This window comes from Taudactylus pleione, unplaced genomic scaffold (assembly GCF_031769625.1).
Source record: "Taudactylus pleione unplaced genomic scaffold, aTauple2 ptg001494l, whole genome shotgun sequence".
NCBI classification, from domain to species: domain Eukaryota; kingdom Metazoa; phylum Chordata; class Amphibia; order Anura; family Myobatrachidae; genus Taudactylus; species Taudactylus pleione.
The window spans coordinates 414,370-486,458 of NW_028285892.1; the positions used below are offsets into that span (position 1 = coordinate 414,370).

At 43.5% G+C, this 72,089-nt stretch overlaps 1 pseudogene; it reads right to left on the minus strand.

The window, feature by feature from the left end:
* Positions 1 to 47,351: 47,351 nt before the first annotated feature.
* On the minus strand, positions 47,352 to 52,147 carry LOC148442493 (uncharacterized; annotated as a pseudogene).
* Between the last annotated feature and the right edge of the window lie 19,942 nt (positions 52,148 to 72,089).

Below are 72,089 nucleotides of genomic sequence, written 5' to 3' on the forward strand. Positions count from 1 at the left end.
CCAAGTGCCTAACCCTAATCCCCCCTGTAAGTGCCTAACCCTAACCACCCCCTTCCCCGCTGCCTAAACCTAAGTCCCCCGGGGGGTGCCTAACCCTAAGTCCCCCCTGGGGGTGCCTAACCCTAACCCTCCCTCCCCCTAGCCTAACCCTCCCGGGGGGGTGCCTAACCCTAAGTCCCCCCCGGGAGCCCTAAACCTAACCCTCCCCCCCTGCGGCTGTCCGCTCGCGGCGCCCGGCATCACTACGATCGTGATGCCGGGCGCCGGTCTCCCAGCGTCGGGGAAATGCGGGCGTCTATATCTAGACGCCCGGCATTTCATCCATGCCGGGATAAGACAGTCGGGAAGCCGGCTGTCGGCTTCCCGATTGCCTCCCCAGCACAACACACATCCAAAAAAAAGGATTTTGTTTTCATCCAAACACATTTTAGTTGCTGTCTCCATCTCAGAACAAAAGATATAGAAAATATAAAAATACAGAGGAGGGAAGAAGCTTTCACAAAGACCAAAGATAAAGTAAATCATACAGGAGTATTTATCTCTCCAGTAAACATTTAACTGAAGTCCAGGTGACTTTACATAGCAAAGACCTCAATTATGCTCCACCCGCTGAGCCGAATATTTTACATTTATTTATGTAACTGAACGGTTTTGTAAGATCACTATGCAGGAAAAAATATTTTCTAAATAAGAATATATAAGGTGATCGTCAATATGCATTACCCTCCTTATAAAACCTATGGAGAATACTGGAGATACTAAGGGGTATATTTACTAAAGTGCGTTTATTTTTTTAAGTGGAGATGTTGCCCATAGCAGATTCTACTTAACATTAATTTAGCGCTTTCTCGAAAATAATAGCTAGAATCTGATTGGTTGCTATGGGCAACATCTCCACTTCTAAAAAAAACCTGCAGGTTAGTAAATATACCCCTCAGGGTATAAGAAGATTTTTTTATATTACTATTTATTTATATTATAGACACCATAAAACTTTTTAGGCCATTTTGGGATGATTGTCTTCTGATGCAGGGGCTAGCTGGCAACCTATAGCCCAGGGGGCAAATACAGGCAAATGGCCCTGGCATTGATACCAGGAAACTGCGAGGGAAAAATGGATTAAACAGTCAATTAAATAATTATGTCACAGAGCTATAAATAAAAACAACACTTACCAGCCCCACCTGGCACATCAAAGAGCATTACAGTGACTTCTATATGCTAGCAGTGGCGTAACTAGGGTATTTGGAGCCCAGGGCAAATTTGAAAAGGGAGGCCTCCCCCCCAACCCCCACATGTGCGCGCGGCGAAGGCGCGCACGGCAAAAAAATGGGCGTGGTCACTTAAAAATGGGGCGTGTCAACATGACACACCCCTTTATTTTCAAACTGAACATTCCTATCCATATGCACCTTAACCCCAGTAGTACCCCTTATACAGTACCCCCAGTATGCAGTTGTGGTCCCTCTCATGCAGGCCCATAGTAGTGCCCCTTATACAGTATCCCCAGTAGTGGTCCCTCTTATACAGCCCCCAATTAGTTCCCCTTACTCAGTACCCCCAGTAGTGGCAGCCCCAAATGCAGTGCCCCACGTAGTGTTCCCCCTTATGCAGTGCCCCCAGTAGCAGTCCCCACAATGCAGTGCGCCCAGTAGCGGTATCCCCTTATGCAGTGCCCTTTTATATAGTGCCCCCAGCAGTAGTCCCCCCCATGCAGTTTTCCCAGTAGTGGTCCCCTTATGCAGGCACCCTGTAGTGATCCCCCCTATCTAGTGCCCCCTGTAGTGGTCCCCGCAGTGCCCGTAGCAGTAAGCCCCTTATATAGTGAGCCCAGCAGTAGTGTCCCCCCCTCCCATGCAGTGCCCCCAGTAGTGGTCCCCCTGATGCAGGCTCCCAGTAGTGACCCCCCCCCTATCCAGTGGTCCCTGTAGTGGCCCTTCCTATTATTGCCCCCATTAGTGGTCCCCCGAGTGCAGTGCCTCTAGTAATACTATGCCCCTTTTAGAATGCCCCCAGTGGTAGTCCCCCCCCCAAGTAGTAGTCCCCAGTAGAGTAGCTCCCCCCAGTAGAGGTCCTCCCAATGGCACCCCCAGTAGATGTCCCCATCAGTAGATGTCCCCCCCAGTAGTACTCAACCCCTCCCCCGTTGTGCAGATAGGTAAGGTTTAAAAATAAATATATATCTAAAAATATTTTGCAATTACTTTTGATTTAGGGGTGCCGTGAAAACAATTCTGATACTCTAGGGTTCCGTGGTTCAAAAAAGTTTGGGAACCACTGATATATAGTACAGGGAGCATTCTACTGATTGATATATAGTACAGGGAGCATTCTACTGATTGATATATAGTACAGGGAGCATTCTACTGATTGATATATAGTACAGGGAGTATTCTACTGATTGATATATAGTACAGGGAGCATTCTACTGATTGATATATAGTACAGGGAGCATTCTACTGATTGATATATAGTACAGTCATGGCCAAAAGTTTTGAGAATGACACAAGTATTGGTTTTCACAAAGTCTGCTGGTTCAGTTTTTATGATGCAATTTGCATATACTCCAGAATGTCATGAAGAGTGATCAGATGAATAGCAATTAATTGCAAAGTCCCTCTTTGCCATGACAATGAACTTAGGGCCCGATTCAGAGCCGCTTGCTCTGTGCGTTCGCAAGTGGCCCGATGTTCTGTGTACGCGCATGCTTCATTCTGCGCGTGCGCGAACTACACAATGCGATCGCATTCCTCTCGCTCGCCCAGCAAAGGCAGCCCAGGGTAACGAGTGACAGGAGAGGCCGTTTGTGGGTGGTTACAGGGGCAGGACAGTAATAACGGGGGGGTTGGAGATAAAAACGCAGGCGTGCCTGAGTGTTTTAGAGGCGTGCATAATTAACAGGCAGCGTCACAGTACACGTCACTTGCCTTTTTTTTACACTGATTTCCTCGCAATGCTTGCGGTAGGGTAAAGCTACCTCAAGCACTGCGTTCACATACGATGGTGCTCGATGTACCAACGTGGTGCCTGTGCGACTGGGCGTACGCATACACAAAGTGACCACTCACTAAGACATGCTGGGCGTGCTTATGCCTTCACGAGCGTTCACTTCCCGTGGCGTCACTTTGACAAATTTGCATACGCATCCAGCGAGCGTATGCAGATAGCGAACGGGTCTAAATCAGGCCCTTAATCCCCAAAACAACATTTCCTCTGCATTTCAGCCCTGCCACAAAAGGACCAGCTGACATCATGTCAGTGATTCTCTTGTTAACACAGGTGAGAGTGTTGACAAGGACAAGGCTGGAGATCACTCTGTCATGCTGATTGAGTTAGAATAACAGACTGGAAGCTTTAAAAGGAGGGTGGAGCTTAAAATCATTGTTCTTCCTCTGTTAACCATGGTTACCTGCAAGGAAACATCTGCAGTCATCATTGCTTTGCACAAAAAGGGCTCCACAGGCATGGATATTGCTGCTAGTGTAATATCCCAGAAGCAAATTATATTCATTATAGAGGAATTGTGTGTTAGAACTGGGTTTTAATATATTGATATATATATATAGCCTATTGATATATATATATAGCATGATGTATGTAAATAAATATTTATGGAGTAAGAAGGTCATTAATGTAGAGAAAATGTGAGAAGGAACTCCCCCCTGTGCACCTACGTATGGTACTGCCCTAGAACGTTAGAACTGTTGAGGTGAGGAGACACGTGCTGACAGGGCAGTTACTGGGAGTTACCGGCAGTTGGAGAGAGCACACAGAGGCTTCAGCGCATTGCGGCGGACAGCAGGGCCAGTTGACTTTTCGGCAGCCAACTAGTGAGTGGTAGGAAGAGGCGGAGATTGTCTGGAGGAGATCGGGTACTCCCGTCAGTGTCCAAGAGGAGTCCTGGGAGGCGCGGCAGAGGCGGAGATCGGGACGGAGGTTGTTAAGCCAGCCTGGCTGTTGACAGGTGGTTCACGGTGACGCAGGGGCCCAAGTCACTCGGAGTTAGGAGGAGGCATCTGGGGCTGAAGCGAGAGCATCGTGAGTACAAGTGGAGATTAAATCTCTCGCAGAACTATATCTTATCACCTCTGTGCAGTGAGGTAGAGACAGTAAACTGCAGTACACAGTGATCCCCAACCATTTACATCTGCTAAGAGCCAAACAGGATAATCAGTGTAAAATACAGCGTCCTTGTAGAATAGCCACAGAAGAGATAGACAGGACTGAGGTCTAGCCCAGTGAGTAGTTCACATCTGGAAGTAACCAAGTTTCAGTGAAAAGGGATCTAGGACCTCATTCAGAGGCGGTCGCAAGAAGCGACCACTCGTTCTGAATGAGGGCGGCCACTTCATTATTGAAGTGCGACCTCCTGGTCGTTAGTTAAGCTGTGGGTTACCACCCACAGCTTAACGACCGACCAGGTTGATGGTCGCGATGGTGAACACCATCGCGACCATCGGGGCTTACGACCAGACCCTAGGGTAGGGTCTGGGCACTCGTAAGCCCCAGGGAGCTTTCTGCTCTGATGGAGCAGGAAGCTCCCCACTGACATCACTGATGTCAGTGCGGCCGCCCACAAAACGGTAGGCGTTCGCAAAGGAACGCCTCCGGTTTGGAAACCACCCCCCCGGCCCGCCTACCAAACGGGGGCAGCTGTCCATCAACATCCGCCCTTTTGGTAACGAGCTCCGGAGCGACAGAGTCTCTCTGTCGCTCCGGGGCTTGCGCACGCGCAGTGCGGCCGCTGCGCGTGCGCAGGCCAAACCATCGAGTCGGTTACGAGCGCATCGGCGCTCGCGACCGACTCTGAATGAGGTCCTTAATACCTACTGTATTGAGAAAGTGAGGAAAATGCAGAAGGATACGGTCTGCTGAATAGATACAGTTGATCTCACTGTACGGTAACACAAAGTATACTGAAGTATTTCTAGGAGAGTTGAGAAAGTTATTCCTTGGGCAGTAGATTATTTATCTGCCATGAACTGTTCCAGGAAAGGAATTTAGGGATTTCGGACTATCTTAATCAACCAAGGGATCCCCAACTTATAGTGCGTACTACTAACCGGGCAACAATCAGTATACTGTTCTCTTTCTTTAAAAGTTACTACTTTGGGACTTAATTAGAATAACATGTTATTCTAGACTAAACGTTTGAAAACTGTCTTAGTTAAGAGGGTAATTGAGGGGTCACATTGTACCGAAGTTATATGTATAAATAGGAGATGTTTGCTTACTAACCTTTAGAAGTCCGCAGTAGCCCCTTAAGGGGCCTATCCATTAGCAGATAAATTTGAACGATATATCGTTCAGTCGTTCAATTTATCTGCCATGGATAGGCCCTGAACGATGACAGATGCACACTCCCGAGGCCGACAAATTGTGTCTTTTGTCTTTCCAACATGGTGGTCAATTATCGCTTATCGCTGACAGATATTAGAAATATCTGTCAGTTTAAAAGCGGTAAGCGACAAGCGACGAACGATATTTTTAATGAAAAGTAATAGAAACATAAAAAAAATCCACTCCCTGAATGAATGTCATGCAATATCGTTCGTCGTATGCAAAAATCTGTCATGTACATGACAGATATCTGTCACCGCAGCCCCAGGGTTTTTCAAGGGATAAATCTTTTGTCTTTCATCGTAGAGAAAGATCTGCTAATGGATAGGCCCCTTTAGAGTGAGGTGCAGTTGGATACCACCAAGTTCCTGAAAAATAAAAAGGTAATAATATTGTGGTTTCATAGAAAAGTGTTTTCTGAAGAAATTGTATTGTATAATCCTTGTACTATCTGACTTATTGTGGAATAAATCTTTAAAAAACGTATTGTATAATTGGCTACACTCCAAAACTTTCCTAATACAATCTAACTGGGAGTGTTAAACTAATAAGATTGTAAGATTGCATCTAAATCAACCATTTATCTGATCATTAAGAACATCAAGGAGAGAGGTACAATAGTTGTGAAGGCTTCAGGGCGCACAAGAACGTCCAGCAAGCGCCAGCACTGTCTCCAAAAGATGATTCAGCTGCAGGATCGGGGTACCACCAGTGCAGAGCTTCCTCAGGAATGGCAGCAGGCAGGTGTGAGTGCATCTTTACAGCCAGTGAGGCGAAGACTTTTGGAGGATGGCCTGTTGTAACAAAGGGTAGTAAAGAAGCCACTTCTCTTTAGGAAAAACATCAGGGACAGCCTGATATTCTGCAAAAGGCACAGGGATTGGACTGCTGAGGACTGGGGTGAAGTTATTTTCTATGATGAATCCCCTTTCAGATTGTTTGGGGCATCTGGAAAAACGCTTGTCTGGAGAAGGAAATGTGAGCACTACCATCAGTCCTGTGTCATACCAACACTTTGGAAATGCTTGTAATGTTACCTCAGTATACCATAGTAACATCTGCCACTTATGTAATGCTGTAATGTTACCTCAGTATACCATAGTAACAACTGCCACTTATGTAATTCTGTAATGTTACCTCAGTATACCATAGTAACATCTGCCACTTAGGTAATGCTGTAATGTTACCTCAGTATACCATAGTAACATCTGCCACTTATGTAATGCTGTAATGTTACCTCAGTATACCATAGTAACATCTGCCACTTATGTAATGCTGTAATGTTACCTCAGTATACCATAGTAACATCTGCCACTTATGTAATGCTGTAATGTTACCTCAGTATACCATAGTAACATCTGACACTTATGTAATACTGTAATGTTACCTCAGTATACCATAGTAACATCTGCCACTTATGTAATGCTGTAATGTTACTTCAGTATACCATAGTAACATCTGACACTTATGTCATGCTGTAATGTTACCTCAGTATACCATAGTAACATCTGACACTTATGTAATGCTGTAATGTTACCTCAGTATACCGTAGTAACATCTGACACTTATGTAATGCTGTAATGTTACCTCAGTATACCGTAGTAACATCTGACAATTATGTAATGCTGTAATGTTACCTCAGTATACCGTAGTAACATCTGACACTTATGTAATGCTGTAATGTTACGTCAGTATACCATAGTAACATCTGCCACTTATGTAATGCTGTAATGTTACTTCAGTATACCATAGTAACATCTGACACTTATGTCATGCTGTAATTTTACCTCAGTATACCATAGTAACATCTGACACTTATGTCATGCTGTAATGTTACCTCAGTATACCATAGTAACATCTGACACTTATGTAATGCTGTAATGTTACCTCAGTATACCGTAGTAACATCTGACACTTATGTAATACTGTAATGTTACCTCAGTATACCATAGTAACATCTGACACTTATGTAATGCTGTAATGTTACCTCAGTATACCGTAGTAACATCTGACACTTATGTAATACTGTAATGTTACCTCAGTATACCATAGTAACATCTGACACTTATGTAATGCTGTAATGTTACGTCAGTATACCATAGTAACATCTGACACTTATGTAATGCTGTAATGTTACCTCAGTATACCATAGTAACAACTGACACTTATGTAATGCTGTAATGTTACCTCAGTATACCATAGTAACAACTGACACTTATGTAATGCTGTAATGTTATGTCAGTATACCATAGTAACATCTGACACTTATGTAATGCTGTAATGTTACGTCAGTATACCATAGTAACATCTGACACTTATGAAATGCTTGTAATGTTACTTCAGTATACCATAGTAACATCTGCCACTTATGTAATGCTGTAATGTTACTTCAGTATACCATAGTAACATCTGACACTTATGTCATGCTGTAATGTTACCTCAGTATACCATAGTAACATCTGACACTTATGTCATGCTGTAATGTTACCTCAGTATACCATAGTAACATCTGACACTTATGTAATGCTGTAATGTTACCTCAGTATACCGTAGTAACATCTGACAATTATGTAATGCTGTAATGTTACCTCAGTATACCGTAGTAACATCTGACACTTATGTAATGCTGTAATGTTACGTCAGTATACCATAGTAACATCTGCCACTTATGTAATGCTGTAATGTTACTTCAGTATACCATAGTAACATCTGACACTTATGTCATGCTGTAATGTTACCTCAGTATACCATAGTAACATCTGACACTTATGTAATGCTGTAATGTTACCTCAGTATACCATAGTAACATCTGACACTTATGTAATGCTGTAATGTTACCTCAGTATACCATAGTAACATCTGACACTTATGTAATGCTTTAATGTTACCTCAGTATACCGTAGTAACATCTGACACTTATGTAATACTGTAATGTTACCTCAGTATACCATAGTAACATCTGACACTTATGTAATGCTGTAATGTTACCTCAGTATACCGTAGTAACATCTGACACTTATGTAATACTGTAATGTTACCTCAGTATACCATAGTAACATCTGACACTTATGTAATGCTGTAATGTTACCTCAGTATACCATAGTAACATCTGACACTTATGTAATGCTGTAATGTTACCTCAGTATACCATAGTAACATCTGACACTTATGTAATGCTGTAATGTTACCTCAGTATACCGTAGTAACATCTGACACTTATGTAATACTGTAATGTTACCTCAGTATACCATAGTAACATCTGACACTTATGTAATGCTGTAATGTTACCTCAGTATACCGTAGTAACATCTGACACTTATGTAATACTGTAACGTTACCTCAGTATACCATAGTAACATCTGACACTTATGTAATGCTGTAATGTTACGTCAGTATACCATAGTAACATCTGACACTTATGTAATGCTGTAATGTTACCTCAGTATACCATAGTAACAACTGACACTTATGTAATGCTGTAATGTTACTTCAGTATACCATAGTAGCATCTGACACTTATGTAATGCTGTAATGTTACGTCAGTATACCATAGTAACATGTCACACTTATGTAATGCTGTAATGTTACGTCAGTATACCATAGTAACATCTGACACTTATGAAATGCTGTAATATTACCTCAGTATACCATAGTAACATCTGACAAATAGGTCTAAAAACACTGAAGCAGCAAACTTTGTGAAAACCAATACTTATGTCTAGGGATGAGCTGTTTCGGATTTCCGAAATCCGAATACTATTCGAGCCGGGAACAGAGTCAGGCTCGGGTTTTCCCGTCTGGCTCGGATCTGAAATCGAGGCAAAATGTCATCATCCCGCTGTCGGATTCTCACAGGTTTTGGATTCTATAAAGGTCCCGTGATCGCCGCCATTTTTCATTCTGGCTGTGCAGTGTGCAGAGTTAGGAGGGAGCTGAGAGCTCAGTGTGTTAGATTGTTATAAAAATAAAAAATAATAAAGTACTGACACTGACCATAGGGGCTGGCTGTCTACTTTTGTCCATATACAATACATAGGGGCTGGCTGGCTACTGTTGTCCTTGTCCATATAGGGGCTGGCTGTAGTGCTGTGTTGTCCAGGGGGTGCCCTGTCTGCTGTAGGGGTACACTCATATAAATAATTTTTACAGGGGCTGCCCTGTCTGCTGTAGGGGTATGCTCATACAAATTTTTACAGGGGCTGCCCTGTCTGCTGTAGGAGTACACTCTTACAAGTCATTTTTACAGGGGGTTCCCTGTCTGCTGTAGGGGTACGCTCTTACAAGTAATTTTTACAGGGGCTGCCCTGTCTGCTGTAGGGGTACACTCTTACAAGTAATTTTTACAGGGGCTGCCCTGTCTGCTTTAGGGGTACGCTCTTACAAGTAATTTTTACAGGGGGTTCCCTGTCTGCTGTAGGGGTACGCCCATACAAATAATTTTTACAGGGGTTGTATGCTTCCCTTCTTCAAACTAAGTTTTACAGGGGTTGTACGCTGCCCTTCATCAAACTAATTTTTACAGGGGCTGTCCTGGACAAAAGTCCATGAAAGTTGATGTTTGTCCATGAAAGATGACGTTTTGCCTCTGTCTGAGACACAATTTTTGGCGGAAAAGATCCGAACTTGGCGGGACAATACAAACTAATCCGAGCCTGCACATCCCTAGTCTCTGCAACTGTGGTAACTCTCCTTTTGATTGGGTGAGAGCTATGACTTCTACTGGATCGGTGGCTGGAAGAGAAATCATATATGTGTGGGGGAGAATGATCGGATCCATGACTGTAGCGAGGCGGATAATGTGATGGCCATCATTGCTGTGCTGGATCCATGAGGGGTTTCCGACCTATAGAAGTTATTCATCATTGTTCGTCTTTGAAGATTGTCCGGAGAAGAGTAAGATCTCTGATAGTTTGGAAGCGGAGGTGAAAGTTCAGTGTATTTCGTGAACTCCCCATTGCCATCATGCCTGCGGTCATGTGTTGATGTACTGTTTCCAGTAAAACGGCCATTTCCTTGTGGTGAGTAGGCTGCGCTATTTGCTTCTGCGGAGCCATGGCTGCTTCCTGATTTTAATTTTCAGCGGACTCCCAAAGAATTTGATTCCATTTGACAAACTCATTCCATAGGGAACAGGCTCCTCATGTTTGAAATTGACAAACGCAAATTGTTTCGAATTTCCATCCTTGTCCTTTGTAATTTTAACGTTAATTGCAGGAAAAGCCTGCAGAAACAGCTCGAACAGGATCTCCTCGGTGGCCCTGGGATCTAAGTTCCCCTCGAACAGCGTCCTATCAGCTTCGGCGGCGCCCATCTCTCTCCTGAGTTCCGTCCTGTCTGCCCAGCAGCAGCCGACGTGTGACGCGATAAGTCACCGCACAGCGCCTTTTGGGGCCTAGTTTTTCAAACTGCCATCTTGTCTGCCACTGCAGTGCCACTCCTAGACTTGTTTGTGCCCACTTGTGTCGCTTAGCATAGTTATCCAGCTACTTCAGTGCAACCTTTTGGCCTAAAAACAATAGTGTGAGGTGTTCGGAATAGACTGGAAATGAGTGGAAATTAATGTTATTGATGTTAATAATACAGATCCAAAACACAAAACCCGGAAGGGTGGTTTTGGCAAAACCAATCCAGATCCAAAACACGAAGAAAGATCCAGATCCAAAACACAAAACACGAAAAGTGGCCAGTGCACACTCCTACTTATGTCATTCTCAAAACTTTTGGCCATGGCTGTACAGGGAGCATTCTACTGATTGATATTTAGTACAGGGAGCAATCTACTGATTAATATTTAGTACAGGGAGCATTCTACTGATTGATATTTAGTACAGGGAGCATTCTACTGATTGATATTTAGTACAGGGAGCATTCTACTGATTGATATATAGTACAGGGAGTATTCTACTGATTGATATTTAGTACAGGGAGCATTCTTGATATTTAGTACAGGGAGCATTCTACTGATTGATATATAGTACAGGGAGCATTCTACTGATTGATATTTAGTACAGGGAGCATTCTACTGATTGATATTTAGTACAGGGAGCATTCTACTGATTGATATATAGTACAGGGAGTATTCTACTGATTGATATTTAGTACAGGGAGCATTCTTGATATTTAGTACAGGGAGCATTCTACTGATTGATATATAGTACAGGGAGTATTGTACTGATTGATATTTAGTACAGGGAGCATTCTACTGATTTATATTTAGTACAGGGAGCATTCTACTGATTGATATTTAGTACAGGGAGCATTCTACTGATTGATATATAGTACAGGGAGCATTATAGTGACATCAACACATTAAAGAACATTCTAGTATCTTATCTAAAATATAGACAGCATTCTTGCAGCTTTTGTCGACTGTTAAACTTTCCATTTATTTGGTGTGGATGCTAAAATTCTTACCAGACATACGGCCTATTCATCAACACTAAAATAAAGGCCCTCATTCAGAGCCGTACGCTCTGAGCAGAGCGCACGCTCTGAATGAGGGCCGGGCTCCATTTTCATGGAGCGTCCTCCTGGACGCTCGTATAGCTGTGGGTCACCACCCACAGGCTATACGAGCGTGCATTTTGATGGCCGCGATGGTCGTGACCATCGCGACCATCGAAATTGCGAGCCGGAGCCTGCGGTTGAGGTTTTCAACCGCAAGCTCCGGAGTGATTTTGGCTCTATCAGAGCCAAAATCACTCCCACTGACATCACTAGTGATGTCAGTGGGCCGGCTTCTGACGGGAGGCGTTCCCGTGGGAACACCCCCGTCAGGGAGGTACGCCCCCGGCACGCCCACCAAAGGGGGCGTGCTGTCAATCAACATTGACAGCACGCCCTCTTTGATCGGACACAACGAGCGAAGGAAAGTCCTTCGCTCGTCGTGTCTGGCGCATGCGCACGACGGGCTCCCTCTGTCGTGCGCATGCTCAGTGCAGACCATCGACCCACTTGCGAGCGGACAGCCGCTCGCGAGTGGGTCTGAATCAGGCCCAAAGTTTTTAAGGACATTTTCCTTAAATAACGTTATTTTGGTATTCATGAACACACTTAGCACAGGAGATATCACAGATATCTCCTTGCTAAGTTCCCCTGCGTTAATTTCCACACTCCCCATACATTAGTACATTAGTATGGGGATGTGGAAACTGTGGTATTTATCAAATTCCAAAAATTATGAAATTTCGGAATTTGATGCAGTTACTATTCGCCACTGTGAGGTGGCGAATAGCAGAATCGACTTACCTGTATCCGCGTGTGCAGGTCCCCCGACGAGTCCCTCCGGCGCTCTGCTCCATCCTCAGGCTCCGCAGGCTGGTCGGACATGTGTGCTCCCCAGCAGAGCACAAGAAAGTTTAGAAAAAATTATTATTTTTTTTTTTTCTAATCTGTCATGTGGTCTGCTGGGAAACCACATGACAGACCAGCAGGACGGAGCCGGAGGCTGCTGCGCGGACAGGTAAGTCGGGGGGAGGGGAGGGGGGTCGGGGAGGTACACAAACTTAACGCATCAGTAGGCAGTGCTGCGCATGCGCTGGTTTTACAGATGTAACAGCGCATGCGCAGCACTGTTTCCAGCTGTGGTAAGTTAGTGTAGACAGGGAAAAGTATCTATATCCCGAAAAGCTGTCATCGCAAAAATTACAGCTTTTCGGAATAGATACTTATGGATAGGTGGAATGATGAATTCCACCCATAATTAGGTAGAACTCCATGCGAGTTCTAAAGCTAATTATCTCCAGAGAATTTTTAGGTTTACTGAATAGGCCCCCAATGGTATTAATTTAGCAAGGATGGCCCTGGTCACAGACCATAATGTATCTTAAAAAACTTAATTATGTAGTTAGTAAAGTTCTACACTATGTGTAAAAATCATGAAAAAATTAATTTATTACACATTACATTCAAGCTATCTACTACATATACAGTACATTCTACTGCCAAAATTATAATAATCATAATATTAAAATCAGCTAAAAGAAATATTAAATTATAATTTCCAACTACTTATTTTATTACAAGTGTAATAACATCAGACCCTTATTCCCATCATGTCATGTAAAATTAGACTCCAAATCTGACCCCTCCAACTCCCTCATTAAAAATTATAGGCATATTTTGCCTCCTTCTTAAAAATCAGACCTCAGATTTGACCCCACCAGCTCCATTATTAAAAAAAAAAATCACACCTTAGATCTGAATTCACTCCAACAAGATCCCCTCCCTCCTACTAAAATTCTTATCCCACATCTGAATCATCACCCTTCTGTTATAAACCATATCACAGATCTGATTTTTCTGGATCTTCACCAAAAGTGTTAAAATAAGTAACACTTATTAATGCAATCCCCACCCAGATTAAGACCATCTCATCCACTATAATCTAATTAAAATGCATTACATATGTATTCTGCTATATATGCAAATCAAAACCCCAATATGTTTTTCACACAATTGAATGTAACTATTTTACACAACATGAATCAGACCTCATATCTATGGGACAACCAAATCACATAACTCACCCGAATCCTGCGGTCACTCGCCCTCTCCTGCCTGGTGATCTCACTGCATGCTGATTGGTGAACAGCACCAGCCATCCACCAATCAGCATGCAGAGAACTCTTATCACTGTGAATGGTGAATAGCCAGTGCTAATTCACCAATCAGCATTCTAGCAGGATGCCATTTTAGTAGCGCAGCCATTGGCTCCCCACACGGATCTTGGATGTGACAGATGGCCCGGGAGGCAGAGAGAGGAGGATGGAGCCCCACTGATCTGATTGTCTTATAATTACAATTGGCGCAGCATACTCTGCCTACCTCCTGCTGGTTGTGAGGCATACAAACGCCTGCAGTCCAAAAACATAGGAATTCTACCGACCCGGGGAGCAGATGCTAAAATATCCCCTGGTCCAGCCCGCTTAAGACTCACCAGCAGCTGCGACGCCGCGCGGCCAATTCACAACAACCATTTTAAGAAACTTGCAGCCACAGACAGCTGGCCCAAGGCACTGAAATTGGGACCGGCCTGGGGGGCATCTGCCCCCCTGCCCAGTCCGCCTCTGTATCTGACGTATGAGTAGAAATAAGCAAACTAATCCTATCTTCCGGAAAAAAAAAAAACTTAGTAAATTACTATTGTTGGAATGTGATCAGCCCCAAAAGAGGGAGAGGGGTTTAACAGAAAAAATAATAAAATAAAAGACTAAGGGCCTGATTCAGACCCGGTCGCTAGATGCGTACGCTCGCACTGAGCGAATGCAAATTTTCCAAATTGACGTCATGGGATGCGATTGCTCGCCAAGGCATAAGCACACTCACTTTGGCTGTGCGAGCGATAGCTCTGCGTATGCAGACACCACTTAGCGTATGTAGAGACGCCCACTGGCACACGTCATCTCCAGGAAGTGTATGAAAACATTGGTACATCGAGGACCATCAGATGCGAACGCAGTGCTTGTGGTTGCCTTACCCTGCCGCAAGCTCTGCGAGCATTTCAGTGTTAAAAAAAGCCAAGTGACGTGTACTATGACGCTGCCTGTTAATTATGCTCGCGTTTTTACTGGACTGCCCCTGTTACCACCCACAAACGGCCTCTCCTGTCACTCATTACCCTGGGCTGCCTTTGCAGGGCGAGCGAGCGGTATGCGATTGTAGTGAGTAGTTCGCGCACGCGCAGAACAAAGCGTGTGCATGAGCATACGCAGAACATCGGGCCGCTTGCCAGCACACGCATATAGCGAACGGGTCTGAATCAGGCCCTAATTCTCTTCATTTTGATGCCCCATATAGGTTCACCCGGTTGGCATATAATAAATTTAGACCATAATTAAAGGTTAGCTGTGAAAAATGTCAAAAAAATAATAATTGAATTTAAGATGGTAAACCTCATTTCATTGTACATGAGACAAATACAAAATAAATGATATATGCAGAATTTTTCATTGTCAGGTATAGCCGCCAGTCATTGTGTCCGTGCAGGTCCCAGCTGCTCCCCTAATGTGCGTGGGTTTACAATGTATCACTGTCTATTTATGCAAAGAATTTGTGGGATACAGAAAACAGCCCTGGTCATAAAACAAGGAAATTAATTTTGCAGAGTTGCTGGGTGAGGATTAAAGATGATGTAAATCAAACACACAGAGAACAATTGTCACTTCAAAGACCTTGCCAGTCACCTCCAGCAATTTACACCCTCTGTGTCAATCGATACAAAGAATGATGGAAAAGCAGAACAAAGGGATTAATGCCGAGCGTACATAGTCCACATTAAGACGACACGCTGTAAGCCATCTAGTAATATAGCAGCAGTTACCAATCCCTCCTTTTCTCATTGCATCTAGTAACAGTTTTCTGTTCACTGAAAGTGTAAGGCACAGTGTAAGGTATAGTGCAAGGAACAGTGTAAGGTATAGTGTAAGGTATAGTGCAAGGCACAGTGTAAGGTATAGTGTAAGGCACAGTGTAAGGTACAGTGTAAGGCATAGTGTTAGGCACAGTGTAAGGTATAGTGTAAGGCACAGTGTAAGGTATAGTGTAAGGTATAGTGTTAGGCACAGTGTAAGGTATAGTGTAAGGCACAGTGTAAGGTATAGTGTAAGGCACAGTGTAAGGTATAGTGTAAGGCACAGTGTAAGGTATAGTGTAAGGCACAGTATAAGGTATAGTGTAAGGCATAGTGTAAGGTATAGTGTAAGGTATAGTGTAAGGCACAGTGTAAGGCACAGTGTAAGGCATAGTGTAAGGTATAGTGTAAGGCACAGTGTAAGGTATAGTGTAAGGCATAGTGTAAGGTATAGTGTAAGGTACAGTGTAAGGTATAGTGTAAGGCACAGTGTAAGGTATAGTGTAAGGCACAGTGTAAGGTATAGTGTAAGGCACAGTGTAAGGTATAGTGTAAGGCACAGTGTAAGGTATAGTGTAAGGCACAGTGTAAGGTATAGTGTAAGGCACAGTGTAAGGTATAGTGTAAGGCACAGTGTAAGGTATAGTGTAAGGCACAGTGTAAGGTATAGTGTAAGGCACAGTGTAAGGTATAGTGTAAGGCACAGTGTAAGGTATAGTGTTAGGCACAGTGTAAGGTATAGTGTAAGGCACAGAGTAAGGTATAGTGTAAGGCACAGTGTAAGGTATAGTGTAAGGCACAGTATAAGGTATAGTGTAAGGCACAGTGTAAGGTATAGTGTAAGGCACAGTGTAAGGTATAGTGTAAGGCATAGTGTAAGGTATAGTGTAAGGTATAGTGTAAGGCACAGTATAAGGCATAGTGTAAGGCACAGTATAAGGTATAGTGTAAGGTATAGTGTAAGGCACAGTGTAAGGTATAGTGTAAGGTATAGTGTTAGGCACAGTATAAGGTATAGTGTAAGGCACAGTGTAAGGTATAGTGTAAGGCACAGTATAAGGTATAGTGTAAGGTATAGTGTAAGGTATAGTGTAAGGCACAGTGTAAGGTATAGTGTAAGGTATAGTGTAAGGCACAGTGTAAGGTATAGTGTAAGGCACAGTGTAAGGTATAGTGTAAGGTATAGTGCAAGGCATAGTGTAAGGCATAGTCCTGAGTCATAATGCCACATTACAATACATGTCATATCACTGATAACAATTAAAAGCATAAATATATGTACAAATATATTAATTGTATAGAAGCTGGAACAGTCATGCCTAAAGTAAGGTAAATATGTTTCCATGTATATATCATATAAAGTATATAAATGTAGTAATGCACCAGATCGCTTTCTACAGGACACACAGATTTATCAATGACCGATATTCTTGTTATTACTCATTAGTGACCCTAAATGGTGCTCCAACCAATCAGCTTCTAACTGTCATGCCATTTTTTAAATAGGGATATAAGATAGTGCACCTGAAAAAGGGCCATGGCCTCATGGGGAAGGGCCAAGGAAGAGATAGGAGAGGCCAGGAGATACTGGGGCCAGGGAAGAGATAGGAGAGGCCAGGAGATACTGGGGCCAGGGAAGAGATAGGAGAGGCCAGGAGATGCTGGGGCCAGGGAAGAGATAGGAGAGGCCAGGAGATACTGGGGCCAGGGAAGAGATAGGAGAGGCCAGGAGATGCTGGGGCCAGGGAAGAGATAGGGGAGGCCAGGAGATGCTGGGGCCAGGGAAGAGATAGGGGAGGCAAGGAGATGCTGGGGCCAGGGAAGAGATAGGGGAGGCCAGGAGATGCTGGGGCCAGGGAAGAGATAGGGGAGGCCAGGAGATGTTGGGGCCAGGGAAGAGATAGGGGAGGCCAGGAGATGCTGGGGGCAGGGAAGAGATAGGGGAGGCCAATTGATGATGGGGCCAGGGAAGAGATGGGGGAGGCCAGGAGATGCTGGGGCCAGGCAAGAGATAGGGGAGGCCAGCAGATGCTGGGGCCAGGGAAGAGATAGGGGAGGCCAGGAGATGCTGGGGCCAGGGAAGAGATAGGGGAGGCCAGGAGATGCTGGGGCCAGGGAAGAGATAGGGGAGGCCAGGAGATGCTGGGGCCAGGGAAGAGATAGGGGAGGCCAGGAGATGCTGGGGCCAGGGAAGAGATAGGGGAGGCCAGGAGATGCTGGGGCCAGGGAAGAGTTAGGGGAGGCCAGGAGATGCTGGGGCCAGGGAAGAGATAGGAGAGGCCAGGAGATGCTGGGGATAAAAGAAGAGGAAGCTACAAGTGAGAATGATAATAAACAGGATAATTGACAGGCCCAAACAGTGCCCCCCTGCTCTGCGGTGCTCTGTGCCATGGCACTGGTCACACCACCCTAGTTACGGCCCTGCTGGTGGCTGACAATCATAACATCTGTGGACATACAGAAGCACAGCCCTGTCTCCCCACCATACAAAAACTATCAGGAACTTTTGGCCTAAGGGTGCCGTGAAAAGAATGCTGATACTCTAGGGCGCTGTGACTCCAGAAAATTTGGGAACCACTGAGAAAGTAACACATGGATGTATTCGGTGCCTTCCAAATTGATTTGTAGTATTGACGTGCATTTCATCCTTCTGTAATGCATTCATGGTGCTGAAACAAATATCCTAAAACACCCTGCAACATTTGAGGCATTGTTTCTATTGAATAAAATCACGGTGTAACCCAGTGGATCCCTGATTGCACCACAGTGATTTGTCCCCACCCGGAGCCCCTCCCCGAACATTACACCCTGCACCTGCAACAATCTCTCGCTCGGAGTGGACTGGAGAGATCATCACTACTATTAGATACTGCAGCAGTAGCGGATGGATGGTGTAATTACCCTGAGCAGCGCTTTCTACTGTGGAAAGTTGTGCTGGGATCAGGTGGCTGATCCCAGCAACGACACGGTGTGACGGATCAGGGAGGATGTGTCCTCCCGCGGGATACATCCGTAGCCGGCGCTGAGACAGTGAGTTTGTCCCTAGCGCCGACAATACAGAGGCGGTGGGTATCTGGTCAAGGGGCTACAAGGCCCCTTCCACTAGCGCCGGAGGAGCGCACACGGCGGGCACCTTTGTGTTTGTCTGACTATTGCTGTCCGTTTGTCTCTGCCTATCTTCCTTCAGGGCGCTAAATGGGTCTTGCATCCCGGTGCAAGGTCAAGTTTGCACGAGTACCTATAGGTGAAAACTCGGCATCTGAGGCCAAAAGTGCCAATGATGATCTTCACTTAATACTCCAATTCGTTTTTGTGCGGCCTCCGAATAGATAGGGCGCACCGGTCGGCATAGAGAGAAAACGGCTCTCATCGCATCTTCTTCCTCATAGGTCACCGCCTTGTTTCAGTCGGATTTTCTGTTTCCCATACGGCCTGAAGGTGAGAGGGTGCAACGAAAGGTAGGACACTGAGGTACACCTGCATGGCAGCAGGCACCGCACATCTCTTACACTACTATTACTGGGACCCAAGGAAATGAGCGAAGAAGAGCAGTTGCATCCATCTTAGAAAAGGTGTGAGCAGTTGTGCGACTCTCACCCTCCAAGTACCTCGTGGAGAGCTGTCAGGCTCCCACCGGAATAACTCATCCTCCACTCCCCCGTGGAAAGCTGCACGGCTCCCACCAAACTAGCATCTCCCAGTCATCTAGGAAAGGAGCTGGCCGGCTCTTGATAGGCAGGTTTAAAAAGACAGTACTTACGTCCTCAACCCGTGGTCACTTTGTAAGGTTTGTCCATCCTGGTATTGCTTTGTGTGTTGTGTCATGCAGGGTCAATTGATTTAGCACTGTTGCTTGTTGTAGTAGAAGGATTTGTCGCACCACATACAGTTTTAGTCAGGCCAGTGTTTTTTTTTTTATAGATATATATAACATAAAAAGGTGACACACTTCTAATAGAGCCCTGCACGTCGTATTGTTCTCTCCCCTACAGGGACCTGTGTGCGGGATCGAGCAGGACGGAGCTCCAGAGTATCACCGGTGAGCACAATTGTGTTTCCCTTACTATTGCTGTCTGTTTGTCTCTGTCTATCTTCCTTCATTCAAGGCGTTAAGTGGGTCTTGCATCCCGGTGCAAGGTCAAGTCTTCACCTGGTGCGCGAGTACCTATAGGTGGAAACTCGGGATCTGGGGCCAAAAGTGCCAATGATGATCTCTAATTCATTTTTGTGTGGTCTCCGAATAGATAGGGCGCATTGGACAGCATAGAGAGAAGGCAGCTCTCATCGCATCTTCTTCCTCATATAGGTCACCTCCTTGTTTCAGTCAGATTTTCCAGGACCGTCTGTTTCCCATACGGCCTGAAGGTGAGAGGGAGCGACGAAAGGTAGGACACTGAGGTACACCTGCACGGCAGCAGGCACCGCCCCGCACATCTCTTACACTACTATTACTGGGACCCAAGTAAATGAGTGAAAAAGAGCAGTTGGATCCATCTGAAAAAATGAACAGTGTGAAATAAAGTTGGAAAATTGATAGACAGGCCCAGGTTCCTGATGTGCAGCCTGCAAGCCTAGGGGAAACCGCTCAGTACTCCGAGGACGCTGGGATAGACTTGAGGCATTTTCATTTCTGCACGTCCTCATATATTACAAGCAAGTCTTGAACTGCATGTGGACTCCTGGGTTCTGGGATCAGACGGAGGATACGTTGAGTTTTTGATTATAAATATCCCCTCTTATTTACAATTTTTGCCAGAGTTACGGGCTTATATGGAGACAGTGTGAGTCTCAAAGCTAAAGCATTTGCCATTACTTGCTGTTCTCGGAGTACAGAACCTTTACCCATCATTGCAGCTCTAAATCAATATCATTGTATCAAAATACCAATTCAGAACACTGGGCTTGATTCAGACCCGCTCGCGAGCACTATGCGCTCGCAAGTGGGTCGATGGTGGCCCAGTGCGCACGACAGAGCCGGCTCCGTCATGCGCATGCGCGAGACCAGGATAGCGACGGGCAAACCGTCGCTCCGGGTCTCGTACCAAAGGGGGCATGCTGTCGATGTTGAGTGACAGCACGCCCCCTTTGGTGGGCGGGCCGGGGGAGTGGCTGCCCAAACGGAGGCGTTCCCATATGGGAGAGATTTCGGCTCTGTTAGAGCCGAAATCTCTCTGGGGCTTGTGGCAACGAGACCCTACCACAAGGGTCTCGTCGCAAGCCCGATGGTCGCGATGGTCTTGACCATCGCGACCATCTTCCTGGCCGCTCGCTATAGCTGTGGGTGATCACCCACAGCTATGCGAGCGGCCAGGAGGCTGTTCTAAAAAAGAAAAAAAAAAAAAGACCGTCCCTGATTCAGAGCGAGCGCTCTGTCAGAGCGTCCGGCTCTGAATCAGGGCCACTGCTCTCAGTGGTGACATGAAACTTTTTACAAATTAATACCTCATGTGCAATCGGAGATCGGATTAAGGGATATCCCTGTTTTAGCAGACTGCTACATTGTATATATATATATATTTTATTTTCTTTTCATTTATTTTTATTTCCTTATTATGTGGATTATTTTGTTCATTAAATGTATTATTACTGTGAATAACCATCAAGAATGCTAACATATATTCCTTAGACACTATTTTAGCTTGGTCTTTTATGTTTTTAATTTATCTTTATTAAATCAATTATACACGAGCTACACTCGTTATGTGCTAAATTCCTATTTGCGCAGGTCTGGTATAAGGTTTGAAAATTCATTTTAGAACCTTCACAGCTGGTTCCTTTAGACCAGCAGCAAACAGGATGATCCATATTGGGTATTATTATTTCTCTATAGTGATTCGGAAGCGCCCTAGTTAGTCGTGTTTTTCTCTGATCCCTAATTGCACCATGGTGCACCTGGGCGCAGTAGTGAACGCTCTTGGGCGCCATTGGACATTTAAAATTTTCACCACACAATTAGTTATAAAACTGTTAACAGTAGCCACAATCTTTTCAATGATGCTCATGAATTTTTGTGTCGACTCTCCGGGTTCTACATGACTTAGAGAACTAAAGTTGCGATCACAGAGCCTGATTCGGCACAGGAGGGAATTGCAGAAGATTCCCTACCATCGGGAATCTACTTTCAGCAGTGCACGCTGAATAAGGCCCACTGTCTGTAAGGTCTGGCGAAGTTTAATGAGCTCAGTGGTTCCTATACTGGGCACTGGGGCGGAGTGAAAAGATAATTGAGCAGTAATAAAAAGTATTGGGGTGAAGAAAAGGATAGTGATTCCCAGACCAGTGGTGACGGAAATATCAGAAATATGACAATAGATTTTTTTTTTTTAGACTTTTATTGATGTCAGTCGTGAGGTGCGTCCGTAGCGTCTTTAGAGTGCGTGATTCCAAGTAAACTAAAATGCCACTTAGATGTCAGCGACTTTAACATAGCTAGTAAAGCCTGTGATTATTATACCAGAAAGGTGAAAGAATGATAAGAAAAGCTACCTTTCTAAAACTAAGTGTCCATACCAGGCAATACTTCGCTACCATCCAACAAGGTGGCACAGTTTATTAAAACACAAACATAAAAATCACTGGAAAGTGAAGTAGGAGGAAAAGCACTGGGGTGTGGCCTGACTGCAGACCTGAGTGGCAGCACTGTACGGGAGCTCCGTCCGAGGAAGCCTGTAAACCCCTTCCTCAGCATATAAAGGGACTTTTTTTTTCCCCCACATACTGGCTGTGGTGGAGCTAGGTGCAGGGGAAGTGAAATTAGCCTTCCCGGAATCGTTGGTGCGGAGGCGGGAGACCAGAGGCCTTCTCGCGCCAGAAGCCGCGGCCTAAATTTTGGGTCATCTGCCCGCGGCGGATCGTGGAGTGCCGCGCGGCTTGACGAAACTCCACACGGAGCTGCCCTGCGGCTGCCGTGGATGCCGGGTCGCCTTCTACTAGCCGCTGTCCCCCGCCGGCCGACCTTATCCCTCTGAGTGGATCTACTTACCATCCGGGTGCCGCGGATCGTGGCCTGGAGCTCCGGCGGGGTCCCGCGTGGCGCTGCTGTAACGGGCGCTGCCCGGCGCTCCTGGTCGCGGTGAGTGCGTCCCCTGGTCCTTGCTTTCCTCAGCTGTGCCGGTTCTCTCCTCTCCCAGGGCTGCTGCTGACCAGACTCCATTAGACGCCTCTGAGGAGGCCGAGGGCGCCATTTTGGATCAGGGCTACATGCCCATAACATACTTGCTTCTTGCTGGTTCTGCACTTATCAACTTTCTGTATGCCCTATCCATTCCAATACTACAATCCCCCTATTGGATGAACATTGCATTCCTCTATATCTTCCTCATACCAGGATAATAGCATACATTGCTGTCATGTTTTTTCAGTGATTTACTTTCTCATCCCTATGAGACCTCCACAGCCCATATTTACCTAATACTACACTGTTGGTAACAGTAACCATCTATCTTCCCATATTTGCTATACGAAGACGCCAGTATGCCCAACAAAAGTGGCAAGTTGTCTACTCTCGCGCCTCCTATTAAATTTGTAGCACAGAGAACCACCGATTCTTCTTCTACTGGGAAATCTCCGCTGACAACTAAGGCTGTTCCTTCTCCTGTCCCTGACGTCAACCTTGATATTTCTGCTGATGCTCCGCTTACTGTCCGCACTCTTCACCAAATGCTTCAGGCATTCCGCACGGACCTTACCTCTGACTTTCAAGTGTCTATTAAGCAACTCACTACTGAAGTGACAGGTATTGGAGACCGCACGAATAACTTGGAGACTAAGATGCAAGAACTAGTCTCCTCGCATAATGACCTTCTAACCTCTCACAATTCGGTCCTTACGGAGTTGACGGCGGTCAAAAACAAATTGGCAGATTTAGAAGATAGATCCCGGAGGAACAACGTTAAAATTAGAGGCGTCCCGGAATCGGTATCAAATTCAGAACTTCAGTCCTTTGCTTTAAATATCTTTCAGAAGCTATTGCCATCTGTAGAAGTTCGGGACTTATTGATCGACCGCATTCATCGCCTACCTAAGCCCCGCTCAGCTCCAGCAGGTTCTCCCAGAGACGTTCTCCTGCGACTTCACTTCTTTCACATCAAAGAAGAGATACTCAGGGCGGCACGTGATTCGACAGATGTGGAAGTCCTTAATAACCTACAGTTGTTTCCTGATTTCTCGATTCATACTATAAATACACGGAGGACATTCCAACCTCTTACGAAGGCGCTTCGGAATAACGACATCCAGTATAGATGGGGGTTCCCGGTGAAGCTCCTAGTACGAAAAGATGGCTCGACATTTGTAATCTCTTCCCCGGAAGCTGGCGTTAAATTACTAGCAGAATGGGAGATTCCGGTCTCGATCCCTACACCTTCACAAGCTCTCCCTATCCAATCGGAGTGGTCTCGAGTGGGATGAAGCCGATTTTTGCTGCCTTTTCTGAAATCCCTTCCATTTTTCTTTTTTCCCAACGTCAGAACTCTGTTTCTTTCATAGATACAGATTTGGATTTCTTTTGCAGTCGTTTCATGTTATGTCGTTTCATAAGAACTTACTGGTGTAAAGGTCTGTTGTTTATTTATAACTTCTGTGTATTGTTTTGTTTACAATAAGTGGTTTACTGTTTGACTACAATAATCCCTTTCCCCTCCTCCTATCCTCTTTTCCATCATAATATGTATTGGGACTATCTCCCTGCTGTTAGGATGGAGAGGGGTAGGTAAATATGTTATATCATTATATGTTTATATTATGTCTCATAATAGGTCTCAGGGATGGGTATTGTCACGACCCGCCCCACATGTTAACCATGTTGCCGTATTGTTTTCTCACGGCAACTACTGTGGCCCGATATACCGGGCCTTTTGGGTTCTCTATTTTTCTTTTTTACCTTAGTTTTTTATTTTTCTCCTTCTTTTTTTTTTTTATGTACATCTGTAACTTTTCCTTTTTGTTTTGCTGCTGTCTGACATGTATACTTGGAGGAGCTTACATTATGCACTGTTTTCAATGTCCCAATGGTTAAGGTTCTTTCGCTAAATGTCAAGGGGCTTAATTCCCCACAAAAGAGACGCTTGGCTCTTTCTACTTTTCATCATCATAAGGCTAATATTGTAGCTCTCCAGGAGACACACTTCTCATCCTCAGCCCCCCCCGTATTTAAGGATCATAGATACCCTGTATGTTATACTGCTAAAAGCCCTCTCAAACGTAATGGAGTTGCTATACTGTTCCATGTTAACACTCCATTTGAATTACATAGGAAAGTGGAAGATGGGAATGGCAGGTTTCTTATTCTCATTGGGAAAGTTGAGGAGACTTTAATTACTTTAGTATCTTTATATGCCCCCAATTCCCGACAGGTTCCCTTTTTACGAGACACCTTTGAGGAAATATCTAAAGTTAGACAAGGTGCTCTCATTTTGCTGGGTGACTTTAATTTAGTCCTCGATCCTAAACTAGACAGGTCCTCGCCGCAGGGACATTCCTCTTCCCCTCGTGTAACGGGCCCATCGCTGGCCTTTAAGAAATTATTGGCGGAATATGATTTGTATGACGCTTGGCGTACTTATCTACCTGATGAGAGGGATTATACCTTTTACTCTTCGGTCCACAATAGTTACTCCAGAATCGATTTAGTCCTTCTGGATAAACGAACTCTACAATCTACTAAAAAGGTTAAAATCCTCCCTATTGCTTGGTCTGACCACGCGCCTGTCCTGTGGATTTGGAGTATAGGCAAACACATTTCCTCTAAGCGTCCCTGGCGCCTTCCTGAGTATCAATTAAAAGACTCAGAGACTCGGCAGGCCCTAACAGATTCTCTTAAATTATATATTCAAACTAATTCCCCTACCGATACTTCTGTTTTCACACATTGGTGTGCCTTAAAAGCAGTACTCCGTGGTACTTCCATTCAAAAAGGAGCTCAATTTAAGGCTCGCTCTCGTGAATTACAGAATAATCTGGAAACGTCCCTTCGGTCCTTAGAGTCCCAAAATCAAAATCATCCCACTAGAGCATTGCGCAAACAACTCCAAGAAGTGCGAACGCAACTCCAAAAGCTCTTTATCTCACGTATGCAGGCGGCTTTTTCACGTTTACGACACAAGTTCTATACAGCCGGTAATAAAGCCTCCCGCCTACTAGCCCGGAAGCTGAGGGGCCAGCAAGCTCGCAATAGAATTAAATGTTTATTAACCCCCTCGGGAGCGAAATGCCTTAATCCTCTTGACATTGCCAATTTATTTTCGGATTATTATGCAAAATTATATAATCTACGTGAGGATCCCTCAATCCCCCAACCTTCAGCTACTGTTATATCCTCTTTCTTAGATAACCTATCTTTTCCCTCCCTGGATGCGGACGACCTGGAGTCTCTGAACGCCCCTTGGTCCTTGAAGGAAATTCAGGAAGTCATTCAGAAACTACCCAGGGGCAAAGCCCCTGGTCCTGATGGCTTTTCAAACTCCTTTTACTCTGTATTTACTGAAGCCCTCTCCCCAATTTTGCTAAATTTATTTACGGAAGCTTCCGATATTGGATCCTTCCCACCCGAAATGGTAGAAGCTCAAATAGTCACCATCCCGAAGCCTGGTAAAGACCCCTCTGAGTGTAAAAATTATAGACCCATCGCGCTCCTTAATACGGATGTGAAAATTTTTGCTAAATTAATCGCCAATCGTTTAAACCCACTGCTCCCCCGTCTGATACATCCTGATCAAGTTGGGTTTGTCCATGGGCGCCAGGCTCCTGATAACACCCGAAGGGTTTTGGATTTAGTGGAATGGGTATCGTTCAATAAGGGACAATGCCTTCTTTTATCCCTTGACGCTGAGAAGGCGTTTGATCGGCTTCACTGGGACTATATGCGTCAGGTTTTACATCGGTATGGATTTCGGGGCGATATTCTCCGATCCATTAATGCCCTTTACTCTGATCCCTCTGCTCGTGTCTTTAGTAATGGATTTCTCTCCTCACACTTCTCAATCTCTAACGGCACAAGACAGGGGTGCCCACTCTCTCCACTAATATACGTGTTGGCCATAGAACCTCTTGCGCAAAAGATTCGACAATCATCTGAGTTCCCAGGGCTCTCTGTTTATGATACCTCCCATAAGTTATGTCTGTTTGCAGATGACGTTTTGTTGTTTGTCACCGACCCGGAGATTTCGCTGCCATCGCTCCAAGGCATTTTAGATACTTACAGCGCAGCATCCTATTATAAATTGAATGTTACAAAAACTGAAGCTTTACCTATTAATATTTCACCTTCTTATTTACGATCATTAAAGAGTCATTATCCTTTTATTTGGAAAAAGTCTTCCCTATCCTATTTGGGAATTAATATACCTTCCTCTATTGATGGTGTCTTTACTGAAAATTATGCTCCCCTTTTGCTGCAATTGTCCTCTCTAGCCACTGCCTGGATGAGCCACGAGATCTCCTGGTTGGGCCGTATAGCGGCGTTCAAAATGATGCTCTTACCAAAACTGATGTACCTATTCCGTGCTATTCCATATGATGTCCCAGGGAGGCTACTGCAACAGATGCGCCGCTTGATGGTTTCATATATCTGGAAAGGCAAAGCTCATAAAATGGCCTATAGTCGCATGGTTCGTCCTAAACCTCAGGGAGGCCTTAATCTCCCTGACCTGACTAGATATCATGAAGCGGCCCTTCTTTCTCAAATATGTGACTGGTCTCTCCCTCCTGCAGTCAAACCCTGGGTTGATCTGGAGCATGCACTCCTGCGGCACTTTCCCCTCCCTGACCTTTTATGGATACCTTATAGATTGCGACCACAACCCCCTTTATTCCCTAAAACAATATTGGACACTTTAAAAGTTTGGGATAACAGTCTCTTGGCCCATTTCGATTTTGCCTTACCTACCAGAAATGTTTCCCTTCGGGCGCTGAGCAGGATCTTGCCTAATCTCAATTTGTCCTACTGGATGTCCTTGGGCATGGTGTCTTTCGCAGACTTTCTTTCCCCGTCCTCTTTAATATCATACACAGATTTGTGCATTAAGTACCCATTGGGATCATCAGCCTGGTTTTACTATCTCCAACTCACACATTGGTTTGCTCTGATGAACACCGGCCCTACCGTATTCCAGACTCCACCACATCTAATTCTGAGTAAATTTAATAACCCCTCCTCTAGGGGTGCAATATCTTTTTGGTATTCCGTACTCTCCCCCATAGCCCCGACGGTTAAGTCCCCTGCTCAGCTCCGGTGGGAGGCAGATCTTCAACGTACCTTTACCTTCTCCCAATGGGAGACTATCTATTTCTCTACCTTCTCTATATCTAAATGCACTAACCATATTGAGATGTATGTAAAACTTTTAAATAGATTATATTTGACACCCTCTAGATTGCATAAAATTTGGCCTACAGTCTCAAAGTTCTGTTGGCGTCTCTGTCATTCTGAAGGATCTATTTTTCATGTCTTCTGGGATTGCCCTGTAATACGCCCCTTTTGGGAGGAAGTGTTCAATCTTATTAAAGATGTCCTGGGTCTCACCTTAATCCCAGATCCTTCCCTCGCCCTTCTCCACTGGTACCCAATCTCTGTACCCAAATCTGACCGATATGTTCTTGGCCATATTCTGATTTCTGCTAAAGCTACTATCGCTCAGAGTTGGAAATCCCCTTCCCCTCCCCCATTTGCCAAAGTCATAACTAAAACACAATCCCATTTTGAAATGGAGACGAGGGAGGCTCCTCACTCTGTGACTATTTCATCCCCTACTGTAAAATGGTATCCTTGGTATCTGTATGTCACAAATGGAGGACCGCCACCCCTATCCCTACCCTCTCCGGTTCCTCAGGGTGCCTCTCCTTTTAATCTAAATGAGACTCCAGAGCGGGACTAGCACATCTAAGTACATGTTCAGGCAGCTATGGTTCCTTTATTGGTTCCTTTTTTTTTTTTTTTTGTTTGTTTGATGTCTTCAAGTGTACTGCCACATCCTTTTATTTTATGTATGTTCCCCCCCCTTTTTTTTTTTTCTTTTTTTCTCTTTCTGTACCCCATAAAAATTTTGTACTATATTCAATAAAAATTTAATGATGAAAAAAAAAAAAAAAAAAAAAGAAAGTGAAGTAGGAGGTGAAGTATAAATATAAATAATACTTATAAAAAAATCTTCACGTCATCACAGAACTGGTTTTGCCAGCTACATTGAATATAGTGAACATTATGGTTGGTGAAGTCACAGGAAGACTCCGACCTTATCCAACAATATCAATCGTAGAATCCAACAAATTTCTGAGGACCTCAATGACCAGTTAATTGAAAAAATGAAGGTGGGGGAGTTTGGCTCACAGATAGTTGGCGTAGCCAGCAGGAACAAGGATACTAATTTGATTTGCTACATATGTTTCGTGGCTGGTGCCAAAATTTAGCAAGACCTGTTTTTGTAAAAATATTAGTGCAGATGCAATGACTCAAGGCCTGTTTGGAGATACTTGACACTTTTTTGTGTGCAAACAACTTAGACTGGACCACGTGCATCAGTGTCTGTACTCATGGTGGTTGCACTACATCCATCTGTTATGGAAGATTGCAGGAGCTTATACGTGGAAAACCTCCTGATGAATGTGGAATCACTTCATAATTCACAGGAAAGTCCTTGTATCGGAGTACGTGAGTCCTCCACTGAAGCCATTCTTGGAAAATATGTAAAGTGATGAACTGTAATAAAAAAACAAATGCATGTGAGGACATGGAATAATCTGAGCACACGTTTGTAATACTACTATATCCCGCAAGGGATCTCACATGGCCAAGTACTGTACCATGTGCTCCGATTGCATCAGTAAATTAGACTATGACTTCCAGTAGAACACCATGAGGGTGCTAGAACTTCTTGAACTCTGTAGATCAAAATAAGCCTATCTTCACGATGACTTAGAAATATGACTGTAGGAGAGGAGCACACATTCTGAAACTCGCAGAGAAGGTATCAGCATTCAGAAAAACATTAACTACGATGGAGAAGAAAATTGGATGAAGTTGGTAGCAAAGATGGTTTCCCCCCAGTTGCAGAAGTTTATTACATCCAATGAAGTTGTTTTGACTCACAAAGGTAAATCTACAGTAACAGGCTCTGTGATTGGTTTTTCCAATTCTTTCGACAAGATAGTTAGAAGTTTGCATAGATCCAAGACCTCTGAAGGCTCAGGCACCGAATGGATATTGTTGATCTGTCCTGTTGCTAAGACTTAAAAACATAATTTGGCAGCAGAGAACTCACTGAGTTTTAGATATCAGCAACAGATGAGAAAATGCAGCGAATCCCAACGCCATTTACGACTCCATATCTTTTGTGAAGCTGCGTTATAGGCAGATGATGTGATAACAAATAAGGGCCTGATTCACTAAGGATCGCAGAATAGCATACGCACATCTTTTTAACTATGAATTTATGTTAATCCATAGCGATCGCAATGCTGCCGCAGCACTACCTAAGGACGCCCACTTCACCTACACGCACATCCGTAATGTTTAGCCAGACTGTGAAAACATCGGTACAATCGAGTACCATCGAAGCCTCGCGCACAGGTAAGACCTCACTCAGGAATTGCTTACTTCAGCGCACGCTATAAGGCTTCAGGCTGCATAGGGCATCGCAGTGGATAATTTATGCACGCCCCTGCAACGCCGTTGAAACGCACTGGCACGCCTGTGTTCACCCCCAAACGGCACTTCCTGTCAAGCAATCACTCTGCGATGGGTCTGCATAGTCACAGCGATCGCAGTGTCTAGTTCGTGCATGCGCACTGCGATGCATACGCATGCACAGAACGCAACAATTGGCCGATTGCGTGTGTATAAGCATCCGCGTTCCTTGCTGAATCAGGCCCTAAGTTCGGTATGAAGATCAATGTGGAGCCAAAAATCAGGACGGTGGTTTCCAGTCTGATTCCGAGGTTTAGAAGCTGTGCCATGGCCAAGAAGCAATGCACATCTAATTAGTTATGGTGGTTAATTAAATTGTTATTTTTTTTTTATTTCGATTTATCTTACAGTACGTACATTACTCTTCAAATAGTTAAGTATTAAGTTGTTTTCACATAAGTGCTTAATAAACAGAACTGTTAGGTACAGTATTTATTTTGGCCAATGGGCACCATAAAAACATTGGGCCTGATTCAGAGCCACTCGTAAGCGGCAGCTCGTTCGCTCCGAGCGATGTTTGCCCAACTGCGCATGCGTACGGATCGTAATACGCATGCACGAACCAGTCAGTGCGGCCGAAATTCATGTGCTCACAAAATAGCGAATGCCTGATAATTTGAGTGACAGGATGAGGCGTATGTGGGTGGTAACAGGGGAAGGTGCTTGAAAACGGGGAGTGGAGATCCGATCGCAGGCGTGCTTAAAGGTCAAAACGGGCGTTTTATGGGTGTGCATATTTAAAACAGCAGCGTCATTGACCACGTCACTGGGTTTTTTTTTAGCCAGAACTGCTCGCAAAATTGTGGTAGCAAAAACCAACCACAAGAATAGCGAGCAGTTCATACCCTGTTCGATGTACTCGATTAATCTAATAAATAGCGGACATGACGTAGGATGCGAGCGGACAGGGGGTGTAGTTTCCCAAAAAACGACCGCAAGTTTTGTTCGCTCGTTCAGACCTAGAGGCGTGAACAGACCGCAAACAGCGAACGGTTCATTTGAATAGCCACCCCTATTTTCTGGACGAGCGAGCGCAAATAGCGACCGGCTCTGAATCAGGGCCATTGGGCCACCAAATTGTCATTTCTGTTCTACCCACGTGTTATTGTAACTATCAGTTCCAAGTAACCAGTCACTGATAAATATAATGGTGCTGGCATGGGGTGGGCTGACAGGACTGTAGCGAGTCTGTGTGAGGTATGGCTATGGGGACAGTGGGCCTGATTCAGGCCCGCTCACAAGCGGGTCGATTGTTAGGCAGTGTGCACGCCGCGCGAGCCCCGGAGCGAGCGCAAAAAGCACTCGCTCTGGCGCTCGGATCCAAAAGGGGCGGCTGGCGATGTTGATCGACAGCTCGCCCCGTTTGATAGGCGGGGAGGGGAGGTGGCTGGCCAAACGGAGGCGTTCCCGAAGGAACGCCTGCCATTTGTGGGCGGCCATACTGACATCACTCGTGATGTCAGTTGGTGGACTTCCTGCTCTATTAGAGCAGGACGTCCACTCGGGCTTGCGGCAACAAAACCCTACCGCAAGGGTCTCGTCGCAAGCCTGATGGTCGCGATGGTCTTGACCATCGCGACCATCACCTGGCCGCTCGCATAAGCTGTGGGTGGTAACCCACAGCTATGCGAGCGGCCAGGAGGCCACAACTAAAAAAACAAGCAGCCACCCTGATTCAGAGCGAGCGTTCGCTTTTCGGGAGCGGCTCTGAATCAGGGCCAGTATGTGTGAGTGAGGTGAGGCTAAAATACAAATTAGATATGTTACAGCTGTGTCCTCTTGCATCTTTGCCGCTTTTGCGACAAATCACGCCACGCATGGCGCGAGACACGTATTTACGAGTGGGTACGCGCACTGCATTCAGACCTGCAACTCCATAGGATTGCATAGTGCGAATGCAGCAAGCGCCATGTTGCACGCACCCATGGCTAATCGCATGGCGTGATGCCTTGGGGAGGAGGATGAATAGGGGACTGTGTGTTGTGGGCAGAGCAAACATTGTCCAGTCATAAACAGATGTTCCCTTTAGTGTCAGCGGCAGGGTAGTGGGGTCATGTACCCACAGGGGGGATGAACTTGCTGTAGCCACAATTGTTGCTGATTGTAGAACGCCCCCCACACACACTCACATAGTAAATTCTATTTGCTCAAAAAAATGGGCGTGGTCAAATAATGAAGTGGCGTGGCAAGTGACAACATGACCCGCCTCACATTTCTCGTCACTCTGAGAACATTCCTTTACATTCGATATGTACTGTCACGTTTGGGCTAAGGAGATCTTGTGCTGAAGGATTGGAAGTCGGGGTCCCAGGTTGGGAGAAGAACCGGAGGCGAGGGGCCTGGATACATGTCCTCCTCATCCACAAGTACCGGATGTTGGCTAGACCTGACCAAAGGCGCGTAGTCTAACCTACTGAGATGTGTTCACCAGTGACCCCTCCAATTGGGATTTGGGTCACGGCCCTTTGGTCAGGTATCCGGCGCAAGTGGGAAACAGAGGAACATAATCGCAGGGAAAGTACTGGAGAAAGGCACTAGGAGTCCGTACTCGGATGACGTACTGAGTACACACACTGTGGATCCAGACGCAGAGCTGGTACAGGAGCATGGCACTAGGAGATAGTACTTGGATGACGTACAGAGTACCCACACTGTGGCTCCAGACGTAGAACTGGCACAGCAGGATGACACTTAGAAGATTGTACTCGGATGACGTACGGAGTACATACACTGTGGCTCCAGACGCAGCACTGACACAGGAGGATGACACTTAGGAGATTGTACTCGAATGACGTACGGAGTACACACACTGTGGATTCACTAGAAGAAAGGAGCGAGGAACCTGGAACGCTGCAACAGCAAGTATTCACTGGAAGTAGCGACCATCACCTCCCACTAGCTTCAACTCTCAACACACCATCACCTACCCACCGCCTTGTCTTTCAGCACACTATCACCTCCCCCTGCGTCTTCTGCATACCATCGCTTCCTGCCCGTTTCATCTCTCAGCACACCATCACCTCCCCACCGCGTCGTCTTTCAGCACACTATCATCTCCACCTGCGTTTTCTGCATACCATCGCTTCCCCCCCACTTCGTCTCTCAGCACACCATCACCTCCTCACCGTGTTGTCTTTCAGCACACTATCACCTCCCCCCTGCGTCTTCTGCAGAAGAAAGAATAACCCAAAGTAGAGATGCACAGGTTCGGATTACTTTGGATTTTCCAGCCAAATTCTGATTTTTCCAGCCAAAAATTGGATATCAGAAAGAGGCAAAACTTTATCTTTCATGTACAAACAACATCTTAAATGGACGAAAGTGGCCGGAAAAAAAATCTGAATTTAGCGGGAAAATCTGAACTAATTCAAGCCTGCACATATCTAACCCAAAGACAATTTACAAGCCGCCACATCTCTGTGGGTTCGACCTCAAAATTTAAAGCGACAATAATATTAATCGCAAAGCCTGGTGTATTTCGCATTTAAGACAAGTGCTGCTTTAAATATTAAACCCCTTCATATTTCTAAAATGAAAGCTCTTTCACATGGTCGGAGTGAATGTTCCATGACCATAATGAATATGTGACTATGTACACAATGGACCTCATTCAGACCCGCTCGCAAGAGCTGAGCGCTCGCAAGTGGGTTGATGTTTAGGCCCTGCGCACGCGCAGCAGCCGCACTGCGCGTGCGCAAGCCCCGGAGCGAGAGAGAAATTCTCTCTCTCCGGAGCTCACTACAAAAGGGGCGGCTGTCGATGTTGAACTACAGCTCGCCCCGTTCTTCACAAACGGAACGCCTGCCGTTTTGTGGGCGGCCGCAGTGACATCAGCAGTGATCTCAGTGGGGAGCTTTCTGCTCGATCAGAGCAGGAAGCTCCCTGGGGCTTGCGGTTGCCGAGACCCAACCTTAGGGTCTCGTCGCAAGCCCCGATGGTCTTGACCATCAACCTGGTCGGTTGCTAAAGCTGTGGGTGGTAACCCACAGCTTAGCTAGCGACCAGGAGGCCGCACTTCAAAAGAGAAGCGGCCGCCCTAATTCAGAACGAGCGCTCGCATTTTGCGAGCGCCTCTGAATGAGGGCCAATGTGTTTATTGGAAGGTTGGATACTAAGCTTTGTGTTGGTGTTATCCTATTTTGTTTGCTAAAAAGAAGTTTGTTTTCCGTGGTTCCTACAAAACACACATTATGAAAGAGATAACCTGATATTACTCTCCTAATAAAGTATAAAGATATATATTTGTTTTACATTTATTACAGACGTACATAATTATCTGGCCACTTAACCCAAAGGAATTAATGTTCTGGTTTCACTTAGTTTTCCATTTATGGCACAGTACGTGTACAGAGCATAGCTGCATAATATACAGTAGCAGTGAGGTCTGGCCCAGCCATTCAGCATGTTTGAGGTACGGTCTCTGGATTTAGGCCACTTTCAGTGTAATAAATGTGTGTCACGCCTCTGACATACACACATGCACATTTACATCAGACAGGTATTATGTAACACACCCCGGACTGAGCTCATCAGTGTCTCATGTCAACTAGCAAATCCGTTCATCTAATCAACGTGGAAGCCTCCATCCCTAGTGACTGACAGCAGAGGAAATATTGAACTAAGGATTACATGGAATTTACATGAACACGGGGGAATTAAGACCTCAGAGCGCTAATACGTTTAGCTTCAGAGCCCATATTAATGTGTAGCCCAAGCAATGATGTGACAATATATGTAAATATATGTATAAATTGTAATGTATATGGCAATGTAAATGTTGCCGAAATGATTGAACCAGGACAATAGATGCATGTTTACATATATTGTTACACCATTGCTCCATGGCTCGGGCTACATATGAGGTTTGTTACCACTTGTTAAATTATCCACTTGATATGAAGTTAATTTACAGTGACAGTAAGTAATTTTTACTGTGGTGACGTTTTTTTTTACAAAAACAGCTTTTTTTCAGATTTCGTTATGTTTTACACAATACAACAATATTTTACACAATACACAATGTTTTACACAATACAACAATGTTTTACACAATACACAATGTTTTACACAATACAACAATGTTTTACACAATACACAATGTTTTACACAATACAACAATGTTTTACACAATACACAATGTTTTACACAATACAACAATGTTTTACACAATACACAATGTTTTACACAATACAACAATGTTTTACACAGTACAACAATGTTTTACACAATACACAATGTTTTACACAATACAACAATGTTTTACACAATACACAATGTTTTACACAATACAACAATGTTTTACACAATACACAATGTTTTACACAATACAACAATGTTTTACACAATACACAATGTTTTACACAATATAACAATGTTTTACACAATACAACAATGTTTTACACAATACACAATGTTTTACACAATACAACAATGTTTTACACAATACACAATGTTTTACACAGTACAACAATGTTTTACACAATACAACAATGTTTTACACAATACACAATGTTTTACACAATACACAATGTTTTACACAATACAACAATGTTTTACACAGTACAACAATGTTTTACACAATACACAATGTTTTACACAATACAACAATGTTTTACACAATACACAATGTTTTACACAATACAACAATGTTTTACACAATACACAATGTTTTACACAATACAACAATGTTTTACACAATACAACAATGTTTTACACAGTACACAATGTTTTACACAATACACAATGTTTTACACAATACAACAATGTTTTACACAATACACAATGTTTTACACAATACACAATGTTTTACACAATACAACAATGTTTTACACAATACACAATGTTTTACACAATACAACAATGTTTTACACAATATACAATATTTTACACAATACAATGTTTTACACAATACACAATGTTTTACACAATACAACAATGTTTTACACAATACAACAATGTTTTACACAATATACAATATTTTACACAATACAATGTTTTACACAATACAACAATGTTTTACACAATACACAATGTTTTACACAATACAACAATGTTTTACACAATATACAATGTTTTACACAATACAACAATGTTTTACACAATACACAATGTTTTACACAATACAACAATGTTTTACACAATACACAATGTTTTACACAATACAACAATGTTTTACACAATATACAGTATTTTACACAATACAATGTTTTACACAATACACAAAATGTTTTACACAATACAACAATGTTTTACACAATACACAATGTTTTACACAATACAACAATGTTTTACACAATGCAACAATAAATCAGATCAATTTTGATACTCCAAGACACTTGGTAAAAAAGGGGCGTGGCTTCGTTGCATCTGTCAATCAGGATTTACAGCTGCTTTATTATTTTACAAACTCCCTCTATGTGTAAAGGTGATTTATAGTTATGTCTGTATGAATAAAGGTGCATTTTATTTTTTCAGCATTTTACTTTTATTCCTCGTGTCACATACACAAGCGTAGCATATGGAAGTCATCGTGTCTCCCGAATGCAGTCCTTACAGATGTGTCCGCTCACTTACTGATTGTCTGTATGCCATAAGGCGTAGGAAGCCCGGCGGAGACTGACACACTCTGAGAGGAGTAGAGTACCGTAGTTTGCGTCCTAGTTGCATCGCAGATGTAACTAAAAGACTACCAGATACGTTAGGTGGCGACTTACCTGCTCAGGAATTGGTTTTACACGCATACAAAGTCGCAGATGAACGGAAACTTGGCATGTAGAAAAGCCGTGGCCGCTCGCATCAGAACTTTTTACACAGATTTAAACTCATTTGCACACAGATTTGAAGATGTCGCACATCAAATTGCTCTATGTCATTTAGCAATGCATTTTTATCGTCCCCAATTGTTTTAATTATGCGAATAAGATGCAGATTTGAGGAGAAACGCTTGGAGTCGCATAGACTCTGGTGCACCAAGAAGGGCTCTGGCCTAAGTGAAGAAATAGTAAGAAAAAAAAACATCTGTATGCCCAAGGGCGTAGCAGGGCAATAAACCACCCTGTGCGGGCATCGCCCTAGAACATGTGATATCATGATGTCACGACTAAGTGCCTGGGGCTTCTCTAGGCTGCAGGGGCCCGTTTCCTTATACCCTGTGCCTTGAGTGGCAGCACTGCTCGCACAACCTTGTTACTACCCGGCTCATGCCATCCCAACAACCCAATATGTGGAAACATGTAGGATAATTACAGTCCCAGAAATGTAGATCAAGTCACCTGTGCATGATTAAAGCCCTGTTAGGGAACGGCAGACACAAGGTCGGACTGGCCCACAGGTATACAGGGGAAAACGCCGGTGGGCTCCACCTTCTCAGCAGGATCATGGATGAACTTGGCTGCTTGGTTTGTTTCTATGATAAAAACCTTTGAAATAGTGCATGATAAAAAACCGTGCAGCTCAAATTAATGTGAAAAGAGTGTACATCCACATAAACACTCAAAACAGCGTAATACAGGAGAGGTATTCCACAAATAATGGTAGCCATAGCCGGGGAGGAGGAACCCTCCACCGGCTAATTATGTGCGGTGTAGCCCATAGGCTACAGCAACTAACACAATCTTCAGATGGCGTTATCTGCAGGGGCCAATATCCGGGTTGCGATGTTGGTAAATTTGGTAGCATCGCATCCCCATAGATGCGGCAGCCTGTGGGAATGGAGGGATCACAGCAGGTATGAGCGATACCTTCTGCGGCACCTCCTTCATACATCCGGGGGATGCTAAATATTTGTGTTTAACCCCCCAAAGCAGGTGTTTTTTCTCAGGGATTATACCTCAAATATACAATGATAAATGGGCCCCAAAGAGAGAGATAAGAGTGAGAAATGTATCTGCGCAATATATACTGCCAAGTTGTGACTCTTACAGCATCTGAAATATCTTATGGTGATTATTCCGATTGTAATACTTTTCAAGCACTGAGGTGTTTTAATGTACTAACTGTGGTGTGTTAGGAAACGTGGTAATCAGAGAGTGCAACATCTCTTCTAAAACTCACTTCTAAAAACTCTCACTTTAGTAAATGTACCACTATTATTTTTACCTAGTAAGTGTTATGTACTACCATATCTAACAACGTCACAAACACTACTGAGCCCAGGTATAGATCGGAATATACAAGGATATTAGAAATAGTGGAATCACATAAAGAGCTTTTCTCGCAGCAGAAAGAAGCTCATCGGCAGTGCAGAGCGTTTATATCCACCAGCCGGGAAAAGGCTGCGTCATGTACAGTACAGAATATTCAGTCAGTTCCTCATCGCTTGTGTGACAGCTGCAGGAGAAACCAGTAGATGAAAGTGATTCCGCTCTGACGCTCCTGCTAGTAACACGTATTCATGAGGACATATAAAGGAAACAAGAAAAACAGAAACATAACACGGCCGGTAACAAGTTCAAACACCCCCAAGTGTAGGGTAAAAAAAATGGAGGCGTGATGATAGATTCCTGGAGCCTTTGCAGAAGAAGTATCCACAGTCCCTATAGGTATTCTCCTTACACTATGGAACCTTTGGTGTCTGCATATCAATAATTCCACTTCAGTCAGGAGCAATAGACCTTCTCTACTTTATTACAAGGATACATATAAAAGACAGAGGGGCCTATTCATCATAACTAAAAAATCGATGAAGGTAATTAGGTTCAGAAGTCGCATGTTCTACCTAATTACCGGAGGAATTCATCATTCCTCCTCTCCATCAGTATCTATTCTGAAAAGCTGTCATTTTTGCGATGACAGCTTTTCAGTAAATAGATAGTTTTCCCTGTCTATACTACCTTACCGCAGCGGTAATCAGTGCTGCGCATGCGCCGTTGATGAATAGCATTATTTCCATATCCCCATACTAATGTACTAATGTATGGGGAGTGTGGAAATGAATGCAGGCGGACTTAACCAGGAGACATCAGTGATATCGCTTAAGTGTGTTAATGAATAGTAACATAACGGTAATTACGGAAAATGTCCTTAAAACCGTTTTTCTAGTATTGATTAGTAGGCCCCAGAAGCACATACGATAGTGCAACACTGTGCAATTAAAGATCTGGTATTTTATTCACAAAAACTCACTCACATGTATTTAAAATCATTAAAACATGGTATAATAAGCCAACATACAGGATATTCCCCTCTTTTGTGCAGGATTCCTACCACATGTAAAGATGGAAACAAGCACATTACAAACTGTCCCGGTTACATGAGGCACAGCTGGAAGATCCTATCAGTGAGGGTGCAAATACTGACGGCCCAGGGGAGACTGGATCCTGTAGTCCACTTGATGTGTTTCAGACTATGGGGTAGATGTACTAAGCCTTGGAGAGAGATAAAGTGGAGAGAGATAAAGTACCAACCAATCAGCTCCTGTTATTTTACAGACTATGTTGGGAAAATGACAGGAGCTGACGTGATGACCCCCCTGGAGTGAATTATTGCTGACATACTGTATGTAAGCAGCATGTAGAGTCTGTACAATTGTTGACATATATATATATATATTATATATATATATATATTTACACAGTAAATATATTTATATAAATGTTTATGAAATGTACAATTAAGAGAAAGAAATTATATTTGATACTAAAAGAAATGGCAGTTTATGTATATGCAAATCAAAAAAGCAGTCGAGAAGATTGAAGGACACTAATTATATACTCAAGTCAATGCACAAATATAATTATAATCTGTACTTCTTATTCAAATTTTAAAAAGACAATCACACATGTGATCTAGTAAATAGCATATTCAAAGTAAAATAACGTTGATATCTGGCAATGCATACGATTCAGAAAAAACTTAACTGATAGTTCAAAAACAAAAGTTCAATAATCTTGTTTAAAAACACCACTGGGTGTGTGTATATTGCTTCAGTGGGACAAACTGAGGGTCTCAGGTTTCAGGAATCAAAGTGGAAGACTTGGAAGACGCAGGAACAGTAGACCATTCTGATGGAGGGGGCGTCGAGTCGTCTGTCGAGACCTTTGGGGGAGGGGGGCGGAGGATGTAGGGACAAGTTCTTCGGGTATGCCCAGGGTTGGAAGAGATTGAGCTTCAGGGAGAGACTGAGCAACATGTAGTTGGTTCCGATGCCATATTAGAATGCAAAAGGGGTAACCCCAACGGTATCTTATATTATGATGACGAAGAGGCTTAAAGTCCCTACGTTTAGCAAGAGTCAAGGGGAAAACATCTTGGAAGATCAGGAGAGTAACATCCCTAAAGGTAATCGAAGGGAGTTTGCGAACCTCTCTCATTACAATCTCCTTGGCTGTAAAGTAGTGCATACGTAGAATAACATCTCGAGGTTGAGAAGAAGATTGAGAGCGCAGTTTCAGCGTGCGATGGGCTCGGTCTAAGAGCAGGTGGTCTTCCAAGTAGAGGGAGAAAGTTGCATGAAGAGGCCTTTGAGATAGAGCTCAAGGTGGGGGAGCTCGACGTCTTCAGGTATACCTCTGATGCGAATGTTGTTACGTCGGGCCCTGTTATCTTGGTCTTCTTGGCCGTCTTGAAGTTGAGCAACATCTTGGCGTAGTTGTGTGAGGTCGGCATCGTAATATTGTTGGAATGTAACCACCTCCTCAACTCTGCGTTCTAGTTGATCTGTTCTGGAACCAAAGGCGGTAATTTCTGTTTGCATGGTATGAAGAGCCTCAACAGACTTTTTCACATCTTTGAGTTTTTTGAACAGTATAAAAAAGTCTCTGCGAGTAATAGGAGAAAGGTCATCTTCTTCCATTTCTGAGTTAGAGTGGTCAGGAGCTGAATCTGGTACGATATCTTTAGCGTCAGACAGAGGTTTTTGTTTCATGAGGTATGGTGTGATTTCACCTGCAGAGGGTTTCTTCGTTCTAGGCATTATGAATAGGGGTATATAAAAGGGGGTAAATAAAAAACTCAACGTGTACTAATTAGGGGTGGGAGGGGATATTCAGTTAGTACATATTGCAACCGTCAGAGCGGGAATGTAAACTGTATATCAATCTCTCAGTAGAAACCAAAAACGGATTGAGAGGTCTTATTTATGGGCAGCCGAAGGGGTGTGCAGGGTAGGGGGACACAGCCAACTCAAGAAAAAACTACGGATGAAGTCGCTCACAGGTGATGACAACCAAATCAACAGGGTCCATTGTAAGCTGCTGGAGGAAGTGCAAGTGCTACCATTCAGTGCTCACAGGAGCAAGGTATGTAGAGGCATCTACGCGTTTTGACGTCCTCCTGACGTCTTTTTCAAGGTGAATGACTCTCTCAGTTCTTAAGGCTTTGAATAGTGTCAGTATATGTAATCATTTCAAACAGCTGCATTGATTAGTAACTTTTCTGAGTGAAACAAAGTAAGATGATTAAAAACAAAAGCTGGAAACAATGTATTGGGTTCATTATGATATTAATCATGTGCTTATTTTATCAATAAATGTTACATTCTCTTTTAGTACTGTTCTGAGTGTCCATTTTATAACCCCTAGATACTACGGCTGCTTCTGTTTTGTTTTCTATTGCCATTTGGTGAGAGTGACTCCCTCACTCAGCTGAATCGTATCTATAAGGGTTATTTAACTCCTCAATACCTGGGTCCCTTGTTTTATTTTTTAACTCAAGAAAAGGCGATGGGTGAAATGTGGCACAACAGACTTGCTGGTTGGAGCAATGGGCGCCGCTCCGATGACAGGAAGAATTTCCAGCACAGGAGGGTTTGCAGGAGCGTCAAGGGGCCCAGCTGCTGGTAATTTGTAGGGGCCTCTACGTAGACAGCGACCGTGCGCCAGTCACAGCAGGCGGGGAGAGCAGCTCGACAGAGGAGGACCAGATCCAGCAGGAGGGAGCCTGCCAGGACAGGTAAGATAATGTAAGTATGTTCTGGGGCGCAGGCTGGCCTTATGCAGGTATAGGGATAATACAGGTGCCCCTGGATGGGTTTTGAATTCCCTGTCAGTGCTGGGGAGGAGGGCAGCTACAGTGGGGGTCACAGGCCAGGGGAAATTGCGGGAAGATGGCAGCCTCCCGCAATTCGCGGGTCCCATGGCGGGTGCGTCTGGGGGCCCTTTGGGGATGTGGGTGGCCTCACCTGGAGTCCCAGTCGGTCTGCAAGAGTCCGGAGGGCACAGGGGGATCGCGGCTTCGTTCAGCAGCAATCGTGACTGCTCCAGTCCACGGAGCTCCCAAACCGAGGCCGGGGCTTCTGAAGGAGGACTAGGCCGTAAGTATATAAAGTCAGCTACGGTGGTTATCGGGCATCCGAATGGAGCGCTGGTGTCACTGGAGGTAGGAGAGGGCTGCAGGATTTCGGTGGCAGCTCACAGTATGGTGGCCGGGAAGAAAACTCTCACCGTCCGATTCCAAGATGGCGTAAGCGTCTCCTGTCACCCCCGCCTCCGTGTGCAGCAGCGGGGCCGTCCGGTATAGAGGCTGTATTCCAGTAGTGGCTGGTAGGGTGAGTGACCCAGTGTTATAACGGGCGAGCGACCCAGCGGTCAGGGATTCCCGTGCAGGAAGGCAATGGCAGCTGGGAGCCTGGGTGAGGTCCAGTGATGGGGACGTTCCCCGGGGCAATGTCATTTTCAAGAAATTACATTTATATGTTATTTTATTTTTAGACACATTTGGATGATTATGAATTATAAATCTTTAGCCATCTCTCTCCCTCTCCTTCCTAATTTTCTGTATAGCTCCAGTAGATGATTTTAGTACTGTATAATAGTTATTCAAATAAAGGGTGCACTTTGAAGATTATAGAGAACCTTTATGCATAACTCTAGTAGAGGATATTGTGAGTGTATAGTATGGTTTTTCCAATAGAGGGTGCCCAACAGGATTTGGTGATAAAAAGAAAATTAAATGTTTAATAACATAATCCTTATATCACTCATTTATAAAATGTAATACCTGCACACTTTCCATTGGATATTACCAATGATCACCTTAAATTGATATGAAGCAGGAATATTCATATCACATGGACAAAGAGCAGGAGAATTTTTAATTAAACTACATACAGTATGCACTAGAAGATTATGTGATTTACAAATAAAAGTTTTAAAATATGAGTCTATAGTAATTGCTAAAAAAATTATTATCTAGATTAATATAATCCCTGGACAATATGAAAGGATCCATGAGCACAGAATCTATTAAACATGCCTGAAATATCCCTATACACATCAATGAACATTGATCCTGTGACCGAACTCGCCGTGATGAATAAATTAACTGTTTGATAAGATAGACTGGATGCCCATATTATGGGCAAAAATGTTTAAGCACTGGGAGTTGATATGTCATTTTCTATCTGTTAGACTAACATTGGGAAATGTCCGCAATACTGGCATCGCTAATCAGCAATCAATTACCCAAGCCTCGCAAAGACTCTACACATTCCGGACTCCCATAAGGGTTCTGACATAGAGGTCATAGGATCTCTATACACAAACCAACCTGTCAATCACATGATGAAGGCGATAATAATAGACGTGGCATTAGACTATGGGCTAATGCAAATCTGGGTATATTTCATTGGCTAATCACGAAACCCGTGGGTATAAAGAACGGATCTGGTGGGCATTCAGCTTGCCTTGATAAAGCCTTGAGCTAAATTCTGCGTCGGTAAAAACATTTGTTTATATGCCTGGATGGTGAATTAACCCTGTGATTGTAAAAGCCTGTTGGATCCAGTGGTGTACTGTTACTGTGTGGTGTATGCCTCTCTAGTTAGAAGCACCCAGAATAAATAACCAGAGATTATAGCATTGTAAAATATGTGGATTCCACTAATAAAGTTACACGAACCAGAGAAAATGTACATATCTCCATTACCCATAACACCCTTATCTTTGATCGGGAAATTATTTGACTGTTACATTAAAACAAGAAATATTATCGTCGGTGGATGTGGGAACCCACTTTTTACTCTAGAGGGATATATCCAACCTGGAAATGTGAACAATATATTTTGAGAGCATAATTAATTACTCACTGTGATTAGACGGGAAATTGAGAGGAATCACCCAATAATAATTTTTTATCACTCAAGATTTGTAATAACAGATATAATCTAAATAACCTTTGAATATGTACCACCTGGTGACAAAGTACTCAGGGAAACAGAGGGCCTGATTCAGGCCCAGTGCGCATGCGCACGACGGAGCCGGCTCCGTCGTGCGCATGCGCGAGACCCGGATAGCGACGGCCAAGCCATCGCTCCGGGTCTCGTACCAAAGGGGGCGTGCTGTCGATGATGAGTGGCAGCACGCCCCCTTTGGTGGGTGGGCCGGGGGCGTTGCTGCCTAGACGGAGGCGTTCCCATGGGAACGCCTACCGTCTGGGGCTCGCCCCACTGACATCACAAATGATGTCAGTGGGAGTGCTTTTGGCTCTGTTAGAGCCAAAAGCACTCTTGGGCTTGCGGCAACGAGAACCTACCGCAAGGGTCTCGTCACAAGCCCGATGGTCTTGACCATCGCGACCATCATCATCTGTGGGTGGTAACCCAAAGCTATGCGAGCGTCCAAGAGGCCGCAACATTAAAAAAAAAATGCCGATTCAGAGCGTCCGGCTCTGAATCAGGCCCAGAGATCCAAGAGACACTCTGTATGAAGTGTCCAAATCTAAAAGTCAGTGCTGTTCAAATCACAATTTAATTAAAACATATATACTATAATATACTGATACATCGACCTCTATATATTAATTCACCAACATACTGTACTATGATCAGTATATGCACCATTTGATGTATGGCAATTCTCTAATGTGTATAAAACCTTTGGTATCACATTAATAAGGATCATGTACAAGATTGCAATTTAGCAGTGACTGACATGTATTTGGATAATACCTAAGTTAATAAGATAGAAATATTACGAATTGACCATCTGGTACAGAGGTTCTATATTTTTAAGCTATTTTAATTACATATTGTTATTGGAGATACTTTAAGAGGCGTCACGATTATTAAAACACGAGATACCATATATAATACAACAAATTTATTGGAGACATTGAGTGGATGTATGAATGCACAGCATATTTTAATCACATTTTCTACCTCTTTCACATTACTTCTCATTTTTAACCTATTTTCACTTTTTAAATATAATTGTGACATTAAATTATATATAATAAATATATTTTAATCATTTGTTTATTTAGTGCAGCACACATGACAATAAATTTCTTCTTCTTGCCTTCTCGTCCTATTACAGTGCTACACCAGACTGCCAGTCCTATTACAGTGCCACACCAGACTGCCGGTCCTATTGCAGTGCCACACCAGATTGGCGGTCCTATTACAGTGCCACACCAGACTGCTGGTCCTATTACAGTGCCACACCAGACTGCCGGTCCTATTGCAGTGCCCACCAGACTGGCGGTCCTATTGCAGTGCCACACCAGACTGCCGGTCCTATTGCAGTGCCACACCAGACTGCCGGTCCTATTGCAGTGCCACACCAGACTGCCGGTCCTATTACAGTGCCACACCAGACTGCCGGTCCTATTGCAGTGCCACACCAGACTGCTGGTTTTATTACAACACCAGACTGCCGGTCCTATTACAGTGCCACACCAGACTGCCAGTCCTATTACAGTGCCACACCAGACTGCCAGTCCTATTAAAACACCAGACTGCCGGTCCTATTACAGTGCCACACCAGACTGCCAGTCCTATTACAACACCAGACTGCAAGTCCTATTACAGTGCCACACCAGACTGCCAGTCCTATTACAGTGCCACACCAGACTGGCGGTCCTATTACAACACCAGACTGCCGGTCCTATTACAGTGCCACACCAGACTGCCATCCTAATACAGTGCCACACCAGACTGCCGGTCCTATTACCACACCAGACTGCCGGTCCTATTACAGTGCCACACCAGACTGCCAGTCATATTACAGTGCCACACCAGACTGCCGGTCCTATTACAACACCAGACTGCCGTTCCTATTACAGTGCTGCTTCAGACTATCAGTCATATTATAGTGTTACACCAGACTCCCAGTCCTATTGCAGTGCCACACCATACTGTCACTTCTATTGCAGAGCCACATCAGACTGCCAGTCCTACTACAGTGCCACAGCCTGTCATTTTACTACAGTGCCATGTACAGTGCAACACCAGGCTGTCAGTTGTATTACAGTGCAATATACATTGCCACACCAAACTGCCAGTCCTATTACAGTGCTGCTTCAGACTATCAGTCATATTAGTGTTACACCAGACTATCAGTCTCATTACAGTGCCACACCATACTGCCAGACTTATTACAGTCCCACACCAGTCTGCCAGTCCTATTACACTGCCACACCATACTGTCATTTCTATTGCAGAGCCACATCAGACTGTCAGTCCTACTACAGTGCCACATCCTGTCATTTTACTAGTGCCACAGCCTGTCATTTTACTACAGTGCCACAGCCTGTCATTTTACTACAGTGCCACAGCCTGTCATTTTACTACAGTACCACAGCCTGTCAGTCCTAGTACAGTGCAACACCAGGCTGTCAGTTGTATTACAGTGCAATATACATTGCCACACAATAGTACAGTGCAAAACCTATAACAGTGCCACACCAGACTGCCAATCCTATTACAGTCCCGCTCAACACTTCAAGTTGTAAAACAGTGTGTACTAGACTGTCAGTCCTATTACAGTGCCACATCATGTGTTAAATATGTACATTTTAACTCTATTTTCCTTCTATGTACTCCCCGTCTGCCTCCACACAGCGCTGCATTCTTATTTTCCATTGGTCAGAGCCGCGCTGTAGCTCTTTATCTGTCAGCTGTCTCAACAGCTCCGTCAATTTCTACTTTACCTCAGTAACTGATGGGGCTATTTCACATTTGCCGGTATTGGCCGGGCGGCAAAAAGCCGCCCAGTTTTTAACCGGGTGTGAAATCTAGTAAATGCAGAGAATCAGCTGGTCCTTTCAGACGGCACGGCTACAGCACGGTCGCCGTCCAACAGTCGGAAATATCTCCTGTGCAGGACGGCTGCCGTGCCGTGGCCGTGCCGTCTCAGCAAGGCAGTCTTGCACACTGTCAAATGTCACACAGGCCGGGTTTTTAACGCTATTTCCCGCCCACAACTCCATCTTTGCCCAGTCTGGTACACTGTCAGCATGGAAAGCACAGACATAGATACTGAGATGCTCATCTCTTCAGTTGAAAATAGGCCAGTATTATGGGATAAATCCCAGGATATCTATAAAGATAGAACAGGGCCGGCTCTATGAGTGTTCGACCAGTGCAGTCGCACAAGGGTGCCACCCCTAGAGGGCGGACCCTTCCCCAGCATCCCGATTTCAGCGGGACAGTACTGTCCCGCTGCTCCACCCGCGGGCCGAAGTGGCCCGCGGATGGTCTAATTGGGAGGTTGGGGACCCCCACCGCCGCAGCTGTGCGGCGGTGCCGGACCCCCAGAGTGTGAATGGACAGGAGAGGGCTGGGGGAAGCCCAGCCAGTGACGGAGTGCTGGGCTTTACCCCCAGCCTGACGTTATTTGGAGGCGTGCCATGCAGGCAAGCCTCTAAATAATGCCACATAGGGGGCATGGTCTATAGTAATTATGCCACGCCTCCAAATTCGGTCGCCGGCACAGGGTACTCTGACCCCTGGAGCCGGCCCTGGATAGAAATGCCACTAGAAAGGCGTGGCAAGAGGTTTTTATGGACTTAAAAGATGTTAATGTCTTGACAGAGAAGGATAAAGATATATATGATTAGTACTTATATCTGCAGCACTGTTTTACATACTGTATGTACAGATGGGTTATCATAAATCTAGCCTCCGTGCAGACGTCATTGCATCGTTGCGCGTCTTTTTTTAGTAGTGTGAATCTGCATGGGAAACGCTACTTTACAGTGTCAGCGTCTGTAACGTAGTGTATCACATGCAGATACACCTGCGGACGCACACACAACATAGGCATACTGCATATCAATGTTATCAGCATAAGCTGCTTTTGATACATTTTTGCATCACTATGTCATTCAAACACATTTGAAGGTTAAAAGTCCCCCAAAAATACGCTACGTCACACGAAGCTCCCACGTTATGTTTGTCGCGACTTGTAGCGCACACAGGATAGATGTTCGTGGACGCCTATGTCTTCATTATGCAAAATGGTTTTTAATTCTCAATAAAAATAATAATTCTTATTTTGTTTTTTAATGTATTTTTGAAAAGACAATCCAAAACAAGTTTTTTTCATTTGAATTTGGACACAACACAATACAGCGTCATGTTCAATTGGGTTTGAAAGTCTGTTCCGTAGCTAGAAAATTAATTTCGCTGTTAAGACTGGCAGCAGACTTTTTGTTTGCACCCCTCCTCCTAAGTTGCAACCATCATTTTGAGCAAACTATTTGCACAATGCAGTATTGTGCCAGTAGCGTTACTAGCGTAGTGTTAAAAACCTTGAGTATGAAGATGCCTGCTCTTGCGTTATCTATAAACTCAAACAACTGCCATTGAACAACACAACAACACAATGATTTCTAAAGTTGCAGGCCCTACTTCTGCTGGCAAGTCATCATCACGTTTAACTAAATATAGGCCACACAAATATGTACAATATATTCAAACATATTAGAAGGACTTGCCCCATGTAATGTGTCCCTTTTCCTTTCGTTTCTGTAATGTGAACGTGTGTTGTAATTTTAAATTACTTAGAAATGTTTGTGGCACTTTGTAGATACTTGACACATTCATATTTTTGACAATTACCAGGGCACGGCTCCAATGTCTGTGACAAAGTAATTGGTAAATATTTGTCTGCCGTTGTTTGCGGATAAGCCTCCTTGTACTATGGCTTCTCGTGGTACATCCTCCAAGCCTCTTATTGTTGTAGTATCCTCAATTAGTATTCCATCTGGATCCTGTACAAAATTATGTAGAATGATACAAGCCTTGACAATGTCAACTGCAAAATCGGGATCTACATTAATTGGGCGATGGAAAATCCGCCACTTATTCGTTAGATTGCCAAATGAACATTTGACATACCTACGGGCTCTACTCAGGCGGTTGTTATAAACTCTTTTTTCTTCAGAAAGGTTTTGGCCACCATAAGGCCGGAGTAGATGTTTATGAAGATGTTGGGCATGGCTGCACCCATTTTTGGGTGGGTCTAGCATATGAGATGCACCCACTCACAGGAGCATGGCATAGCACCCAGCAGCTGGGACTAAAGTATTCACTATTAGGATGTCGGGACAGTCCCATAATAGCTGCATATTTAGATGCTAAAATGCAGCTTTATTTTGTACATCTCTCAAATAAATAACACATAAACAAAATCTATTTTCTGTCATAGAGATAGAATAATGAAGGACTTTTGACATAACATCAGGTCATCTTATACACACACATTCCGCAGCACATATCCTAACCCACTGCTCCATGCTCCTTCCTCACTATCTACCCCATCTGTGTAGCCCCTGTCTGTCTGCCCATCCCCTTAAGAATGTAAGCTCTCACGAGCAGGGCCCTCATCCCTCATGTGCTTAGTTTCATTTACTCCTAACTCCCTAATTGGCACCCAACATTTGGTTGCTCATGTCCTGCTGCTTGTGTTATGCAGCTATAAGCTATGTTTATAAACCATGTCCTTGTCCTGTATTGTTTTGTATTACTATTAACTGTTTTTCTTGTGTGTTCATTTATGTACAGTGTAAGGCGCCGCGGAACCTTTGTGGCGCCATATAAATAAAGGATAATAATAATAAAGTGCAAATGCTTTGTCGCCAACAAACACATATGGCACTTTTGGACTTTCTGTTCCTGGTAGACATTCCTCATACGGCAGTCGGTTTTGGGTTGGTAACAATTGATGTCCACAGTCCACGTCTTTTCCAAATTGCAGAGTCGCAGTCTTTTCCAAAACTACCAATATTGACATAAATAAAGCTGTATTTAGAGTCCGCAATAGCCATTAATACAACAGAATAGAAATCTTTGTAATTAAAGAACATTGAACCACTTCTGGATGGACAAATTAGTCGGATATGTTTACCATCTGCTGCCCCTATGCAATGTGGAAAATTGGCATTTTTACCAAAAATCCATGGCAATCGATTGCCACTGTTCTTTTGCTGGTGTAGGCAGACATTCTGATTGCATGATTGACCAAATTGCACGGCACACTTCTTTTATTATCATACTTGCTGTGGAAATGCCAATTCTGAATGTATAGTGCAGATCGGTAAAAGTGCACTCACTTGCTAGATATCTGTAATAAAAAATAAATACAAATATTATTTGATATTTGATATATGTGACTATATCCGTGATTCCTTTGCCAAGTTTTTGAAAAAATCCAAGAAGCGAAGACATCGGGATCTGGGAGCTCCAAACAGAAGAAATATGTGTATAGTGATCAACTTCAATTTTTGAAGAAATTATACGTAGCAAGAGAGACGGAAGAAAATTTCAGGGAAGATGTGTTGGAAGAAAATTCTGCAGAAGACAACTTAAGCCAAAATACCAATCTAGAAAAAGAGCCAGAACCAGAAACATCAACTCCAGCATCACCAGCAGGGCGGTCACCACAAAGTGGATTTCGCCGTCAAGCACGTCACCATAAACCAGATTAAATCGAATTAAAAATGTTAAAGGCCCTGGAACAAGAAAAGCCAAATAGGCACATGTCTTTCTTTCAGGGGATACTAGCGGCATTAGAAAAGTTTGAAGAGGAAGAAATCCTACAAGTTCAAATGGGGGTACTACAAGTCATATCCAATCTATACCAGCAAAAACGAAGAGCCATGCAGCCCGTAATAGCATATCATTCAATGCCAATGTTCCAAATGATGTCCCAACCAATGCCTCAAACAATGCACCAACCAATGCCCCAACCTCAACCTTATACCCACAGTCAACATACACAAGGTACACAGCCTACCTCTCAATATTTAACAAATTATGGGCCAATGTCTGCAATTAGTAATCCACACAGTTGCCCATTAGAAAGTTCATCCCCAGCCCAGTCTACTTCTTCCTATAATTCCAGGGATTTAACCTCAATGAACCCAATGTAAAACGGCAATCATAGGGTGAAATTAATAGCGTGCAAGTAGCTGGTTGTGTGGGTCTTTGGTGCAAAATTACTTGAAAATATACAGGTTCAAACATTTGCACAACAAACCCATGTCAGTTTGGTGGTGTAAATGTTTGCCTGAAACAATAAATGTGAAGAGTCACTCGGAAGTCACACACAACCTGCTACACACTCACTATTTAATTTTGACCATTGCCAAGGGCTTGCCGTTTAAGATACAATATAATTTCAAACTGTTTATACCTTTCAAAATTTAAAATGTTAATAATTTAAAAATTAAAGCGCTGAAAGGTGCTCAATACGTGTATGTACATGTTTTCGTTACCTTGAAAATTGAAACAATTCTAATTCTATATATAAACATCTCAGATTTACTTACCTTAGTGCTACTGCTAACATTTGAACAGGTTGAATACAAATTCGTATTTTGTTGTGATGTTGAATGTGGGGTTTCAGCCGTCTATGTAATTCGTCAAAAGATGACAGCGACATACGGAAGTAATTGAAGAATTTATCGTCGGCTCGTAGGTCTTGGAATCGTGTCTCAAATGTACGCAGTTCATCTCTCCGTAAGTTTATTGGGTGTACCCAATATATACGGTTGTGCTTCTGTGCTCGCCGACGGCGATATAAGAGCCACATTGCAATAATACGTTTGCGAACCATGTCAGACTGTTGCTCCGTCAATCAAACACTATGAAATGCTTCTGCTGCTGCTGCGTGTCTAATTAATTCAGGGGGAAAAAATACATCACAAACCGGTCAAAACCATTGCATGTGAAAGGCATTCTTTTCCGGCAAAAAAACGGACGGTTTTGTCCATTTTTTTGCCGTACGGTCAAAACCGGCAGGTGTAAAACTGGTCGTACAAAACAGGTTTCCTTGGGTACATATCTGACTTTAGGGAAAAGAAAGAAGTCACACCGTGCTAGGTCTGGCGAGTATTGAGGGTGTCCTAGCACTGCAATACGTTTCTCTGCCAAGAACTACATCACAGACAGAGTTGTGTGGGCTGGTGCGTTGTCCTGATGGAGGATGAAACCATTTTTACCACAACTCTTTCTTCTCATTCTTTTCTGCAAAGTTGCTAGAACAGTTTTGCAGCAATGTTGATTCACTGTTGCGCCTTCTGGTACCCAGTCTTCCAAAATAACACCCTTGATATCAAAGAAAACAATTAACATGGCTTTGAATTTGGATTTGCTTTGACGTGCTTTGTTCATTCTCGGTTATGATGGTGTTTTCCAGTGCATGGACTGGCGTTTTGTCTCAGGATCGTACTGGAAGATCCATTCATCACAGGTAATAACCTTATCTAAAAAATGTGAACCCACTTGAATTTGTTCTAAAATATCTGTACAAATTCTCTTTTGCTCAGCAGTGAAAGGCCTTGGATCTGTCTTAGCACAAACTTCTGTCATAAGATCTTGATGCAAAACTTGTCTAACAGTTTCTTTGGAGATGTTTACCATTTCTGCTATCATTCCGATGCCAAGTTGAAGATCAATTCAAACAATTTTCTAAATTTTTCCACATTTTCATTTGCTTTTGAATTGCAAGGTCTTTCCGAGACGTTCATCACCTCTTTCTAGTGGAAATCTGCTGAAGGAGAAGCCCAGAGGCAGCATAATGGTGGCAGACCAGAATTGGGGCTCAGAGAGAGGACTTATAAACGGCTGATGAAACCAGAGGTAACGTACACTTTTTAGTCCGGCAATCAATTCAGAATATATGATTCTAAGCTTTTTCGCCCATTGTTGAGTTCAGATTTTAGCATACATATATTTTTATATGTATAAGCCGCTCATCAGACCTAGTTAGCGTAATATTTAATACGTAATTTGTGATATTTTCCATACTTCCTACTGGAAGAGAGGAAACAGGGAGTCACTCCCTCTGAAGGTATATAAACCCGATCATGCCACGAGCTACAATGCCTTGAAAAAGACCCTCTGTCAGGTTGAAATGCGTTGGAGGTGAAGGTGGTACACAGGAGGAAGGAGAACACCGGAGAAGGACTTCTATGCATTGGGACGTGTTCTATCCATCCTCTTGAATGATTTCCGGAAGTCCCCAAGGTCCAGTGGCCAAGGGATCCCATTGCATGCCTACTTGGTATGTTTATTTCTCTACTGTTTGGTGTCATATATCACTATATATAGGATAATTATCGTGATCCATTATTGTTTATAATGTTTCTTTTGTCTAAAGGGTCATTTTATGTTTCTTGTATTTAATGGAATAAATGTTCATATTTTTTTCAAACATTTGACAAAGAATATCTCCTTTTTCAGGGTAATTGTGTTATAATACACTGTATTTCTACATACAGTATTGCCAATATAGTATACTACATTTTAAATACATGCTTTAGTGTGGGCACCACTCCAGTACCCCCACTTTCTTTTGCTGTCTGTATTTCTTTTGGTCCTTTTTGGGTGATAGGACCCAGGGGTATCTGAGACACCCTATACGGAATAGACACAAGAGAAGTAGTTCATCATTTAGTTTTCTGTTCTATTACTGTAATTCATCACCTAGGACCATTTTAAGCTGCACCTATAGACAATGATCTCACACTTAGAAAATTTATTGTCAAAGATTTGATGAATGTATTAAAATTCTGAAACTACACGATGATAACTTGGAATCAGCCATGAAGAGACTCGAGAATTGGCTGCTTAAGGAAACCAACATTTGGTGGGAATTAGCCAGGCTTGAAAAGTACCAAGCAGAGCAACTAATACCTAAAGGCTTGAAAATGAATAAGTTACCATCTTTTAATGACACTACATCAAGATTCTTAGAAGAATGGAAGTCACGGCTCGTGCAGTTTCTCTTCCCTGCCTGGGGTGTCGCTCTCTTCCCTGGTGCCTCAAGTTCATCAAGTCAAGACTCAGAGTCTGCACTCCAGATCATGCTTCCTGCTAGTATTCCTTGTGTTTCCTGCTGTCTCCAGATCCTGGTCCCTGAAACCCAATATCCCCTTGCTTCTCATGTAAGTTGTCCGGGACATTAATCTGCTTCACCAGAGCTCAGCCTTCCAGCTATCCAGGACTTGTCCAGTTGTTGCTATCGGCTTCTTGTAACCACTCTGTATATCTAGTGTATTAAGTATCTGTCTAATGGGACCTTGTTTTACCTGCTTAACAGACTGCACTTACTATCCGGGACTGTGTTGGTATTGCTTTCCAGTGTGTTTGCTGAGGCATATTCTTTAGAACTACTAGTGCCTTCCTAATGCTCTGCACTGCTCTGCAGCAATCTAGATCAGTTCCCCAATCATTTGGGGGTAAATTTACTAAGATGGGAGTTCTATTAAGAAGTGATGTTGCCCATAGCAACCAATCAGATTCCAAGTATTATCTTCTAGAAGGTGCTAGATAAATGAGAAGTAGAATCTGATTGGTTGCTATGGGCAACAGCACTTCTTAATAGAACTCCCATATTAGTAAATTTACCCCTTTTTCTCACCTGTGCTTTCTGGTTTATCAAGTTCCCAGTGTATCTGCACTTACAGTATATTCTGGACATTTCAGTCAACACTTCAATTTATTGTCGTCCTCATCCTAAGTTTCTGTTTCTATTTGCTGCATTATCCTGGACTGTATTATCATTGCATGCCAGCTACTCAGAAATCCCTGTGAACATTGGCCCTCATTCAGAGCCGCTCGTAAGCGGCAGTACGCTGGTTCCGAACGATATTTGCACATCTGCGCATGCGTACGGTTTTTAGTACGCATGCGCGATCCAGTCAGTGCGGTCGAAAATCGTTTGTACGCTATATAGCGAATGCCTGCTATTTTGAGTGACAGAATGAGGCGTATGTGGGTGGTAACAGGGGAAGGTGCTTGAAAACGGGGAGTGGAGATCAGTACGCAGGCGTGCTTAAAGGTCAAAGTGGGCGTTTTATGGGTGTGCATAATTAATACAGCAGCGTCATTGACCACGTCACTGGGTTATTTTATAGTCAGAACTGCTCGCAATATTGTGGTTGGAAGAACCAACCACAAGAATAGCAAGCAGTTCATACGCTGTTCGATGTACTCGATTAATCTAATAAATAGCGGACATGACGTATGATGCGAGCGGCCAGGGGGCGTTTTTATCAAATAAACGAGCGTATGTTTTGCTCGCTCATTCAGACATGGAGGCGGCAACAGACCGCAAAGAGCGAACGGTTCATTTGAATAGCCACCCCCTTTTTATGAACGAGCGAGCACTAATTGCGAGCGGCTCTGAATGAGGGCCATTGTTACCTGTTTCCTTATCTGCCTGCTTAAATATTGCACCACCCTGTATGACAATACATCTTACTAATTCACCTTTATCAAAGTATTGTTTTCTGCAAGTACAGTATGATCACACAGGGAAAACACCACTTGAATCATGACAGGAACAGCATATTACGGACATGTTCATTTGCCTTGATGGATAGGATACTAAGAGAAAGACGAAAAAAACGTAGGAACATTAACAATTAAACAGAAGGACTTCAGATATGAGTAAAACCATTTCAGGAGGATGAAGACTGTATGATTTTAAAAGAGATAAAGATACAGAAAAATACAGCAAAACTAAATTAAGAAAAAACAGAAAATACTTCTCGGATCAAAATCTACTCCACTCGACTAAAACTGCTAAAAAGCAACAAAAAGAGAACAAGGAAGGTATACCAACAGATAAAACATGGAGATCTGAACATAAAGGAAATACAGAGACGAACTACATCGACCAGAAAGGGTTAGAGACTATTATAGTAAATGGAAGAGAAAGAAATATCCGTATGAAAGAAAATTTACACATGGAACAGACAACATGAATTTCAGGGAGGATGGCAAAAACCTGAAAAAAATCTGGTACCATTATTAAAGGAACAACCAGGGATGGGAATGAAAATTACCTTTGAGGAATAGATATCAAAGTTTTCAAGACATAGATGCCAACACTGAAATCAAAATAACTGGGCGAGACCATGAAGGAACGTCCAGAAGATTTTTACTTATTCCTAAGAAAACCAAGAAAAGAGGGAGACGGGGTGGGGTGGGTAGTAACAGACAACCTAAGAACATACAAAACCCACAGCCATCTACGTCTAAAGAATATCATCAACAGTATGATACAGTTAATAATGCTACTCAAAGTTTAAAGAGCCTTGAAAGAAGATGAAAAGAAGATCCTAGAGAAAGGTTAATCCCACCCAAAATAAGGATCCATTTCAAATGTATATTGATGTTCAGAAGTTCATTCGGGAAGGTCACAATCAAGAAATTCTTTGCCAAAAAATGTAAAAGAAGGCACAGACCCTACAAATAATGATAACTAAGAGTCACAATTTAGTTTTTAATCCACTAAAAAGGTCCATTTACAGACACTTTTCCTAAAGTAGTTCAAGATTTAAAGACCTTGGCCCTCATTCAGAGCCGTACGCTCTGAGCAGAGCGCACGCTCTGCATGAGGGCCGGGCTCCTTTTTCATGGAGCGTCCTCCTGGACGCTCGTATAGCTGTGGGTCACCACCCACAGGCTATACGAGCGTGCATTTTGATGGCCGCGATGGTCGTGACCATCGAAATTGCGAGCCGGAGCCTGCGGTTGAGGTTTTCAACTGCAAGCTCCGGAGTGATTTTGGCTCTATCAGAGCCAAAATCACTCCCACTGACATCACTAGTGATGTCAGTGGGCCGGCTTCTGACGGGAGGCGTTCCCGTGGGAACGCCCCCGTCAGGGAGGCACGCCCCCGGCACGCCCACCAAAGGGGGCGTGCTGTCAATCAACATTGACAGCACGCCCCCTTTGATCGGACACAACGAGCGAAGGAAAGTCCTTCGCTCGTCGTGTCTGGCGCATGCGCACGACGGAGCTCCCTCCGTCGTGCGCATGCTCAGTGCAGACCATCGACCCACTTGCGAGCGTACAGCCGCTCGCGAGTGGGTCTGAATCAGGCCCCTTGTTATTAAACCAGCAGAAAAGTTAGGTGCTGTTGTAGTGATGGATAAAATGAAATGTGAAGATGAGATACTATAACCAGAAACTTAAAGGTGATCTTTCTGATAAAACAAAAGGAGCTATGGATAAACTTCCAGATAAATATGATAGAAAAGGGCCCATCACAGAAAAGGAATACCTATTTTAAAGACTGAAAAACAGAAAGGGGAGTAGCCCCTAGATATCCCCCAGCACACTAAATTGTACCTGCAACAATACATGAAATCTATACACCATCTGATGGTACATTCTAGTTCAGGGTTGTAATGTAGTCCTAGATTTACCTCAGTATTCATATTGTTGCTACTGACCACCATCATAATTTCATTCCTTTGATTTACCTTAGTATTACATTTCCACATTTCAACACAGTAGGAACACACCTGGCACATAAGCCAATTACTATGATGACAACCAGTATGAGGATCAGGAGTTTACCTATGCTCGCAATCATTTCCTGGACCCACTCTCCTAGACCTGAGAACCATTTCACTGGGTTCAACCATGAACCCCATTCCTCTACCTTCACCTCTACTTCAGCCATTGAAGCATTATGGTTCTTCCGAAACTCCCATTTCAGCTGCAGAATTTCGTCCATCTTCTGGTCTATCACCTCCTTGGGGTCACTGGTATCATTTGTAATATATGTGCAACACTTTACACCAAATTGGGTGGCCAAAGTTACACAATACCTCCAGTGACAGCTGTTAAATAATTTAACACTAGTCTATGTTGCACAAGTTCTTTCTTATAAGCTTGTAACTCCCTACCTGTATACCTAAACATGTCATCATATATCTTGGTGATATTATCTATTAATTTAGCAAGATCCGATATATATAAAATTTAGTTTACCCCGAGCGATCCTGGTGGGATCCAATGCGACTAAAACTTGAAAGCCAGTTGTTTCACTAATCAATTGTGTGGCTTTATGTACATCACCAGGTATCATATTTCTTTTGTCTCTATGTTCATACTGTGTGTGAAGATATGTTGATGGTGTGTTTTTATGAATACCAAGCATTTCACCATGTGTAAGGGTCATAACCTCTGGGAGTACTCTTCCCAGATAACACAAACCTTCGGAACTCAGAGAGAGCCACTTATACGCTTTTCTACCACATATAAAATACACATCATCGGGGAGAACATAAGGGATAGTAAACCTCATTATCGTCACACACATTTCCCTAGCAAGTGATCCTATTTCAGGTTCTCCCATTTGACTCATTCAAGTTTCTGGTCGTAATACCTTGGCACAATACCCTTCTGGTACCCCACAAACCATTTCTTTGGTGGAACTTGGTGTATATTTATACCGGAAGTGTCTTCCACCTAGTCTAATTGTGCGTAAGAGTTCCAGATTTATAGGTTCACTATCAGCTCTTAGTGAGAAGGTCATCGTCTGGTTATTCCCCGTCACCTCCCAACTTCCTGGTTTATTGAAGTTGGTGATGTTCAAACATAAAAGTGATTTATCTACTTGGTACTGGTGGAGTTTAAAATGAGGTGGTTTGGATTTAAGAAATTTTCCATCCAGTGCATCCCCTCTTTGCAGTTCTAAGGCCTCAGAGACATTTAATGGGAACGGCACTAGCCCTACATTATGCTGTCCCTGAGGCACATGAGAACACACCCAACAGTCAGTCTGGTTTAAAACTTTGCCCACCATAGTATGATAATCCTCTAAAGGATACCCACCCCAACACTGGTTATACTTAGGCTGGCACCGTTGGATGCATCTCTCATTGACTACGGACCGACAAAACTCACACATACAATAATCAACGATTGACCTTCACACTGTCTCCGAGTTTCCAGAATAATACCAGCTACATCAACCATCATCACCGGTTCTTCCCTAGTACTTCCAGTTAACCTGAGTAGCTGTAGACTACAGGTATGACCTGACCCCTATCGTTGACTCTCACTCTCCAATACAGCATTTAAGGCCACAATTGGAGCAGGTGACTATGGAGAATTCCCCGCATTCTGCATATATGCCTTATATGGATATCTAGGTACTCCCTGGATAAGGGGTCCTACCCTCTTCACCTTACAGTTCCTACTTACATGTCCCACTTGGTTGCAGTTAAAACACCTTCGTGAGTGGAGTGGGGGAAAAGGTTGTTGTGTAGGTTGGGCGGTAGAGAAAGATTGTGAGTGTGGGTATGAATTTTGAGGGTAGTATGGTGGCTGAGGGTAGTATTGGCTTTGTGGTTGAGTGTGAGAAGTAGGGTAAGGCTGTGTTTGTGGTGGTGCGGGATTGGTGAGAGCGTGCAGGTGCATGTGTGTCTGGTGGCTGTGATGGTATGTATATTCATTCCTTCAAGAGCTTGAATGCTAACAGCCATTAGCTTCTCGCTCTGGTCTCTCTCTTCTTCAGGATGTTTTTATCGTGCTCAATAGCAGACTCCCTGAGAGTGTCTACAGTAACTCCCCTCCAGCCAGGTAGAGAGGTCTGGACTCGGGTCTTTAAGACCATCCATAAGTACCATGATGACCATTTCCCTATGGTGAGTGCTATCTTTAATATCTTCTATCCCAGTGTACTGGGTGACAGTCTGCAGAGCTCGGGTACAGTAATCTTCTGCAGATTCACTCTCTTTTTGTCTTATGGTGAAAATTTTACTCCAGTTAACTACTACCGGAAAATATACACCCAATTGAGTTATTATGCGGGTAATGTTACCTTGGTTATCCTCGTCTGTTAAGGGAGCATCTCCCTCCAATACGCAATCCGTGATAAATTTTTTCACGTCGGTATTGTGTGGAAGACACGCCCTTAACACCACTCGCCAATCTTTATTGGTTGGCTCGTGAGCATTACCCAAATTTTTCACAAATCTTTGGCATTTTGCTAATTCCTTCTTAGGGTCAGGAAAGTCGGTCATTATGGAATTTAGCTCAGCTCTTGTCCAAGGACAATGCATCACTACATCCCTTGTGGGCACCACACCATTCGCATCCGGATTCGCATTGGGAACAGTTATTGTCCGGATGGGATGGAGACCAGCCACACTGTTACCTTTAACTTTGTTACCTGGCTGGGGATTTAGTCTATTACTGCTACGTACAGGATTAACAACTTACAGGTACAGCGGATGTTAACACTTCCTGTACTACCACTGATGAGGATGGGGCCACCTCCTGTGCTCGTTGTAATGGAACATCTAACATTTGTACGGCATGGGAAATGGCAGACATAACAACAGGTTCATCATCCGCATCATAAACATTTTCCTTGTGATTGCTCAAGAGAGGGTACAGGTTACAAGTTACATTTTTATGAGTTTTTACAACGACTGTACCTCCACCCCCATCCGCATAGGGCGGTGGTGGTGCGCGTGTACTACAGACATTAACTTCCGCAACGCTACCTTGCTGTGCGTGCTATTTAGCAGCGCATACGCAACACTGTTTAGCGCTGCATGCGCACTCCCCTGCATCGTGCGCGCGACACTGGTTTGCGTTGCGTGCACACCCTTAAGCCACGTATCCCCCTCGTGCTGCCATAACTTTAAACAATCGTTATACTTTATCTTTTTCATTCGAGAGTGCACCATACAGATGCTATCTCGGACATTGTTCAAAACCTCCTTATCAAAGCTGCCAATTCTGGGAAACGGTTTCACACTCTTTCTCGTCATTTTTTTTTTTTCCATAATAGTTTTTATTGAAAATTTAGTATAGAAAAATAAATGAGGATACAGAATGAAAAAAAGGGGAAAAGGGGGAAGCCAGACATATCGCATAGCACAAAACAAAACAAAATATCATTGGTCAGCTTACAAACATTTGATTCATAGACAAAAAAGAGAACTTTTAATACACATAAAAGTAATTAGAAACAGGATACTAAAGGAATGATGAGTAGAACTACCCCGAGTCTGAATGAGGTGAGCAGAGAACACCTAAATCAACAGGAACCCTATAAATAGTGGAATGACCTTGTTTTTCCCTATATTCTCCCCACTGAAACCATTTCATATGGATGGAGTTAGCAGAGGAGGAATATTTGCTATCCAATGTTTCAAAAACAAAGTGCTTATGAACCTTGGGCCTGATTCAGAGCCGTTCGCTATTTGTGGTCGCTCGTTTAAAAACAAGGGGTGGCTATTCAATTGATCCGTACGCACATTGCAGTCTGTTCACACCTCTAAGTCTGAACGAGCGAGCAAAACATACGCTCGTTTATTTGTTAAAAACGCCCCCTGGCCGCTCGCATCCTACGTCATGTCCGCTATTTATTAGATTAATCGAGTACATCGACCAGCGTATGAACTGCTCGCTATTCTTGTGGTTGGTGTTTGCTACCACAAATTTGCGAGCAGTTCTGGCTATAAAATAACCCAGTGACGTGGTCAATGACGCTGCTGTTTTAAATATGCACACCCATAAAACGCCCGTTTTGACCTTTAAGCACGCCTGCGTTTGGATCTCCACTCCCCATTTTCAAACACCTTCTCCTGTTACCACCCACATACGCCTCATTCTGTCACTCAAAATAGCAGGCCCTCGCTATATTGCGTACCAACGATTTTCGGCCGCACTGACTGGTTCGCGCATGCGTACTAAAAACCGTACGCATGCGCAGATGTGCAAACATCGCTCGGAACGAGCGTACTGCCGCTAACGAGCGGCTCTGAATGAGGGCCCTTGTTTTCTATCATTGTGATGTTGGGCAAGTTAGCAGACTTCCACCCCTGAGCAATTGCAGCCTTCGTAGCTATTAAAATATGTCCCATGATGTATCTCTCACCACAGGATAATGTCCCAGGATAAAAATGAAATAAAGCAGTTAGGGGCTCCGCAGGAATGGTTGTTCCAACTATATTACTTATCATGGAAAACACCGCATTCCATAGGGGTCGAAGCAGGGGACATGACCAGAAAACATGGAGAATGTCTCCAACCAAGCCACAGTTTCGCCAACAATATTGGGAGGCAGAGGGACAGATTTTATGTTGCCTCTCAGGTGTAAAATATGCTCTCTGAAGTAGCTTGTAATACATTTCTGAATGATTAATACATTTGGATACTGTAAAACCAGAACAAAAAATAATATTCCAATCATCTTCAGAAAGATCTACAGCTAAATCTCTCTCCCATTTGATCTGGCATGGTAATTTCCCCTTTTTATTTATTCTTATCTGACACTGATACCACCAAGAGATACCTCCTTTATGATTAGGAGATTGGAAACGAAGCAACAGCAACGCTGGGAAGGCAGGTTTTTTTCTCGTCATTTTAAACCATACATCACAGTACCTAGTTGCATAAGCATTAGTATGCATAATATGCCGTGCCGACCCGATCGGCGCTTCCAAAAGCAGCACATCATCTAACATCTCTACCGTTTGCTTGGCTCCCATCTTGGGAAAATAACACTAAACTTTTCAATAGAGATTTAAATCGGTGAAAGAATGTCAAGGCTACTTTCACTTACCTGTGGACGATATTAACAGGATGCACCCACACACCTATGGAAGAATAACCAGGCTGCTTCCACACACCTAATACCTTTTCGAGTACTTTGCACTGCTAGCACTTAGGCATTCCAATAACACTTACCCTTTTCAGTGATTTCGTCCACCACAACTCAGTTCACAATATGCCACAACTGTGGAGTTCAATCACAATGCCCAATAACCCTAACTGATTACTGGATGCTGCGATCACACTTAGAGCCAATACCTAACACAAAACAACAACTACACCTGCTTATGTGTATAGACTGCGGTATATACTACTGAGCCACTAGGCCGACACCAGGCGCCTAGCACCTAAGGGTCCCATGATACCCCTAGCTAGGGAACATGTTACCCCTACCAACACACGTTCACTGTTACACACCCTTTTCCTGCGCAGAAAAATACACGTTTTCCCAGACTATGGCAGCACCGACTAAGGTACTTACAACAATGTTATCACACTATCAATATCACAATGCAATCTCAACGGCTTTGTTTAAACAAGCGGCAGCAATACAGGAAATACGTATACGCTATTGTGCAACTAGTCGCATACACAATAATGCGACCACTACACAAAACGTATTATTACCCTTACGCTATTGTGCGACTTCCCCTTTTAACATGAAATTTTATCAATAGAGGAAAACAAACTTTTTCCTCCCTTGTCCCTGGATTCTAATCAGCGCTCCTTGAACTCACACAATAACAGATAGTGGTCTCTCAGCAACAAAGTGGTAGCAGGTATCGAAGGCACAATGCGTTCTTTCCTGCGTATGGCGCCTCCACCCTTTGCTGAGAGATCCATAATCGTGTGTTACCGTGTGACTGGCAGCGTGATCCCACTCTACGAGCCCCCAACTATCGATTCCTTCCTGTCTATACACTCTAAAATGTTGCAGTTTAGCGTTGTAAGTCGCACAAGAAATAATTACTCTTCAGACTTTGATTGTGTTTCCAAAGCACAAAAAGATATTATTCACCAAAAAGCAGATAGTTAGGTACAGTCGATACGTACGTAGGCGCTCTGGATCCAGATTTCCGGCATCAAAGTTGAAGCCTCTGTCAGAAGAAAGAACAAGCAAACTACTGGAAATACCCTTACAGAGATAGGCAATACAATAGAACAATTTGGCTTAATCCCATTGGTTCTTCTTCCTGGTTTTTCCGTTACAGTACAGTTCATAGGTCAGTTCGTAAGATCACAGTCCAGCCTCCAACAGCTCTTTGTGTCCATTTTCCTGCAAAATAACAAGTCTAAACTGGCTGCATTACATTACATGAACAGAGTACATTTCAATGCCTATCTCTCTATGATCCATAATTCCCAGACGCATGTTGCGATTTCCTTGCCGATGGAACCAGAAATCTGCAAATAAACAGTGGTTCAGAATGGCAACAAACACGGTCTGCCTAAAATGTACTAAACCTGAGATCTTAAATACAGTCACTTTATTACATAATTAATAATGAATAAAACCTCAGATATTAACCTTAATGCTAGGTAACCTTCCTATGTAAGTGTGCAAAGTGTAAGGATATTAAGAAAAGACGCTAGTTAGTTTTTGTGCAACTACGTGTTTGTGGAGTACACCGTGGTACGTGTTTTGCAGGGTTGTTCATATTATTTTAGTAAATGTATGTATTTATATAATGAGAACTTTTAAAATTTTTCTATTGTGTGGGAATCGCATAACGCTAAAAAATTGCATCGCCGTATGTACATATAATGTGTGAGATTCGCTAAAATGGCGCTGGGCGGCCATTCGCAAAATGGCGTCTTGTTGCCATTCGCAAAATGGCGTTGTGCAGATTTTAATTTTAACAGATTCTGTCTCAGCCAATCATCCGGCTTCGACAATATAGTTTTCATGTATTGGTGCAGGTACAATTTATTGTGCTGGGGGTTATCTAGGGGATACCGTCCATCAGAGTTAGTTAGTTTAAGATTTAATATATAAATTGAGGCATTTTCCTTGCTTCCTGTTGGAGGAGAGGAAACAGGGAGTTACTCCTTCTGAAGGTATATAAACCCCACCATGCTTAAGAAAAACCCAAAGAAATATGCACAGCTATACCCAATATGTCATTACTGTTGTTTATTGTATGCAAACATATAGTCGTGTCCTCATACACTGGGCATCTTTACGCAATACGGTGTAAGACGCCCGGCGTGACTGAGACGCTCCAAAAGGGAAGGAGTGGCGTCCATTATTTTTCTGTAAATTTTGCATCTTAGTCACATTACAGAATCGGTGAAGAGCCGCTCGCTGTGTACTACAGACGCCGCTCGCTGTGTACTAGAGATGCCGCTCGCTATGTACTAGAGACGTTAGTCTGCAACTTTAACTGCACAGGAATTGGTTTTACACCATACATGTACAAAGTCACAGGTGAAGCACAACGGAACTCGGCATGAGGAAAAGCAGCTGCGCACATCGGAGACCTTTATACACACATTCAGACTAATGGTGCATACACACGATCAGATTTTTCCTTCAGATATGAACGATAACGATTTAAAAATCGTTCAGTCGTTCATATCTGAAGGAAAATCGTTCATATCTGACATGCCTGAACGATGGACGATCAACGATGCGCGTTCCCGATGGTCAGATAACGATTTCTGATATCTGATGTGTTTGCAGTCAGACTTGGACGATTCCATTCATTTTAATGCAGTCAAAAATCGTTCAATCGTTCAAAACTTTGGTAAAATCGTTCAAATCGTTCAAATCGTTTAATCGTTCAATCGTTCATCTGACAAATCTGACAAGTCTGACAAATCTGACCGTGTGTACGCTCCATAAGAGCCGTATTCAGTTTGAGCGGACCCGCTTATGCCCGTATTCAATTTGAAAGTACGCAAAAACGGGACCTGGCGAAACTTAAACAAGCGGAAAGATCTGTCAGTTATGGGTAAATCAGCCTGACACCCCCCAAAAGATGCTGTGACATGGGGGTTTCCTATGGTACCCCCCAATTTGGCATGCTGAAGGTATTTGGTGTTTTCAAACGGGCTCAATAGCTGCTAAATAGCGTTTTTCAATACGTGATACAGAATAGTATTCAGGAGTATAACTTATCCCAGCATATTTGGGGTACCTGAAAATGGGGGCCAGCATATTTAAAAGTTGCTAAAGTGAAGTTAATAAAATTGTGAAAAATCCACCTGCCGCCAGCACCTGCAATGAAAAAAGATCGCTAGTTTTTAACTTTGTCCCCAAAATTTTTTAATCGCCCCCAACTTCAAAGTGATTTTTTTGGGGTGTTCTTAAAAAAATATTTGATGCAGTTTACTTTTGGGGGACTGTCTGAACGCTGCATGGGGACTCCCGCAACATTGCACCCTAAAACCCCAATTACTTTGCACTTTTTTCCGCCTGCTATTCATAGGCGAAACTTATCCGCCTATTACATAGCATTGACTTTCCGCCTAGGCGGAAAGTCTTTCAAATTGAATACGGCGATTCTTTTCCGCCTGGCGAAATGATGTTATCGGCGAAACTTTTCTGCGGATTCCGCCTTTTCGCCTCAAATTGAATACGGGCCTCAGTCGCACTTAGATGTGCAAATGTCACACACCTTAGTGGTTATAGTACGCTGGCAACGCAGTTAGGTCACTACTAGTTCTATTACTTATGCGAGTAAGGCGCACATTTTGGGTGAAGATGCTTGGTGCGTCTGAGTTGCCTGGGACCTAGCGCATGGAGAGGGGCTAATTCACCTGACTCAAGCCGCAGTACAAACAGACACATTTATACCTCTGTACAGTGCAGACCCTGCCCTGTGTACATTCTCATCCCCTATACATAGCCCTTTTTTTAGAAGATATTTCATGACTTCACATTTCATGAAAAAATATATTTAATATTTAAATGGATCTTTTTATACAGAACAATTAGAATGATCGTTAGATGCCATTTCATTTTTCCACAATAATTTGGATATTGCATTATTAACTGCCACAATGTTCATCTATGTCAGGAGGCCAATCCAATTGGTAAGACTTTGATTTATTGCCTTTGGTTTTTTTCCTGATATGATTTACTGATATGACAATTAAGTAATCGCTATGTTCCATCGATGTCGTAAGAAATTCATCATTAGGATAACTTACATTGTGTGGACATTTTTTTTTTATATATAATTGAAATTAATATTACAGCGATAAATAAATAATAAATAAATCAATAATTGCTAATACTGGTCTAATTTGTATTTTCTCTTTGTTTATTGGCCACTGCTAATTGCACATGGCATAGATGAGGTCAGCACACAATTAGCAAAATGATGTTTTGATGTGAAAGAATATTTGGTAGACGAATTATATTCAGGAAGCCTCGAGTACAGTATTTTGAATAAGGACAACTATGGATGGATGAGGAGAAGAAATAATATGTATGAACAAATTGCCACCAAGTGCAATTCTATCACTTCATGAGCTAATTAAGGAGAAACTAGATCCAACGTCGGAGAGATGAAAAGCTGTCCCTGCTATACTTCTAGCAACACTACGTTGCTTAACCTCTGGTTCATCTCAACCAACTGCCGCTCCTGTTGGAGGTTGAACCAACATTTTCCCATTTCAGTACAGTAGCAATTAATACTATTCTTAGACATGTGCAAGAATATATAATTACTACAGGTTGAGTCTCCCATATCCAAATATTCCGAATTACGGAATAATTTTGGCATGACTGAGATAATAAAACCTTTGATTTTTGATGGTTCAATGTACACAAACTTTGTCTAAGGCACAAATTATTAAAAATATGGTATAAAATTACCTTCAGGCTGTGTGTATAGGGTGTAAATGAAACATAAATTTATTTCATGTATGTACACAAACTTTGCTTGAGCCACAAAATTATTGAAAATATTGTATAAAATGACCTTCAGGCTGTGTGTATAAGGTGCATATAACACATAAATGCATTCTGCATTCTGTGTGTATATTGGGGTCCCATTCCCAAGATATTTCATTATGATATGCAATTATTCCAAAATACGGAATATTCCGTTATCCAAAATACCCCTGGTCCCAAGCATTTTGGATATGGGAGACTCAACCTGTATTACCCATGTACTGTGAATGAGTGGCAAACATTCGTATATTTTCAAACACTGTACAATGGCCCTGATTCAGAGCCGGACGCTCTGAAAGAGCGCTCGCTCTGAAACAGGGCATTTTTTTTTTTTTTGGAGCGGCCTCCTGGCCGCTCGCATAGCTGTGGGTAACCACCCACAGCTATAGCGAGCGGCCATGACGATGGTACAGAGCCGGAAGCTATCCACTTACATCGCTCGTGATGTCAGTGGGGCCGCCCCAAACGGTAAGCGTTCCCTCAGGAACATCTCCGTTTGGGCAGCCACCCCCCCGGCCCGCCCACCAAAGGGGGCAAGCTGTCATTCAACATCGACAGCTAGCCCCCTTTGGTGCGAGACCCGATTGCCCGTCGCTAGCCGGGTCTCGCGCATGCGCACAACGGAGCTGGCTCCGTCGTGCGCATGCACTGTGGGCCGCCATCAACCCGGTTGCGAGCGTTCAGTGCTTGCGACTGGGTCTGAATCAGGCCCAGAGATTTTTGAGGAGTCCAGACTTAGAGGGGGATGGTTGGTTGGTCAGTAGGCACAATTAACATTTAGATAATGAAATTATGAGGATGATGTACCAAGATACCTTTGAGGTCAATCTTGCAAAGGCAGCTGTTTTTAGACTATTTGCACATTAAGTATGTATCAAAAAAAGTATGTATTAAAAGGGTACCGCATCAGATATCTTCAATATCTAGTTTAGGACCTCTGGTATCAATTGCAAATGCAGTAGCCATACACTTCTATAGAGACTTTGAAAATACAGAATGTAGTAAAAGCCAAAAAAAGCATACTGAAGTGAACCTTGCCTCCTGACAGCTAATGTCTTAGTTTGATAGCCATTGTATAGCCTGTAGGCTACAACTTTTTGGTAAGTTTCACTCACGCATGAGAGATCTGAAAACCGCGCGCGCGCAATGCCTTTGCCGTGACACAAATCATAAAGTAAAATGTTAGCATAATTGAACACTTTATTTTTCTTTGCAGCCATGATTTATTTTCAGAGCCCATGAATTAATGATTAATGATACTTATTGCCAATAAATATTATATTTTCACGATATGTAGCATGAAGAATTTTTTATTTGCTGTAAGCTGCTGGAAAAATAATTTGTCTCCAAATGTTACATCAAATGTTACATACTGTATTTTTTGTATATGATCAGAGACAAAAGTGGGAAATACATTTTTTTTTTTTAATTTTAAGAGATGCAGGTTATAGGGTGCGATCATGGCTGATAACTCAGATTTAAAAAAAAAAAAGTTATTGAAAGGACTTTTGCCATTTTGAAAAGTTGATTCAGGAAGTCTGCAGTCCTGTCCAGCTATAGTATGCCAAATCTTTACTGTTAGTTGTATATTTCACAACATATAACGTACAGTATCTATGGAAATTGAGCATTGAAATCATCCAGAGCCTGGAAGATGATGGAACTTTACTAGGAAGTAAAGCTATAGCGAGATTATTTGTACATATAGTTGAGATTGTTATACTACAATAAAGTTTATTTCTTATAATTGAAAATAGCATTGTAAAATCTGTTTAATATATTACAATTAGGGGTGAGTGGGTTCGGATTTCTGAAATCCGAACCCCCCCGAGCCGAGGCCGATCCAAAGTCAGGCTCGACTTTTCCCGCCTGACTCAGATCTGAAATTGAGGCAAAACGTCATCATCCCGCCTTCCGGGTCTTGCGGGTTTTGGATTCTATATAAGGTACCTGCGTCGGCGCCATTTCTCACTCGGCTGTGGACAGTGAAGAGGGGGGGTGGGAGTTAGGGCTGTGTAGTGCAGTGTAGTGTTGTGCTGCTGTTGTCCATAGGGGCTGTGTCCACTCCTCCAAAGTCCATAGGGGCTGGCTGTGTTGTGCTGCTGTTGTCCATAGGGGCTGTGTCCACTCCTCCAAACTCCATAGGGGCTGGCTGGACTGTGTTGTGCAGTCAGTTGTCCATAGGGGCTGTGTCCACTCCAAAGTCCTGTGCAGTGTCCCAGTCCTAAAGGGGTGCTGTAGTGTTGTCCAGGGGGTGCTCTGTCCATCAGGGCTGCTCCCCCCAAGTGCAAAAAAAATAAATATTTTTTTTGTGTATGTGAATTGTGTGTGCAGTAGCCGCACGTGCATCAACAAAGAAGCGCCAAGCGTGCGCCTGTGTCATAGGTAAAGGGCCGGCTGGCTTGACCGTTAAAGGGTGCTGTAACCCCCAAAGTGCACTCCAAAAAAATAAAAAAATATATTTTTTTGTGTTTGTGAATCGTGTGCGCAGTAGCCGCACGTGCATCAACAAAGTAGTGGCAAGCGTGCGCCTGTGTCATAAGTAAAGGGCTGGCTGGCTTGACCGTTAAAGGGTGTTGTAACCCCCAAAGTGCACTCCAAAAAAAAAAAATATATATATTTTTTTGTGTTTGTGAATTGTGTGCACTGTGGCTGCACGTGCATCAACAAAGGAGCAGCGCCAAGCGTGCGCCTGTGTCCCATAAGTAAAGGGCCGGCTGGCTTGACCGTTAGAGGGTGCTGTAACCCCCAAAGTGCACTCCAAAAAAAATAAAAATATATATTTTTTGGTGAATTGTGTGCACAGTAGCCGCACATGCATCAACAAAGTAGCGCCAAGCGTGCGCCTGTGTCATAGGTAAAGGGCCGGCTGGCTTGACCGTTAAAAGGTGCTGTAACCCCCAAAGTGCACTCCAAACCAAATAAAAAAATATTTTCTGTGTTTGTGAATTGTGTGCACTGTGGCTGCACGTGCATCAACAAAGGAGCAGCGCCAAGCGTGCGCCTGTGTCCCATAAGTAAAGGGCCGGCTGGCTTGTCCGTTAAAGGGTGGTGTAACCCACAAAGTGCGCTCCACAAAAAATTACAAATTCTCCTTTTTTTTCTGTCTTTGTGAATTGTGTGGGCTGTAGCTGCACCTGCATCCTCAAAGCAGCAGCGACAAGCGTGCGTCTGTCTGTTAAAAAGTGGTGTAACCCCCAAAGTACACTCCAACAAAAATAAAATATTTTCTTCTGTTTGTGAATTGTCTGCACTGTACGTGCATCCTCAAAGCAGCAGCGCCAAGCGTGCGTCTGCCTGTTAAAGGGTGGTGTAACCCTCAAAGTGCGCTCCACAAAGAATAAAAAATTCTTTTTTTTTCTGTCTTTGTGAATTGTGTGGGCTGTAGCTGCACCTGCATCCTCAAAGCAGCAGCGACAAGCGTGCGTCTGTCTGTTAAAAAGTGGTGTAACCCCCAAAGTACACTCCAACAAAAATAAAATATTTTCTTCTGTTTGTGAATTGTCTGCACTGTACGTGCATCCTCCAAGCAGCAGCGCCAAGCGTGCGTCTGCCTGTTAAAGGGTGGTGTAACCCTCAAAGTGCGCTCCACAAAGAATAAAAAATTCTTTTTTTTTCTGTCTTTGTGATTTGTGTGGCTGTAGCTGCACGTGCATCAACAAAGGAGCAGCGCCAAGCGTGCGCCTGTGTCCCATAAGTAAAGAGAGCGGCTGGCTCATTTCTTAAAGGGTGGTGTAACCCACAAAGTGCACTAGTCTCCAACAAAAATAAAAAATTATTTTCTGTGTTTGTGTGCGCCTTAGCCGCACGTATATATCAATATAACATAAATGGAGGACCAAACTTTCTCCGATAAAATAAAATAGGGAAAGATCAAGAACCACTTCCTCCTAGTGCTGAAGCTGCTGCCACTAGTCATGACATAGACGATAACATGCCATCAACGTCGTCTGCCAAGGCCGATGCCCAATGTCATAGTAGAGGGCACATACAATCCCAAATGACAAAGTTAAGGAAAATGACCTTAAAAAAAAACATTTAAATCATCTGAAGAGAAACGTAAACTTGCCAATATGCCATTTACGACACGGAGTGGCAAGGAACGGCTAAGGTCTTTCCCTATGTTCATGACTAGTGGTTCAGCTTCACATGACGATGGAAGCCCTCCTCCCGCTAAAAAAATCAAACAAGTTAAGCTGGCAAAAGCACAGCGAGGAACTGTGCGTTCTAAGAAGATATCACAAATCCCCAAGGAGAGTCCAAGTGTGGTGGCGGTTGC